This window comes from Schistocerca americana, chromosome 8 (genome assembly GCF_021461395.2).
Source record: "Schistocerca americana isolate TAMUIC-IGC-003095 chromosome 8, iqSchAmer2.1, whole genome shotgun sequence".
NCBI classification, from domain to species: Eukaryota; Metazoa; Arthropoda; class Insecta; order Orthoptera; family Acrididae; genus Schistocerca; species Schistocerca americana.
Window position 1 is genome coordinate 429,714,393 of NC_060126.1, and position 72,089 is coordinate 429,786,481.

At 44.6% G+C, this 72,089-nt stretch overlaps 1 non-coding gene and 1 pseudogene across 1 annotated transcript; both read right to left on the bottom strand.

The window, feature by feature from the left end:
* Window positions 1-27,705: 27,705 nt before the first annotated feature.
* Window positions 27,706-27,780, bottom strand: Trnas-cga. Its single transcript has one exon. It is a non-coding gene; the product is annotated as a tRNA-Ser (tRNA).
* A 2,177-nt stretch (window positions 27,781-29,957) lies between these two features.
* On the bottom strand, window positions 29,958-30,075 carry LOC124546209 (annotated as a pseudogene).
* Window positions 30,076-72,089: the final 42,014 nt, after the last annotated feature.

A 72,089-nucleotide genomic window follows, 5' to 3' on the forward strand; every position in this document is an offset into this window, starting at 1 on the left:
GAAGACCTAGGCTGTAGGGAAGGGACCGTTTGATGTGGAATGGGTGGCAGCTGTCATAATGCAGGTACTGTTGCTTGTTGGTGGGTTTGATGTGGACGGACGTGTGAAGCTGGCCATTGGGCAGATGGAGGTCAACGTCAAGGAAAGTGGCGTGGGATTTGGAGTAGGACCAGGTGAATCTGATGGAACCAAAGGAGTTGAGGTTGGAGAGGAAATTCTGGAGTTCTTCTTCACTGTGAGTCCAGATCATGAAGATGTCATCAATAAATCTGTACCAAACTTTGGGTTGGCAGGTCTGGGTAACCAAGAAGGCTTCCTCTAGGCGACCCATGAATAGGTTGGCGTACGAGGGGGCCATCCTGGTACCCATGGCTGTTCCCTATAATTGTTGGTATGTCTGGCCTTCAAAAGTGAAGAAGTTGTGGGTCAGGATGAAGCTGGCTAAGGTAATGAGGAAAGAGGTTTTAGGTAGGGTGGCAGGTGATCGGCGTGAAAGGAAATGCTCCATCGCAGCGAGGCCCTGGACGTGCGGAATATTTGTGTATAAGGAAGTGGCATCGATGGTTACAAGGATGGTTTCCGGGGGTAACAGATATATATATATATATATATATATATATATATATATATATATATATATATATATATATATACTCCTGGAAATGGAAAAAAGAACACATTGACACCGGTGTGTCAGACCCACCATACTTGCTTCGGACACTGCGAGAGGGCTGTACAAGCAATGATCACACGCACGGCACAGCGGACACACCAGGAACCGCGGTGTTGGCCGTCGAATGGCGCTAGCTGCGCAGCATTTGTGCACCGCCGCCGTCAGTGTCAGCCAGTTTGCCGTGGCATACGGAGCTCCATCGCAGTCTTTAACACTGGTAGCATGCCGCGACAGCGTGGACGTGAACCGTATGTGCAGTTGACGGACTTTGAGCGAGGGCGTATAGTGGGCATGCGGGAGGCCGGGTGGACGTACCGCCGAATTGCTCAACACGTGGGGCGTGAGGTCTCCACAGTACATCGATGTTGTCGCCAGTGGTCGGCGGAAGGTGCACGTGCCCGTCGACTGGGACCGGACCGCAGCGACGCACGGATGCACGCCAAGACCGTAGGATCCTACGCAGTGCCGTAGGGGACCGCACCGCCACTTCCCAGCAAATTAGGGACACTGTTGCTCCTGGGGTATCGGCGAGGACCATTCGCAACCGTCTCCATGAAGCTGGGCTACGGTCCCGCACACCGTTAGGCCGTCTTCCGCTCACGCCCCAACATCGTGCAGCCCGCCTCCAGTGGTGTCACGACAGGCGTGAGTGGAGGGACGAATGGAGACGTGTCGTCTTCAGCGATGAGAGTCGCTTCTGCCTTGGTGCCAATGATGGTCGTATGCGTGTTTGGCGCCGTGCAGGTGAGCGCCACAATCAGGACTGCATACGACCGAGCCACACAGGGCCAACACCCGGCATCATGGTGTGGGGAGCGATCTCCTACACTGGCCGTACACCACTGGTGATCGTCGAGGGGACACTGAATAGTGCACGGTACATCCAAACCGCCATCGAACCCATCGTTCTACCATTCCTAGACCGGCAAGGGAACTTGCTGTTCCAACAGGACAAGGCACGTCCGCATGTATCCCGTGCCACCCAACGTGCTCCAGAAGGTGTAAGTCAACTACCCTGACCAGCAAGATCTCCGGATCTGTCCCCCATTGAGCATGTTTGGGACTGGATGAAGCGTCGTCTCACGCGGTCTGCACGTCAAGCACGAACGCTGGTCCAACTGAGGCGTCAGGTGGAAATGGCATGGCAAGCCGTTCCACAGGACTACATCCAGCATCTCTACGATCGTCTCCATGGGAGAATAGCAGCCTGCATTGCTGCGAAAGGTGGATATACACTGTACTAGTGCCGACATTGTGCATGCTCTGTTGCCTGTGTCTATGTGCCTGTGGTTCTGTCAGTGTAATCATGTGATGTATCTGACCCCAGGAATGTGCCAATAAAGTTTCCCCTTCCTGGAACAATGAATTCACGGTGTTCTTATTTCAATTTCCAGGAGTGTATATATATATATATATATATATATATATATATATATATATATATATATATATCACCGGTTGTCGTAAGATGACTATTAAAAGATTATAATTAATGTTAGTCTGGTTGGGAATTTGGTAAGCTAGACTGGATACCTGGTGAAACAGTTGCTCAGTAATCGAAGGATAACTTCCCCGGATAGCTCACAGCTTTTAACCCGCTTTTATTGTTGAATATCAGCACCGCTTTCAGAACAAATTAACGCATCAACATTACAAACTGTTGCCCGGCGTAGCGCAGCTACTCGACATGGCATGGACTCAACAGGTCGTTGCATGTCCTCTGCAGAAATAGTGAGCCATGTTGCCTCCATAGCTATCCATAACTGCGATAGTGTTGCCGGTGCAGGATTTTGTGTACGAACTGAACTCTCGATTATGTCCTCTAAATGTTCGATGTGATTCAAGACCGGCCGGAGTGGCCGAGGGGTTCTAGGCGCTACAGTCTGGAACCCCACGACCGCTACGGCCGCAGGTTCGAATCCTGCCTCGTACCATGATGTGTGTGATGTCCTGAGGTTAGTTAGGTTTAAGTAGCTCTACGTTCTATGGGACTGATGACCTCAGATGTTAAGTCCCATAGTCTGCAGAGCCATTTGAACCTTTTTTTTGTGATTCAAGTCGGGCGATCTGGGTGGCCAAATCATTCGCTTGAACAGTTCAGAATATCCTTCAAACCAATCGCGACCCGGCCCGATGACACTGCGCATTGTCACCCGTAAAAATTCCATCGTAATCATGGAACATGAAGTCCATGGATGGCTGCAAATGACCTCCCGATAACCGAGCATAACCATTTCCAGTGAATTATCGGTACAGTTGGACCAGAGCACCCAGTACATTCCACGTAAACATAGTCGACACCATTATGGAGTCACCACCATCTTGCACAATGCTTTGCAGGCAACTTGGGTCCATGGCTTCGAGCGGTCTGCGCCACTCTCGAAACCTACCATCAGCTCTTACAAACTTGAATCGAGACTCATCTGACCAGGCCACGTTTTTTCCGTCGTCTGGGGTCCAACCGACATCTTCACGAGCCCAGGATGGGGCACCGCTGGCGATGTGCTATTGGCAAAGGCACTCGCGTCGGTCACCTGCTGCCACAGCTCATAACGATAAATTTCACCGCACTAACATAACGAATACGTTCATCGTCCGTCTCACATTTATTTCTGCGATTATTTCATGCAGTGTTGCTTGTCTGTTAGCACTGACATTACGTGAATACCGCTGCTCCAGATCCTTAAGTGAAGACTGTCGCACACTGCGCTGATAGCTCATGCCTGAAACTTGGTACTCTCGGTACACCCTGGACACCGTGGATCTCGGAATATGGAATTCCCTAATGATTTCCGAAATGGAATGTCCCATGTGTCTAATTTCAACTTCCAGTCCGCACTAAAAGTCTGTTAATTCCCGTCTTGCGGCCATAACCACGTCGGAAACCTTTTCACGTAAATCACCTGTGTACAAATGACAGCTCCGTCAATGCACTGCGCTTTTATACTTTGTCTACGCAATAATACCGCCATCTGTATATGTGCGTATCGCTGTCCCATGATTTTTGCACCTCACTGCATTTATTGCGTCACGAACCAGCTTTCGGCTTCTTAGACCATCGTCAGCTGACAACTGAATGTTACGAATAAGGATATGACGTGCAACTCATACAGATATTGCTTATACAGAAGAGATGAATGATACTAAAGCGATGATATACAAGACTCTTTACAAATGATAATATTACATTCTTATGTCATCCAGAAAAGGGTACATTTAACTAAAAATTAAAAGTAAAGTTTCTTATCTCGGTACCGTTACATTAACAGCAGATGGAAAATGAAGTTTAATTTACAATTGTAATCAAATATGTGTATAATTAAAATGTAATTTAACAGAGGAGAAAAAGAAACCTCAGTTTGCTTATTTACATTACTAAACGGGTATCTCACTGCACAGCAGACGATCCAAGTTGCAGGTGGCCTATATAGTTGCTTCAAGGAATCACAAAAAATTCTATACTTCATTTAGTTACTGATCGGATTCAAAAATGTTAGACACTCTTAGTCTGTTCATTAGGAAGTACAAGCTTATGTTAAAGGTTTAACACAGTAAGACAAGTGTACACTCACAAACTACGTACATACCTTAAAGTTGTATAACTAAATGAAATGATAATTAAATGAACATGCATCTACGCATGAATATGCATACTATGCCCGAACTCGTACGGGACTTGGTAGATTAATCTGCCACGAGTAATAAGTATGATGGGCAAATATCTATTAGGCGCACTACGAATGTAGTGGTGTGGACATGTTGGGAATGTGGGTCACACGGGGAGCGTGCAAGGGATAAGTCCCTGTAGGTGCGCTATCCTCTGTGCCCTCGGTGTCTCAGATGGATAGAGCGCCTGCCATGTAAGCAGGAAATCCCGGGTTGGAGTTCCGGTCGGGGCACACCTTTTCAACATGTAGCCAATGAAGTATATCAACGCCTCTTGGCACCTAGGGTGACCATTTAATTACCATTTCCTTCTAGCAAAGTTGCGTGGTCATCAACGGTAACTGTTCTTTCGAGAATAGTGCGCATAACTGTTCTTTCGAAAACAGATACTACCGTCATATATAGTTGTGTAACTCACAGCGCACAAATTACCCAGACTATTTTGATCGAGTATTTGAAAATGAGAATTCTTATCAACTACAAACGAACTATCTACACATAATTTTAAACCCTTACGAAACTTTCTCTCACATAGCGAGGTGGCGAAGTGGTTAGCACACAGGATTCACATTCGGGAGGACGACGGCTCAAACCCGCTGCCAGCCATCCTGATTTAGGTTTTCCGTGATTTCCCTAAATCTAAAACTGGTTCAGATGGCTCTAAGCACTATGAGACTTAACATCTGAGGTCATGAGTCCCCTAGACTTAGAACTACGTAAACTTAACTAACCTGAGGACATCACACACATCCATGCCCGAGGCAGGATTCGAACCTGCGACCGTAGCAGCCGCGTGGTTCCGGACTGAAACGCTTATAACCGCTCGGCCACAGCGTTCCCTACGTGGCTTCAGGCAAATCGCGGGATGGTTCCTTTGACACGGCCGAATTTCTTCCCCATCATTCCCTAATCAGATGGGACCGATGACCCCGCTGTTTGGTCTCCTCCCTCAAATCAGCAAACAAAATTTTTCTCGCTGTGGAGCGCCCCCCCCCCCCCCCAAAAAAAATTCCAATATTACTTCTTTACCACTAACTATTCGCAACTTACTTTTCTGAAGTATCTACATATACCAATGACTGTACCAGCAAAATTTCTCTATTGTGGGATACTTAAAATGGTTCAAATGTATCTAAGCACTATGGGACTTATTATCTGAGGTCATCAGTCCCCTAAGCTTAGAACTAGTTAAACCTAACTAACCTAAGGACACCACACACATCCATACCAGAGGCAGGATTCGAACCTGCGATCGTAGCAGCCGCGCGGCTCTGGACTGAAGCACCTAGAACCGCTCGGTCACAGCGGCCAGCCGGGATACTTAATTGAGTTGATCTGACGCTACGAACATTGGGACGCGTGAGAAACTCGCTTTTGTTTAAAACAAAGGGCAAATTTCCTAGGCCATGCTAATCCACTATTTCGTAATGGGGGTACTTAACGACTTTCAAAGGACTTTAGGCATAATTTCAAACTTTTTCTAACCTTTTTCTTACTTACATGCTTAACATCAAACATTTAACACATTAACTCTTTTATGAAGTGAAGGAACGTTTAATGTTGTTTTAGACATTTTTAATGAATCGAAAGTAGGCGGTTTTATTGGGTTATTATTAAGCTGGTCCTCTGTGTCACGTGTTTATTGTTCTAAAGTATTTCCAGCAGGGTAACTTTTCTGCTTTAGTTAGCGATACGTAAATGATCACAATCTACTTCATGCGAGTTGAAGTGACCTCACAAGGGCTCAGTAAGCAAGAAAAGCTACCAGACAGACACTAAAAAAGATACACTTTATTTGGTATAACATAGAAGCGAAATTTCTCATAAAACAAGAAGAGCTGCAGTTATTCAGTCACAGAAAACACAACGAGACCACTTGATGTACGAAAACTGGACAACTGTCGTAACCGCTTGATAATCAGTGACAAGTCTGACTTATGCCCACAGTAGACCACTCTCACTGTGAGTTCTAACAGTATAAATTCTGTGTCCAGACGGGCCACATCTGGGATAGCTGTCCGGGAATGAGCCGGCCGGAGTGGCCGAGCGGTTCTAGGCACTACAGTCTGGCACCGCGCGACCGCTACGGTCGCAGGTTCGAATCCTGCCTCGGGCATGGATGTGTGCGATGTCCTTAGGTTAGTTCGGTTTAAGTAGTTCTAAGTTCTAGGGGACTGATGACCTCGGAAGTTAAGTCCCATAGTGCTCAGAGCCATTTGAACCATTTTTGAAATTGTCCGGGAATGATAATCACAATAAGTCTCTTAACCGATGGATACCAAGTCCTAGCTCCTGAGAGGCCAAGATCGCTGAGCGTGGTTCATTTCAGACGGCTGGCGGCTCGTAGAGGGTTTCGAAGGCGGTGCTGCTTCGGCTTCAAGTGCCCGCTTGTGGCCACGCGGCGGCCTAAGTGTGGTGTCGGCAGATCAATAAGACACGGTGTGCTCGAGGCCACAAATCGCGGACGCAGGTAGCGCCGCATTTGCGGTGAGGTGCCTCCCATTGGCGATGTGCAGGTTGTCTGGTGGTGAAGCCGGCGCCTCGACGGGTGCCAGAGCTGCTCGCAACAACAAGCCGTAGTCGCTGTTGTCCTCCGGAGCTGTTTGTTTTTCGTTCTCGAAGACGTAGCGCCTACGGGTCCTGGCGTCGGCTGCCTGCCGCACTGGCCTGTTATGCTGGTGGACTACGTGTCCGGATACAGGATGTATGGTTTTCTGATAAAATGCGATGGGCATTCAAAAAGTAATGCAAAGCAGGTTGAGTTTATTCAGGATTGTTCAAATGTGTGTGAAATCTTATGGGACTTAACTGCTAAGGTCATCAGTCCCTAAGCTTACACACTACTTTACCTAAATTATCCTAAGGACAAACACACACATCCATGCCCGAGAGAGGACTCGGACCAGCCGCACAGTCCATGACTGCAGCGCAAGAGACCGCTCGGCTAATACCGTGCGGCTATTCCGGATTCCAATACATCATATTATTCGCCACTCTTCTGGCTACAAATCCTGTTTTTCAACACAGTTTCCGTGACGCCACCCTACTGGGAGGGCCCGTATGCCCGCATAGTACCACTTTACCGGTAGATGTCAAGAGTCAACATCAGCAATCCCACCATCATCCACGTACCGCTTCTCGCAGAGAGTAACCTTCACTGCACCAAACAGACAGAAGTTGGAAGGTGCGAGGCCCTAACTGTAGGGTGGATGAGGAAGAACAATCCAGAGAAGTTTTTGAACTCCTTTAGGGTGTGCAGACTTGTGCAATGCCTTACGTTGTTATGAAGAAAGATAAGTTTATTTTAATTTTTGTTGCAACCAACATACTGAGGTGGCTTCTTAAATTTGCTGGCAGTAGCACAATAAACTTCAGAGTTGACCATTGCACCGTCAAACAGCATAACCTCTCAGAGTCCGAGAATACCGTCGGCTGAGGGCGCGGCTTTGAACTTTTTCTTCGGAGAAGAGATGGTGTGGCGCCACTCCTTTGGCTGCGCAACTTTGTTGCGATGATGACAGACGCCCCGTCCGAAGACTCACAGTACTGTTGTTCACTGTCAGGTTTCTGCAGACATTCTGCAAGCGCCTTTGCGTATGTACGATGCTCTGGTTTTGCGCCAAAAGTAATTCAGTGACTGCTATCTGCTTGGAATGCATACCTGTGACAGACGCCATTTGTAGGTTACGTATAGCGCCGCCACCTGTAGGAGCTTCCTGAATCTATTCGCTGAAGCGGAAATATTCCACGATGTCCCACAACAAATTCCGCATTTTTTTCAGCCACAATTGGCCGAGATAAAAAATATACGATGTTGTATTACTTTCTGAACGCTCCTCGTATAATCGGCAAAAAGTAAATCTGTCTTTCTTACTCTCCTGGTTCTCTTGTCTTTAGCTCACCTAATTACCACCGTCCTGTCTGAGTGACCAAGATATACTTTTCTATAGCGCGTTCATGTGATTTCATATACACGACTCTGTGACAAAGGTTGCAGTTTCTGTTTAAAGTTCCATACAAATTTTCCTATGCTGCTGTTATTGTAAGACGCAGGTCTGTAGTTACGAGCTTTTTTTATGAGGTTATCGGAAATTTTGCCAACGAATGGCATTTTGCACCTGTTTTCCTAACTACTGATTAGTCTCTGTTGGCCACTTCAGACAAAATAGTCTATTATACAAGCAGTTTCAATCTGTAATAGACCATCATCAAGTTTCCTATATCAATTTTCAGATTAAAATAAACAAAAGCGTAATGAATAATAAGAAATAAAAAATGCTACCTTGTAAATTTATATCGACTTCGACATTTTCCTTGCGAAACATAGCAGCATTAATTTCTCACCAAGTTCAGTGCAATGGTTACGTTCATACCTTACGTCTCACCAGCAATGCGTCATGTCCGGAATCATAATGCCATAATGGAGGTGGGTAGTGTGAGGTGTCCCTCAGGGTTCAGTGTTAGGTCCTATACTCTTTTCATTGAATGTCAGTGATGTGCAATCAGTTTTGCCCTACTGAAAATATCACATGCACATTGACGACCTCCGTCTGTATGTAAGTGCAAAACTAACAAACCTGAAGTCGCCTATCGAGAAGCTCAACACCGACCCGTGTGCGCTGTCAAATAGGGCGCAGGATACAGGGTTAAAGCTCAATACATCCAAAACCCAAGCTGTAGTGGCTGGTCATTCTAGGCCCATTAGCGTGAATTATCGTGAAGCCCTACCGTCTAAAACCGAAAGTGGGACAAATATCAACTTCTTTTCTTTAGCAAGGATTCTAGGAGTGACAATAGATGCGAGCGGCCTAAGGTGCTGCAGTTATGGACTGTGCGACTGGTCCTGGCGGAGGTTCGAGTCCTCCTTCGGGCATGGGTGTGTGTGTTTGTACTTAGGATATTTTGGGTTAAGTAGTGTGTAAGCTTAGGGACTGATGACCTTAGCAGTTAAGTCCCATAAGATTTCACACACATTTGAACATTTTTTTAACAATAGATGAAAATATAAATTGTACTGAGCACGTAACTGCAACGTGCAAGAAGGCATCAGCATCCCTCCATGCTCTACAAACATATAAATAGCTCTTTCCTCTTGACCTGAAAAAGAAACTTGTACAAACACTTAAGTGTCGACTACAGAGATGTTGTCCTGCAAAGCCTCTCTCACGGTGTCTGGAAATGTAGATGAATGCCTGTGTTCTTTGTATCTGTGATATTCGACTCTTTGATCATATTTCACCAACAGCTATCCTGACAGAGACTTCCATACCCTCTTCCTTATCAACTTACATTGTGTCCCATATCTCTGATCGACGTTAATGATATTGTCTGAACAACGTGGCAGAAACAATTGTTCCCATCAGAGCAAAATCCTTTCTGTCCCACTCCATCGTTCAACCACTTTCTATAAGTCCTTCTCAGTAGCAGGAACCCGTCTCTGAGATACGCTCCCGCACTGCATTAGGGAACTGAGAAGACATTAACGACATATCTACTGGAGCAACAATAATGGTTAACATTGTTGCTGTACCCACTCTTGCCCTTGTACATCCTTTTTTCCAACCAGATCTACCTCATTTCCCAGTATTGTTAGCTGGTGAAATCACCTTAAATTTCCTTTCCACAGAATTCGCCATATCAGGAAACATCTATTTCGTACATCTATAAATTCTTTTTGTAATTGCCATTACCATTGCTGTTATTTCAGAACCACTTCTTAGTGATGTAAATGTATGTAACAAGAAAACGAGTTGCCGAAACTATCAAACCTGAATTATGGAAAATGGAATAAAGTTATTTGGTCGTATGAGTCTTGTTTCACTCTGTTTTAAAACTTCTGGTCGTGTTTATGTCCCAACAAGTGCGAAATGTGCAAATGTGTGTGAAATCTTATGGAACTTAACTGCTAATGTCATCAGTCCCTAAGCTTACACACTACTTAACCTAAATTATCCTAAGGACAAACACACACACCCATATGCCCGAGGGAGAACTCAAACCTCCGCCGGGATCAGCCGCACAGTCCATGACTGCAGCGCCTTAGACCGCACGGCTAATACCGCGCGGCAACAAGTGTGAAACGTGCCGGGATAGATGGTGATTTGGGTAGCCATATCGTGGTATTCCATAGACCCAACTGTTACTGTGCAAGGTCGCGTTACCACCACGGATCATGTGACCATTTTGGCTGATCGGGTCCCTCCCCTGGTACCATGTTTGTTCCCGAATAGTGATGCCGTGTTCCAGGAAGACAGGCCCCCGTTCACACAGCTCGCATCACCCAGGACTGGTTCCGTGAGCACGAGGATGAATTGTCGAATCACCCCTGATCACCACAGTAACCAGATCGCAGTATTATTAACCTTTTGTAGACTAATTTGGAGAGAACGCTGCGTGATTGCCCCACCGACCTCCGTTATCGTTATCTGAACTTGCCACTATTTTGCATCAATAATTACATAAGACTCCCTTGTAAACCATATAGAAAGTGTATTTATCCATTCTGAGACGATTGAAATCTGTTTTGAATGCCCCCCTCCCTCCCGTAGATGAAGATAAAACAGAGAATTTTCAATTTACGCTGTAACATTTATTTATTTATCAACATGAAAGCAATAATTCCAACAATTTCTACACCAATGTAACGTTACTTGCGCAAGGTAGCTAAGCGTTGAATAAATGAAATTTTTTAGACTTTAATTACATAGCTAACAGCAGCTGTTCGTAAAATATTTCAGTTTTCTTCGAATCATTAAGTTTTTTAATTACCTTGATTACTTTCAAGCCATTAAATCTTTCTTTGATAACCTAGACCACTGGCGCTCAATTTTATACCCCATTTGTCCATTTTCCACTCTTCGTTTGATTATGAAAATTCTGACAAAAATCGACTGCGTGGTTTCTAGGATGTCTTGTATTCGCTCCGCCCAAACATTTGGCCAAAATGGAAGGAGCACCACCCTGTATAAGCGGAAATTTCAAAATAACATCCGTTACAGACAGGATTAAATAGTCCAGGCTGAGAAGATCGTACAGAGCAGGCCATTGTGGCCGAGCGGTTCTAGGTGCTTCAGTCTGGAACCGCGAGACCGCTACGGTCAGAGTTTCGAATCCTGCCTCGGGCATTTATGTGTGTGATATCCTTAGGTTCGTTAGGTTTAAGTCGTTCTTAGTTCTAGGGGACTGATGACCTCAGATGTTAAGTCCCATAGTGCTCAGATACATTTGAACCATTTCAAGATCGTACAGACACCAGACGGCTATGTCGGCAAGAAAAGCATTTGCGCCGCTAGTTGTAAGATAGGAAGAAGCTATAAGAACTGTTCAAAAGAAAATGGGACGGTGCAACAAGATTTACACCAACGAAACAAATGGCGCGTCGAGGTTAACGTGACTGTGCGAGGAGGGAAACGTCGAAGAAGAAGGCGTTTTATCGTACCTTGTTCTGCAACGGGTATGGGGTAGAAACGAATTCGTGGTCGGGGTCACGGGAGAACCAGTACAGTTCCCGTTCTCCTGGTTCCAGTCACGCGTTCGATACACCAGAGTAGAGCCTGTTACTGTCAAAAGCGACCAGGCCACTGGGGCAGCAACCTACCACCAGGCGAAACCTGTCCGTAAGAACACGATACATCTGAACGTCAAAATACTCAGCTGCGCAGAGTGCTCACGTTGCACGAACGCAAACTTCAGAAACGTCTCATACCGTAAAAACTGGAGACTCAAAAGCATCTGCTCTGCTTGTACGAGTAGCTAATTTCAGCAAGTAGTCTACCCCTATTTTGTGATATAATTCCTTAGAATTCACCACCTTCTACTGTTGTTTTTGTTGTGGTCTTCAGTCCTGGGACTGGTCTGATCCAGCTCTCAATGCTACTCTATCCTGTGCAAGCTTCTTCATCTCCCAGTACCTACTGCAGCCTACATCCTTCAGAATCTGCTTAGTGTATTTATCTCTTGGTCTCCCTCTGCGATTTTAACCCTCCACACTGCCCTCCTATACTAAATTGATGATCCCTTGATGCCTCAGAACATGTCCTACCAACCGATCCCTTCTTCTAGTCAAGTTGTGCCACAAACTCCTCTTCTCCCCGATTCTATTCAATACCTCCTCATTAGATATGTGGTCTACCTATCTAATCTCCAGCATTCTTCTGTAGCGCCACAGCCGGCCGAAGTGGCCGTGCGGTTAAAGGCGCTGCAGTCTGGAACCGCAGGACCGCTACGGTCGCAGGTTCGAATCCTGCCTCGGGCATGGATGTTTGTGATGTCCTTAGGTTAGTTCGGTTTAACTAGTTCTAAGTTCTAGGGGACTAATGACCTCAGCAGTTGAGTCCCATAGTGCTCAGAGCCATTTGAACCATTTTTTAGCGCCACATTTTGAAAACTTATATTCTCTTCTTGTCTAAACTATTTATCGTCCACATTTCACTTCCATACATGGCTACACTCTATACAAATACTTTCAGAAACGACTTCCATGACACTTAAATCTATACTCGATGTTAACAAATTTCTCTTCTTCAGAAACGCTTTGCTTGCCACTGCCAGTCTTCATTTTATATCCTCTCTACTACGACCATCATCAGTTATTTTGCTCCCCAAATAGCAAAACTCCTTTACTACTTTAAGTGTCTCATTTCCTAATTTAATTCCCTCAACATCACCCGACTTAAATCGACTACATTCCATTATCCTCGTTTTGCTTTTGTTGATGTTTATCTTATATCTTACTTTCAAGACACTGTCCATTCCATTCAATTTCTCTTCCAAGTCCTTTGCTGTCTCTGACAGAATTACAATGTCATCGGCGAACCTCAAAGTTTTTTATTTCTTCTCCACGGATTTTAATACCTACTCCGAATTTTTCTTTTATTTCCTTTACTGCTTGCTCAATATACAGAGTGAATAACATCGGGGACAGGCTACAATCCTGTCTCACTCCCTTCCCAACCACTGCTTCCCTTTCACGCCTCTCGACTCTTAGAACTGCCATCTGGTTTCTGTACAAATTGTAAATAGCCTTTCGCTCCCTGTATTTGACCCGTGCCACCTTCCGAATTTGGAAGAGAGTGCTCCAGTCAACATTGTAAAAAGCTTTCTCTAAGTCTACAAATGCTAGAAACGTAGGTTTGCCTTTCCTTAATCTTTCTTCTAAGATAAGTTGTAGGGTCAGTATTGCCTCACGTGTTCCAATACTTCTACGGAATCTAAACTGATCTTCCCCGAGGTCGGCTTCTACCAGTTTTTCCATTCGTCTGTAAAGAATTCGTGTTAGTATTTTGCAGCTGTGACTTACTAAACTGATAGTTCGGTAATTTTCACATCTGTCAACACCTGCTTTCTTTGGGATTGGAATTATTATTTCTTCTTGAAGTCTGAGGGTATTTCGCCTGTCTCATACATCTTGCTCGCCAGATGTTAGAGTTTTGTCAAGGGACGTTAATTAAGTAATGCAACACATTTCTTTTTTGCGGCCGATTTCGGTTGAAAAAATGCAGAATTTGCTATGGGATATTGTGGAATTTTCCTGCTTCGGCCCCTGTAGTTTCATAATTATGCAGTATGTGACAGCGCTTTTACCAGCCACAAAATGGCGTCTGTAACAGAGATGCATTGCAAGCAGAGAGCTGTCATTTAGTTTTTTCTTGCGGAAAGCCAGAGCATCGCAGATATTCAGAGACGCTTGCGCTTACGAAGACATGGCAGTGAACAAAAGCACGGTGAGTAGTTTGGCGAGGCGTCTGTCATAATCGCAACAAGACCCCGCAAATCCGTCCGATCTCCCGCTTGCCGGTCGACAGCACACAGCTGGGACTCCTGCAGTGTTCACACTCGCGGACACTCTCATTCGAGGTCATCGACGGATCACAAACGAATATCCCGCTGCAGTACTGGACGTCTCTTTGGTACTGCTGTCACAAGTCTGCGCTCCAGAGAGGAGATCACAAAACTTAAGTGGACTGTTGTACAGCCTGGATCTCGCACCTTCCTGGCACAGTGAATGATGCGCTCCTCGACAAGCAGTACTTGAATGTTGAGGAGGTTTTTGAAGCAGCAAGACGTCGGCTCCGGCGCCGACCAGTAGAGTCGTACCATACGGGCACACCGGCTCCACAGCAAAGCGGCTTAAGGCCGTCGCATTGCACGGAGATTATGTTGAAAAATAAGGTTTTGTAGTCAAAAGAGTGGGGAATAATATGGTGTATTGAAATCCTGAATAAAACCAACCTGCTTTCGGAAGAACTAGTATTGTATTACGCCCTTCGTATTTACAGTATGAACTACGGGACGTGTTTTTTAAGTAAGTACCGTTTTGAAATTAAAATAAGATGTGCTAGGATATCTCAATAATTTCCGTCAATATTGAGGCACTTGCCATAACGTTGTACCAGTTTCTGAATACCCTCCTCATAGAAATCTGCCGCCTGACTTGTTAACCACTGCATCACCACTGTTTTGACTTCGTCATTGTCTTGAAGACGCTGTCCGCCCAGGTGTTTCTTCAAGTGCAGGAACAGATGGTAGCCACTGGGCGCAAGATCGGGGCTGTACGGAGGATGATCTAGAGTTTCCCATCGAAAAGATGTGATGAGATCTTTGGTCTGATTCGCCACATGCGGACGGGCATTGTCTTGCAGCAAAGCGATGCCCTTACTCAACTTCCATGGACTGTTGTTTTGATTCTGGTGTGACGTAGGCCACCCGTGTTTCATCGCCCGTAACAATTTGGCTTAATAAATCATCACCGTCGTTGTGGTACCTCTCAAGGAAAGTTAATGCACTGTCTAAACGTTTGGTTTTGTGCACATCCGTCAACATTTTCGGTACCCAACGTGCGCACAATTTTTGGTAATTCAAGTGCTCGGTCACAATGCCATACAAAACACTACGGGAAACATTAGGAAAGTCATCCCGCAAGGAGGAAAGCGTATAGCGTCTGTTTTCTCTCACCTTATTGTCCACTTCCTGCACCAAACTTTCATTAACGACTGAAGGACGCCCACTCCGTTGTTCATCAAGCACATTTGTGCGGCCATCTTTAAATGCTCTCATCCACTTTCTTACCTTTCCATCACTCATAACGTTTTCTCCGTAAACTGCACAGATCTCACCATGAATATCTATCGCTTTTAGGCCTTTAGCACTAAGAAATCTTATAACAGCCTGTACTTCATAGTCGGCGGGACTCACGATTATCGAAGGCATATTAAACACTCAGTACACAATGTAAACAAGGAAGAATCAGACTGTAATGGCGTCAGTGTGTAGATTAAGGTACAGGCTTTAATGTAAAAATAAAAATATTGATATATCTTAGCGAGTCTTTTTTTAATTTCAAAATGTTACTTACTTAAGAAACACGCCTCTTACTAATCAGCTGTTCAGTGTTTTGAGTAATTTACGAAAAGTTCCAATTTTTATGTACGAGTAGCACGAAAAACGGCGTTTATGCACTCAACACAGACTATATGCTTTGTCAACACCGTCACTAATGTTTCGGTCATCATACGCATGTGAATACTGAGTAACCCGATAACCACCAGTCTGCGTTAAAAGGAGCCAGGGTTGAAAGAATGAGTCCAGCAAACGTACAAGAAACACTGTATAATTTTTTGAGAAATGAAAATGGCCCTGAGCACTACGGGAGTTAACATTTGAGGTCATCAGTCCCCGATAACTTTAGAACTACTTAAACCTAACTAAGCTAAGGACATCGCACACATCCATGCCCGAGGCCGGATTTCAACCTGCGACCGTAGGGTTCTCGCTGTTCCAGACTGAAGCGCCTAGAACCGCTCGGTCACAACGGCCGGCCTGAGAAATGAAAAGCAGTGTTCAGTTTGTTTAAGAAAATACAAGCTCTAGAAGAAATAGGTATAAAAAAAGGAATAATAATATAAATAATAATCTGACGAGGTTCAGAGACCTGGTGCAAGACTTTGAACCGGTCGCCACTTCTGGGACTTTAGCAACAAACTGAAGACAGAAGAAAATATAGAAATGAAATTAAAAAGCGGGCTCGTTTCCGAGAGAAAAATGTCCCAAGAACCCAGGTAACAAAATGGACACCAAGAAAAAGTGGAAAAAAATGTGACGAGATGGAGTTTTTTTGTGAGTAAAATCCCTCTAGCTCGGTTGATGTCTTTCTTTATTGTGTCGTTTCGGCTACTGTCATCGTCAGATCTGTAGTTAAGATTGAAGGAATATAAAGAATGAGAGGCGTTTGTTAATTACTATAAACCGACAAAAGATGACAAGTTAAAAAGTTAAAAAAAGTTTAAAAGTTCACTTAGAAAAACTTACAACTTGTGAAAGAAGATCCAGAGTGTGTATCAATGAATCCCATGTCTAATGGGGGCGTAAACTGTCAACCTGGCTCAGACATTTTTATAAAGGTGTAAGTTCTAGTGGGCAAGTGGTGCTAGTGTGGGAGACATGACCTTCAAACATTTTTCTTCGTACTTAAGCGATGTCAGATATTGTTTAAATTACAAACCTTTAACGTCAAATTTTGAATAACTGTACTTGCACCATCATAATATTAGTTTTTCAGGTGGCGGAAATTAGTATGTGTGTAGTTCACCTGAATTTGAAAAGAAGTGCTCACTGAATCTGCTGTAGAATAATGTGCACATAACAGCCACATAAACTTCAGTATTAAATAAATTTTGAAACTGACCAGTTTTAATTATTATAAATGTTGCATTTGCTCTTATAATTACGAATGTCTGTTAATTAATCGATCTAGATGGTTCTGTTCACAAAACATTCATCATGAGTGCAAACTAATACATGAAATTTATTTTCTTTATTAATAGATGAGCTAGAGGGTTGGAGAACATGTAAGGCATAAATGAGGTCTAAATACGGCGCGGTACTGAAAGAAGAAAAAAGACATGGCGAACTTATTGCCCGTCTATTCCAGCTTTGTTCTGGGCTGTCGTGTGAAAATTCTGATCTGATTATGTGCACACGCAGCTACCGTTACCACGATGACACGGCGCTGTTGTTGTTGTTGTTGTTGTTGCAGTGTCTCTTGACCACTACGTAAAACACTGTGGTTCGCAGGCGAATCAGTAGGGGAAGACTTTGATAGCGTCCCTGCCACTGTTACGTTAGGAGTTTTCATCACAACAGCCCCAGAAAGCGTAGGGACAGACACCTCGATATATTCAGAATGCTAAATTAAGAGATCAGGGAGGACCACCACAGAGCACCAAAACTGCCAGCTACATCATTAGTCTCTATAACAACAGGTCCTTCACTCTAGTTTGCACGGCATCTGACAAATGTTTTTACTCGACGACCATGTTCACTAGATTTCAGCCTCATAAAACCTGCATTCGCTAAATTGCATCCCGAACCACAAAGAGAAAACAACGGATTTCTATCAGGCGAAGGAATAAGACGGTTTTAGAAACGGATTTTGCTCCGTTATTCATTTGAAAATCTTGAGAAGCTATACCATTGTGTATACTTCCTGTATCTAAACATAAACTCTGCAAGCCACTGTACATGAAAGAAGGTACTTCGTATAAGTAATGGTGATTTTCAGACATCCATTTGCTCCTCGAGCGAGCGAGGAAAAAAATCACCCTCTCTATGTCTGTGTACGTGTCTAAGTTGTGCTGTACTTGAGACCTGAGTTTCTCCTGGCGTATACAACTTTCAAATAACTTCCGGGAATCCAGCCAGGTAACACTTTCAGCGACCGCCGATATTTCGGCGGGAGAACACCCCGCCAGTTTGCCTTGAAAATGGCGGGGTGTTCTCCCGCCGAAATATCGGCGGTCGCTGAAAGTGTTACCTGGCTGAATTCCCGGAAGTTATTTGAAAATGTGCTGTACTTTCTCACGATCCTGCGTGAGGTGTATGATGGTACCACGGGATTGTCACTAAGTCTGCCGCGAAAACAGGTTCTGTAAATTTACCCAACAGGGTTTCGTAACATCAGCTGTGTTAACAAGATTCCTATTTAAGTTCCCCGAGCATTTCGATTAAATCCTTCGAATGTAAGCGCCGAGCTGTTACTGTCCTAGCGCCTCTGAATTAGTTCCATCCCTGCTGTCACATCTACCTGATGACTCGAAGCGCTGGAGCAGTGTCCTAGAAATGGTCGCACTGGTCGCTGGTACGCCAGTCTTTCCTTTTGTAGATGCGCCGCACTTTCCCGGAGCCTTTCTAACAAATCCAAGTCTTCCGTTCACCTTTTTCAATATTGATATCATGTGTTCGTAACATTTCGTATCGCTTATTAGTTTCATCATAAAATATTTAAACCATGACGCGTGCTCCATATGTGGAACACTAACCGTGGAATCGGACGCTGCCCATTTCTTTGTCATGAGCATTGTCGCGTGCATGTATCCTCATTTAAAGAGAGCTGCCGTTAATTGGAAAAAAATGTTCAAATGTGTGTGAAATCTTACGGGACTTAACTGCTAAGGTCATCAGTCCCTAAGCTTACACAACTACTTAACCTAAATTATCCTAAGGACAAACACACACACCCATGCCCGAGGGAGGACTCGAACCTCCGCCAGGACCAGCCGCACAGTCCATGTCTTTCTCCACTTCCTGGCAATCGTCCACGGACTATATTTTCATGTAGACAACAACATCGTGTAAGACTGCAACAAAATTTTTCTTTCTTTATGTTTAGGAAATATGAAATATATGGACACGTGAGTCCACAAATGTTATTAAGTACTTGCAATACTTTCTATGGTAATAAAGGAAAGCGTAGCCTTCACAGTTTTCTGCATCCAGCAAGGAGATGCTCTTTCGTATCGTCTCTTGTCCTTCAGCTTTTGCTATGTAAGCATCTATCTTGTTAGTCCCTAAAGCCATGAATATATTTACTTATATTTAAATTAATACATTTCAAATGTATTTATTTAACAACCCAGACATATTCCTTTGTATTAATCTCTTTTAAATATAAGCTTTGTTTGCAGCTATTTGTGAAAGAAATGCAAAAGTGCTGACGTGCATCCGTTCTGCTACTGGCGTGATCCACATACTGATAGGCGAACTATCAGGTGTTCTACCGTGTACCATTGAACCTGCAGTCTGTCACAAACCAAGTCCTACACCCAGTTAACGAAACAGCATAACGCGGTTGACCGATCCCGTTATGCATTCTACTTTTCAAAATTACGTCCGGCACCTCTGTAACTTTGCGTTCTTTACCAGCGCAACAGGAATGAACAAGCACTGCTCGGCTAATTTCAGTTAACTTTAGTGACTTGACGTTCTGCTGGGAAGTAGTAGGTGACTACGACAATATTCTTTGCATTCTCTACCTTCCGTCCACCTTCGCATGCAGGCAAGATAGCTGCTATAATTCGCAGCAGTCAGCGAAGAATATTATAGTGTCGTTGCCCCTATCTGACAAATAGTTTATCTATACTGAGGACGTTATAAGTCATAGTACGCTTCCAAGTGGCACATCCAATGTCATTTTCGTTTCTGTTGGAAATTCACCGTCGAATATAAAACCACTGGCATCTATTAATTAGAAATACGTCGCACCGATCGGAAACCTGTGAAGACACTAAGTATGATCGCATATATTGGCCGGCAGTCGACAATGTATTGCAGCGAATTACCACATTCTCTGCCATTCTCCGTGTGTTATCGTCCAGAGACGGCGTGTGGGAGGCGCTCCTCGCTCAGCACAACAGCACCCTCACACTGACGTCACTATACAGTAGTGCTGAGTATGCAAGAGTTCGGCCCAGTTCGAGGCTTCAGCTACAGCAGACATCATCACTGTGTAGGACGAACGACTGGTTACAGTTTCAGATGAACTTGTGCTTTGATTAATGTCAAACATTGTACCTCAAGAAAATCGCTCTGACCACTACGGGACTTAACTTCTGAGGTCATCAGTCCCCTAGAACTTAGAACTACTTAAACCTAACTAACCTAAGGCCATCACACACATCCACGCCCGAGGCAGGATTCGAACCTGCGACCGTAGCGGTCGCGCGGTTCCAGACTGTAGTGCCTAGAACCGCTCAGCCACCCTGGCGGCGTACCTCAAGGGAACAGTTTGTTAATTAGTGCATGGTGTGATGCTTTGCTACTCCATGGCAGTTGTAAATTATCCAACACTCCTGTGAGAAAGAAGTGCGCCAAAGTTACGTCAATCCTTTATTCATGCATGTCATAAAGTGAACTAATATTTCAAGAGTTCTAATTTGATATACCATCTCAAAGAACCCACATCTGTGGCCGGACGAAAGTAGTTAAGAGGCAAGGGACTCATTCAAAGTATGATAGTATACTGAAGGATGCTATATTCCCCTCTATAATTTCAAGGAAACCAGGAAATTCAGAACTGAAAAAGCAGTCAATCTAGAAGGTTCCATATCACTATAACTATTCGCAGTCTTCCTAGAGTAATTTCTAAGACCAAGAAAAAATATGTGTTCATGGAACATACCTCAATTATCTCAGTTCTTTTGATGATGTTGTACTGACTACCTCTTGAGTAGACGGAATTCAACAACTGCGTTAAGAAAGAAATTTTGAAATCAGGACTCGAAATCAATGCGAATAAGACTAAAGTAATGCAAAATCTGAATATAAAACTGTATAAATTGAAAATAAACTCATAAAAACTGTGGATGTAAGGCAAGTGAGGAGGAGAACTGTTAGATAGACGCAAAAAAGGGTAAAATAATTTTACGGTAAACAAAATACGACTTTCAAAACTAAGTTTGTTACGTATCCCGAAAACAAGGCTTCCAATCACTAAGAACTACCAACTCCAACTGACGGCAGTGAGAAATTTAATTTCAGTGTAAAACCCGTTCCATATCTCCATTTTTCGGTGATGAATGGAGAGATGAACGCGCGGAAGTGACGGGAGTGTCAGGAAAACAAGCAAATGTGTTAGAGATAATGATTCTGAAGTGCAGGTAGGCGAGACATGCAGTCAATCGAATACATGGCACAGAGAACAAGAATGACTTAACTAGATTCCAAGAAATAGGAAAACACCACCGATCTGATAGAAGGTGACTACACTACTGGCCATTAAAATTGCTACACCAAGAAGAACTGTAGATGATAAACGGGTATTCATTGGACAAATATATTATACTAGAACTGACATGTGATTATAATTTCACGCAATTTGAGTGCATAGATCCTGAGAAATCAGTACCCAGAACAACCACCTCTGGCCGTAATAACGGCCTTGATACGCCTGGGCATTGAGTCAAACAGAGCTTGGATGCCGTGAACAGGTACAGCTGCCCATGCAGCTTCAACACGATACCACAGTTCATCAAGAGTAGTGACTGGCTTATTGTGACGAACCAGTTGCTCGGCCACCATTGACCAGACGTTTTCAATTGGTGAGAGGTCTGGAGAATGTGCTGGCCAGGGCAGCAGTCGAACACTTTCTGTATCCAGAAAGGCCCGTACAGGACTTGCAACATGCGGTCGTGCATTATCCTGCTGAAATGTACGGTTTCGCAGGGATCAAGTGAAGGGTAGAGCCACGGGTTGTAACACATCTGAAATGTAACGTTCACTGTTCAGAGTGCCGTCATTGCGAACAAGAGGTGACCGAGACTTGTAACCAATGGCACCCCATACCATCACACCGGGTGATACGCCAGTATGGCGATGACGAATACACGCTTCCAATGTGCGTCCACCGCGATGTCGCCAAACACGGATGCGACCATCATGCTGCTGTAAACAGAACCTAGATTCATCCGAAAAAATGACGTTTTGCCATTCGTACACCCAGGTTCGTCGTTGAGTACACCATCGCTGGCGCTCCTGTCTGTGATGCAGCGTCAAGGGTAACCGCAGCCATGATCCCCGAGCTGATAGTTTATGCTGCTGCAAACGTCGTCGAACTGTTAGTGCAGATGGTTGTTGTATTGCAAACGTCCCCATCTGTTGACTCAGGGATCGAGACGTGACTGCACGATCCGTTACAGCCATGTGGATGACATGCCTGTCTTCTCGATTGCTGGTGATACGAGGCCGTTGGGATCCAGCACGGCGTTCCGTATTACCCTCCTGAACCCACTGATTCCATATTCTATTAACAGTCATTGGATCTCGACCAACGCGAGCAGCAATGTCACGATATGATATACCGCAATCGCGATAGGCTACAATCCGACCTTTATCAACGTCGGAAACGTGATGTTACGCGTTTCTCCGCCTTACACGAGGCATCACAACAACGTTTCACCACGCAACGCCGGTCAACTGCTGTTTGTGTATGAGAAATCGGTTGGAAACTTTCCTCATGTCAGCACGTTGTATGTGTCTCCACCGACGCCAACCTTGTGTGAATGCTCTGTAAAGCTAACCATTTGTATATCACAGCATCTTCTTCCTGTCGGTTAAATTTCGCACCTGCACAACGTCATCTTCGTGGTGTAGCAATTTTAATCGCCAGTAGTATATATGACGTTAGGAAATACTCAGAAGTATGACTGCGTGTAGGTGAATAGCATAAAATTGGAGGAGTCTGCCAGAGGCCTTTACGGGACACTGCTTGTCAGATGGGTCGCTACGGTGCTCGTATACGTCTACTTTCACATCTACACTCCGCAATCCGCCGCATGACTTGCGGAGTATGGTAGTTTGCTTGCTGTTGTGACTTCCCCCATTCCTGTTCCAGTACGATTGCCGGTAAGTCCCCGTATGAGCTGAAATCTCTCTGATCTTACCTTCACGGTATTTTCGCGACAAATAAGTAGGAGGAAGCAATGTATTTGGCTTACTCTTCTATGAACGAACTCATCCCGCGATGCACAACGCCTCTCTTGCAGTGTCTGCCACTGGAGCAGGCTGCACGTCTTTCTCGCCTAGTAAATCAGCCTGTAATGAAACGCAGTGCTCTTCTTTGCATCTTCTCTATTTTCTCTATCAAACCTATCTCGTGATGATCCCAGACTGAGGAGCAATATTAGAGTCTCGGTCGAACGATGGTTTTGCAAGCTTTTTCCTTTGTTGATGGACTACCGTTGTTAAGGATTCTTCCAATGAATATCAATCGGGATCTAAAATCCCTGCGATCACTTTTATGTGGTCGTTCCACTTCAAATAGCTACATACTCATACTTCCACATATTTCTGGATATGACTGCTTTCTGTGATTCTTGTGCTATCCCGTAATCATACAGTAATGGCTCTTCTCGCCTTTTTCTGCCGTTTGTGACGAGGGTCAACTGCCATTTCATGCACAAAGCGTCGATTTTCTGCAAGTCTTCCTGTGTTTCGGTTCAATTTTTTAGAACTGTATATAACAACATTATTCGCCAGTAGCCTCATCTACACTCCTGGAAATTGAAATAAGAACACCGTGAATTCATTGACCCAGGAAGGGGAAACTTTATTGACACATTCCTGGGGTCAGATACATCACATGATCACACTGACAGAACCACAGGCACATAGACACAGGCAACAGAGCATGCACAATGTCGGCACTAGTACAGTGTATATCCACCTTACGCTGCAATGCAGGCTGCTATTCTCCCATGGAGACGATCGTAGAGATGCTGGATGTAGTCCTGTGGAACGGCTTGCCATGCCATTTCCACCTGGCGCCTCAGTTGGACCAGCGTTCGTGCTGGACGTGCAGACCGCGTGAGACGACGCTTCATCCAGTCCCAAACATGCTCAATGGGGGACAGATCCGGAGATCTTGCTGGCCAGGGTAGTTGACTTACACCTTCTAGAGCACGTTGGGTGGCACGGGATACATGCGGACGTGCATTGACCTGTTGGAACAGCAAGTTCCCTTGCCGGTCTAGGAATGGTAGAACGATGGGTTCGATGACGGTTTGGATGTACCGTGCACTATTCAGTGTCCCCTCGACGATCACCAGTGGTGTACGGCCAGTGTAGGAGATCGCTCCCCACACCATGATGCCAGGTGTTGGCCCTGTGTGCCTCGGTCGTATGCAGTCCTGATTGTGGCGCTCACCTGCACAGCGCCAAACACGCATACGACCATCATTGCCACCAAGGCAGAAGCGACTCTCATCGCTGAAGACGACACGTCTCCATTCGTCCCTCCATTCACGCCTGTCGCGACACCACTGGAGGCGGGCTGCACGATGTTGGGGCGTGAGCGGAAGACGGCCTAACGGTGTGCGGGACCGTAGCCCAGCTTCATGGAGACGGTTGCGAATGGTCCTCGCCGATACCCCAGGAGCAACAGTGTCCCTAATTTGCTGGGAAGTGGCGGTGCGGTCCCCTGCGGCACTGCGTAGGATCCTACGATCTTGGCGTGCATCCGTGCGTCGCTGCGGTCCGGTCCCAGTCGACGGGCACGTGCACCTTCCGCCGACCACTGGCGACAACATCGATGTTCTGTGGAGACCTCACGCCCCACGTGTTGAGCAATTCGGCGGTACGTCCACCCGGCCTCCCGCATGCCCACTATACGCCCTCGCTCAAAGTCCGTCAACTGCACATACGGTTCACGTCCACGCTGTCGCGGCATGCTACCAGTGTTAAAGACTGCGATGGAGCTCCGTATGCCACGGCAAACTGGCTGACACTGACGGCGGCGGTGCACAAATGCTGCGCAGCTAGCGCCATTCGACGGCCAACACCGCGGTTCCTGGTGTGTCCGCTGTGCCGTGCGTGTGACCATTGCTTGTACAGCCCTCTCGCAGTGTCCGGAGCAAGTATGGTGGGTCTGACACACCGGTGTCAATGTGTTCTTTTTTCCATTTCCAGGAGTGTAGCTTGCACTTACACAGCGTGATTCAGCTGTCCCTACCTATGGGTTTTATGCAACCTGGAATGCCTTCGAGAACCACTCATATTCTCCCGCGCGCTGCGCGCTAACTACTAGCTCTACAGAAAAAATGATCAGGCTTTTATGTAGTCAAATTTTGTACTGGGATGCATTTTCGCTGGACGTCACGGTTTTCGGGTTATTAAAAAGACGCGTTTGAAGATCACTTTTTTTACGTTTTTTTTGAATATTTTGAGAACTACGGCCTCTAGTACCCCAGTAAAAAATTTAACTGCATTAAATTTCTTACAAAAAGTCCTCTTCATTTTTTTCTGTCGGACTAATAGTCTGCACGTAACGAGCAAGAGAATATGAAAATCACATGCGCGGTATTTCAGGCACTGCGAATTGCATAAAACCCAATGGTAGGGGGCAGTTGAATCACCCTATATACAGGGTGGTCAATTGATCGTGACCGGGCAAGATATCTCACGAAATAAGCGTCAAACGAAAAAACTACAAAGAACGAAACTTGTCTAGCTTGAAGGGGGAAACCAGATGGCGCTGTGGTTGGCTCGCTAGATGGCGCTGCCATAGGCCAAACGGATATCAACTGCGTTTTTTTAAATAGGAACCCCCATTTTTATTACATATTCGTGTAGTACGTAAAGTAATACGAATGTTTTAGTTGGACCACTTTTTTCGCTTTGTGATAGATGGCGCTGTAAGTCACAAACATATGGCTCATCATTTTAGACGAACAGTTGGTAACAGGTAGGTTTTTTAAATTAAAATACAGACCGTAGGTACGTTTGAACATTTTATTTCGGTTGTTCCAATGTTATACATGTACCTTTGTGAACTTATCATTTGTGAGAATGCATGCTGTTACAGCGTGATTACCTGTAAATACCACATTAATGTAATAAATGCTCAAAATAATGTCCGTCAGCCTCAATGCATTTGGCAATACGTGTAACGACATTCCTCTCAACAGCGAGTAGTTCACCTTCCGTAATGTTCGCACATGCATTGTCAATGTGCTGACGCATGTTGACAGGCCTTCAACTTTCCCCACAGAAAGAAATCCGGAAACGTCAGATCCGGCGAACGTGCGGGCCATGGTACGGTGCTTCTTACGACCAATCCACCTGCAATGAAATATGCTACTCAATATCACTTGAACTGCATGCGAGCTATGTGCAGGACATTCATCATGTTGGAAGTACATCGCCATTCTGTCATGCAGTGAAACATCTTGTAGTAACATCGGTAGAACATTAAGTAGGAAATAAGCTTACATTGCACCGTTTAGATTGCCATCGATAAAGCGGGGGCCAATTATCCTTCCTCCCATAATGCCGCACAATATATTGGGTTGCTGATGTTCCACTTGTCGCAGCCATCGTGGATTTTCCGTTGCCCAATAGTGCATATTATGCCGGTTTACGTTACCGCTGTTGGTGAATGACGCTTCGTCGCTAAACAGAGCGCGTGCAAAATATCTGTCATCGTCCCGTAATTTCGCTTGTGCCCAGTGGCAGAACTGTACACGACGTTCAAAGCCGTCGCCATGCAATTCCTGGTGCATAGAAATATGTTACGGGTGCAATCGATGTTGATGTAGCATTCTCAACACCGACGTTTTGAGATTCCCGATTCTTGCGCAATTTGCCTACTACTACTGGTGTGCGGATTAGCCTCGACAGCAGCTAAAACACCTACTTGGGCATCATCATTCGTTGCACGTCGTAGTTGACGCTTCACATGTGGCTGAACACTTCCTGTTTTCTTAAATAACGCAACTATCCGGCGAACGGTCCGGACACTTGGATGATGTCGTCCAGGATACCGAGCAGCATACATAGCACACGCCCGTTGGTCATTTTGATCACAATAGCCATACATCAACACGATATCGACCTTTTCCACAATTGGTAAACGGTCCATTTTAACACGGGTAATGTATCACGAAGCAAATACCGTCGGCATTGACGGAATGTTACGTGATACCACGTACTTATACGTTTGTGACTATTACAGCGCCATCCATCACAAAGCGAAAAAAGTGGTCCAACTAAAACATTCATATTTCTTTGCGTACTACTCGAATATGCAATAAAAAATGGGGGTTCCTATTTTAAAAAAACGCAGTTGATATCCGTTTGACCTATAGCAGCGCCATCTAGCGGGCCAACCATATCGCCATCTGGTTTCCCCCTTCAAGCTAGACGAGTTTCGTTCTTTGTAGTTTTTTCGTTTGATGCTTATTTCGTGAGATATTTGGCCTGGTCACTATCAATGGACCACCCTGTATACCGGGCGTCCCCCATCAGCTACATTTTGTCTGGTGTTTTGGAAAATATTCGAAATTTCGTTTTTGCAGTATGTGGCTGAAATCAGCCCAAACAAATATTGCTCATAGCGTCTCTGACGCGACGTCCGTCGTCGACGGAAAGCGCCGGTCCAGTCCAGTCTAGTCTCAGTCCAGTGTACACCTCAAAATCTTCAGTTTCTCTTACCGGTGTCTTTATGCGACATGCCGTCACATACAAAATTTCTAGAATGAAATTTTCAGTCTACAGCGGAGTGTGCGCTGATATGAAACTTCCTGGCAGATTAAAACTGTGTGCCGGACCGAGACTCGAACTCGGGACCTTTGCCTTTCGCGGGCAAGTGCTCTACCAACTGAGCTACCCGAGCACGACTCACGCCCCGTCCTCACAGCTTTAAGGCAAAGGTCCCGAGTTCGAGTCTCGGTCCGGCACACAGTTTTAATCTGCCAGGAATTTTCACATACAAAATTATTTTTAAATCGGAATTTTAGGTTTCCTTTCGACAGAGCGATCTCAGATTAGCGTAGTGCTATATTCCTTTGATCGATATGTATTAATGGGGGCAATAAAACAGGAAGAATAACAAGTACTCCAGCAGTAAGTGAGGAGTGGTGCTGTATGGCGGCAGCAGTGAGCGAGGGCCGGGGTAGAGCTGTCACCGCAGCAGTACTGGTTACTCTTCCTGTTAGTACACATCGACCAAACGAATGTCGCACTAGGCTTATCTGAAACCGCTCTGTCGAAAGGACACGTAAAATTCCGATTTAAAAATAATGTTGTATGTGACGGCATGTCGCATAAAGACACCGGTAAGAGAAACTGAAGATTTTGAGGTGTACGCTGGACTGAGACAAGGGGATGCCATTTCACCTATTTCATTTAACCTTGTCCTAGAGAAGATTGATAGAGAATTTTCTAAAACCAATCCACATTGGATCCAGCTATAGGATGTGAACATTGCAAGACTTGCCTACGCAGACGATGCAGGACTAATAAGTAGTTCCAAAAGAGAATTAATCAGAATGATGCAAAATTACTACAAAATTGCTGAGAAATCAAGATTACATGTTAATGAAGAAATGACAGAATACCTGACCATAAGTAAGAAAACCAGAAAAGATGCACCTCTGACTGTAGATGGATTCAATTTCAAGACTGTTGACCACTTCAAGTACCTAGGAAGTATTTTTAGTAATAACAACAAAACAGATATAAAAATAGATACCCATTTATCAACAGCAAACAAGACACTTTTTAGTTTCATCAAAATTCTAAGAAAAAGATTACTTAGCAGTAACTTCAAAATCCGCTTATATCAATCGACCATCATACCTGTGATGTTATATGGATCTGAAACATTAATATTTAGAAAGAAAGATGAAGAAAAACTGTTAATATTCGAAAAAAAGTACTAAGGAAAATTTTTGGACCTGTATACGACGAAAATAACATGGAATGGAGAATAAGAAGAAATGAAGAATTAAGAGGGCTGTTCAAACACCGTAACATCGTCGAAGTGTTCAAGAGGAGAAGGCTGGGTTGGGCAGGCCATATAGCCTGAATGGCAGAGAATAGACTACCTATAATGGCATTCAGCAGAACAATAGAAGGAACGAGAAGAAGAGGGAAACCCAGAATCAGGTGGCGGGATAACATTCGGGAGGACACAATGGGGATGAACAGCAGCAGCAACTGGACAAACAGCGCATTCGACAGGCAGAAGTGGAAGAGGCTCATAGAGCAGGCGTATGGTCGATAAGGCCCTTGCCACATGTAAAGTAAAAGTAAAGTATGTGACGGCAAACAAACGGTTGCTTTCCATCGCATGAAAGACCTGATGAGCAGTATTTGTTTGGTATGACTCCGGTTACACATTGGAAAAACGCAACTGCAAATATCTGCCGAAACACTAGAGAAAATGCGCCTGGAAAGTCTTAGAAGAGACATTCTGCATGTTGTGTATAGTAGTTGTCCTGCAACATTCTCTTGTAGTACTTTTTGGGAGTTACTTTACATCTGATGATTTCCCTCCTTCTACGGTGACAAGCTGTATTCCATTTGGCAGGAACTCTTGAACGCAGCCCGCCTGCTTAGCTGAGTTGTAACGTTGTTGCCTCCCATGTAGCGGGCCCGGGTTCGATTACCGGACGGGTTGGAGATTTTCTCCGCTCGTGGACTGCGTGTTGTGTTGTACTCATCATCATTTCATCCTATCACCGGCACCCAAGTCGCCCAGTGTGGCGTCGACTGAAATAAGGCATGCACTCGGGGAGCAAACTTTGCCGGATGTGGCCTCCCGGCCAACAACGGCACACGCTCATTTCGTTTTCTTGAACCCAGACACACACTCCGTCTTCAGGCCACGAGTGGCCTACCGGGACCATCCGACCGCCGTGTCATCCTCCGTAGAGGATGCGGATAGGAGGGGCGTGGGGTCAGCACACCGCTCTCCCGGCCGTTATTATGGTATTCTTGACCGAAGCCGCTACTATTCGGTCGAGTAGCTCCTCAATTGGCATCACGAGGCTGAGTGCACCCCGAAAAATGGCAACAGCGCATGGCGGCCTGGATGGTCACCCATCCAAATGCCGACCACGCCCGACAGCGCTTAACTTCGGTGATCTCACGGGAACCGGTGTAACCACTGCGGCAAGGCCGTTGCCCCAGTCACACAGCTGGTCTGGTATTCCATATTCTCGCGTTTGCTTCATTAAGTAACAATGTGGAACTGTATCCAACGCTTTTCGGAAGTCAAGGAACACAGCACCAACCTGGGAGCCGTTATCTCTTGCCTCCTGGGCCAGGTGTAGCAACAGAGCGAGCTAGGTCTCACACGATTTTTGTTTGCGAAATCCATGTTGACTGCTACAGACGAGATTTTTGGTGTACAAAAATGTAGCAAAAGACGAGCATAAAACGTGTTTCAAAATTCTACGACATACTGACATCAGAGATATGCGAATATACACTGCAGGAGAAAAATTAGTACACCCTTTTAGAGATTTGTAATTCACTCAAGACTTATTTATGCAACAGTGCATATAGAGTAAGTGAAATGCTTAAATTTACAGATCAATACCACAAGCGGTTCTGAGCTATCATATATCAACCCATGCTGAAACACTCGTATTGGTTTGTGGTGTAGACTCCAAGGGCGATAATGGTGGTGCCGACTCTGGCAGTCAAAGTGAGCGAGGTGGCGCAGTGGTTAGCACACTGGACTCTCATTCGGGAGGACGACGGTTCAATCCCGCGTCCGGCCATCCTGATTTAGGTTTTCCGTGATTTCCCTAAATCACCCCAGGCAAACGCCGAGATGGTTCCTTTGAAAGGGCACGGCCGGCTTCCTTCCCCGTCCTTCCTTAACCCGATTAATCCGATGAGACCGATGACCTCTCAGTTTGGTCTCTTCCCCCAAACAACCCAACCCAACTTCTGGCAGCCAGTCAATTGTACAGATGGTGAATACTGTCTTGGTGTAAGTTATGCCACGCCTGCTCGTCCGGTTCATGTAATTCTGTAAGAGTTGTCGGTTGATGGGTGTCACAAGTCACTTCTCACCCCATCACGTTCTACTTGTGCTCGGCAGGAGACAAGCACGGGGATCATGCTGGCCATGGAGGTTGCTGCATGTGTTACAGAGCACACCGAGTTTCACGGGCAGTGTGTGGAGGAGCATTAACCTGCTGGAACAACACATAACATTCCTGTTGCAAGAACGACTCTAACATACCGATCGCTGGTTAGCGACCCGTCCAGAAACATCAAAGGTGTACGAGAGTTGTAGCTTATCGCACCCCAGATCACAGGACCTGGGATAGGGCCAATGTGTGTTGGATGAACGCACTTTATGAGACAGTGCTTATCAGGCCTACGTCGTATGTGCAGAAGACCATCACTTGCCTGTAGGCAAAATTTGCTTTCATTGGTGAAGACCACGGGTGCGTCATTCCATTTTCCAAGAGATCCTCTCACGGCACCAGTCGAGCCATGGACATCAATGCTGTGGTGTGAGTGAAAGACGGGATAGAGGTGTGCGTGCCCGTAGTCCCACGGCTAACAACCGTTTCACAATGGTTCGCGTTGGCATGTCGGCTCTTAAGCCCTCCTATCTGTGCTGTGGAAGCTGTACGACCTGCCACCTCTGCCCTTACAATACGACCATCCTGTCGGGTATCCGTGCTGTGTAGACTTTAATTACCTCGTCTGCCGGTGTGAGAATGTTCTCGTGACAACTGACACCAGCATTGCTGCACAACTGATGTAGCACGTCCAGCCTGTGTGGCAATTCTACGAAAGGACCATCCCGCCAGTCGGTAGGCCACACTTTGACCCCTTTCAAACTCTCTCAGTTGGCTGTAGGAAGTAGGAAGCGTCTCTGTAGCATAGTTGCCTGCTTGTTTCGCACGTCTGTATCACACTGAGTATTCTGGCTGTGAACATTCCCATGAGATCCTAGCAGCCGACCCAACAGAGGGCGCTGTTCATTGATCTGTCTCTTTTTCAGCCGTCATATAGACATTTTACCTTTCATAAGCAATTTATAGGTTGCCACAGGCAATGTACTACGCTATATTAATTGTTGACCGTAAAATCACCATAGAAAAGGGTCGGACCTACTCTCTTCATATATTTTCTTTTAATAATTTTACATGGGTAACTGCATTCATCATTTAATGTATCGCAATTGGTTTCTATTACAGTCATCAATTTTAATAAGTCTGCTACATGCATTTTATCTAATGTGCTTTTATCAGATTATGTTTTTGCGTAAATTATGACTGCATATAAGCAAGCCCACAGTAGCGACATCTAGGGAGGGTGTAGGCAAACAGGTTTCTGGATGCTACTGTACCTCTGTAGCTGGTTGGCAATAATCACTATGTGGACGATGTGGCCTATTCTACATCATATTTTAAATCTATGTGACGATGCTATGCTGATTATATTTATATGTTTTGACGATGCCATTATCGCCGTATCACTTTAGGACATGGTGTAAAAAAGGTACGTCGTACCATATTTTATCTGTACATTTCCCCGGTGTATATTGTGATACATATTGCTGTTTTACGTTAAAAGACACACTGCTCACTAGATGTATATATTTATATATTTTAGATCTTAAGATGACCATTACAGACTGAAACCGGTAATCGTCTAAAGAATTCATTTGTGATCAGAGACTGGAATAAAAAAGCATTCCCAATTAAGGTGTAGATACAGACGGCGCTCTGGTAGCTATGCCGCTACGTTACCTGTTGCCGGACGACGTTGAAACCATTAGCAGTAAATCTAGTATCACCATCCCCGGGTCTTTGCAGATGAACTAATTTTTTTCGAGAGTGTAGTTCTATAACTGATCGACGACTCTTCTTGTAAACGGGAACGACGTGTGCTGTTTCTCCAATCACTGGGAACACTGTGATCCTCCAGCGATCTACGGTACACTGTTGCTGGAGGAGAGTAAGCTGTTTTGCGTAGTGTACGTAGAGTCGCGTGCGCCAGTGCGCTGTGGCAGGCGGGACTTGGGGCAACACCGAGTCAAAGGAAGCCCTCGGCGCTTGTTGGTGACGTCACGTCAGCTAGGCACGGCTAACGCCAGGTCTGTTGCAGGCAGAAACGCCTGGGCGTGCTTATCACTATAAATCTCTTATTTTTTGGACAAAATGTTTGGTATTGTCTTGAATTCTGCAGTTTTATTTATATGAAATATTTTCTTACTATCATAAAGCTACAAATGAAGATCATAGTTCTGTATTACTGAATCCTGTCGAAACAAATGTAGATCATAATTTTTAACATTTTTTTTTTTTTTGCAGCGACAGCAACTGAAATTGTTTATATAAGAATATACAGCCTACAGTTGCAGGTTAACTTTATCGTTTATCTAGGTTTCAACGTTATTAATAACGCCTTCTTCAGAACCTGCAACAAGTTAATATTATAACGCGCTAGCAAATTATATTAGATATGGTCATCCTACAGGGTGCAACGTATATTACTTACATAAATTATTATTTAAATGTTTGCCTAAAACAGGCCATGTCCTAAGTCTACTTCATAAAACTTGATGCATAACCATAAGGTTTTGTCACTTCTATTAAACCAACTGTAGAAATTCACTTTAAGCCCGTTGTATGGGCCTCGTCGTGTGACTAGAGACTGCGGACCGCGAGGGCTTCGAGGTCTGCCTCACAGAGGGCGGCGCGCATGCGCGAGACGTATAGAGTCAAACTCTCATTACGCACGCGTCACATAACATTCTTGCTATGAATCAATTTTATACTTTACTATTGTAAGTTAATTACAGTATCCAGCATGACTACGTTTTGACCAACAAATCTCGTATCTGTAGGAAAGGTTCTATTATTACAGAAACTGTAATGGTTACATTCATTATGAATTATTGTAAACCTAATATAGGCTGGAAGCCTTCGAAGTTTGCCCTATTTTTTAGATAGAGTTGATCGTTCTGTAAATTGCTTCTGTCTGTAATTAGGTGTGCATAAATTTGTAGTTCCTCAAGCGTGTCGAGTCTATAGCCCTTAACTTCATGATGTAGTAGCTCTATGTCACGTAAAGGTTTAGGTGTATGAGCCATTTGCACCAGATGTTCCGCAAAGGCTGATCCTCGTGTTCCTACGCCCTTTATTGGAAGATGTTCTTTAAACCTTGCTGCTAAACCTCTACCTGTTGACCTATGTAATAACATGGGCAATCATCACACATAATCTTATATACGCCTGATTTTGCTGACTTGTCACCGTCTTTCTCAAGGGAATGAAGCAACTTTTGCTTTAAACTATTACTCGTCGAGTAGGAAATTTTAAAACCTGAATTTTTCAACAGGCGCCCTATCTTGTAAGAGACATTACCTATATAAGGAACCGACAACCATTTCTTGGTCTGATCTTGGGTTTGAGTATTTGTGTTTACTAAAGTCGTTGTTCTTTTTCGCGTTTTCTTATGATATAACTGGCTCACTATCTTTTGGTCATAGCCATTATTCTGTGCAATACTCTCGAGAATTTGTAATTCTTTTTCGAGGTTGACATCTGACAACGGAATAGAAATCGCCCAATGGATACTAGAATAGAAAAACGCCATTTTATGCGCTTGGGGGTGGGCTGAATCGGCCGGGATGATGTTGTCCGAATAAGTTGCCTTCCGGAATATGTTGAACTCTATTTTAGCATCTTTAATAGTCAACGTTAAATCAAGATAATTTAGTGATCTGTCAGCTGATTCCAATTCTTGTGTGAATTTTATTTTTTCATGTAGACTGTTAAACGTTGCGAAAATTTGCTCTATTCCTTCTGGAGAATTATAAACCAGTAGAAGAATGTCATCCACGTATCTCGCATAAAATAAGATGTTGTTCACTAATTCCGGGTAATTTTGGAAAAAAACCAATTCGAGAGAATTTATAAAAAATTCGGACATGATACATGCAAGTGGACTCCACATAGCTAAGCCACATGGCTGTGAATATAATTTTTTATTGAATGAAAAATAATTGTATTTAAGAGTCGTTCTAAGAAGTAACATTAGCTCATCAATTTCTATGGTGGATAAACATTTAAATAATAATTTATGTACGTACTATACGTTGCACCTTCTAGGATGACCATATCTAATATAATTTGCTAGCGCATTATAATATTAACTTGTTGCAGGTTCTGAAGAAGACGTTATTAATAACGTCGAAACCTAGGTAAACGATAAAGTTAACCTGCAACTGTAGGCTGTATATTCTTATATAAACGTAGATCAATATGAGAAGATGCTTTGCCCCATTGCAAGCTTCGGAAATTTTACATTCAAGTAACTATATTTACTTGATCCATTTTTGCTATCGAAACTTACCCCAACCCCCTTACAATTAACTCGTTTCTTTTATTTATTTATTTATTTTAGTTTGACATCGTCACTGGAAATGTGAACTAATTTACGTGTGTACATGTCCAACTGTTGCCAGTCATTAGATTACAGTCGTTTTCAACGAAAGGAATTCTAAACAGGAAACAAAATAGCTTCATACATCGAAAATACTGCTGAGCTTAAACTTTTTTAAACATGCACATTAGAAAAGATAAATATTCCCCTCTTGCAACTGAAAGGAGAAAATAAAAAAAATTTATTTGATAAAACAAGTATCTCTTTTTTGCCTCTTCTTCTGTCCCCCACCCTCTCCCCCACCGTGTACAATCGCAAGATATTTCATTAACATTCAGTGCTCCTCAAGATACCTAAAGAAGAGCACCAATATGTTCACAGTTTCTTGTAAAAGCAAACCGGCACAAAGCTAACTTCCTCAGATTTACAAATAAGGTAAAGAAGCACGAATTCTGTTGCTGCTGGGCCATGAAGTTGTTTTCGTACGTCAATCCTTAAAACAGGTGGAAATTTAAGTTCAGGAGTACACAATTTGTTAAGAAGTGTAATGAACTGCACAATTAATTGATTGCAGAAATCTCTCAGAACAATGTGTGTTGGGCAACTACCGCCAGTAGTTTCACATTTTCCTGTGTCAGAGAGGGAGACACCACCATTATGAGTATGCCTGCAAGAGACCTGGCGTTGGCCGTGCCTAGCTGACGTGACGTCTCGAACAAGCGCCGAGGACTTCCTTCGAGTCGGCGTTGATTGCGGTCACAGTGCGGGCGCCGTCGGCTGTGAGCAGCGAGAGTTGCGGAGGCCCGGCCTTGACTCGCGGGCCAAGGAGCGGCCGGCCGGCGATCTGGAGCCGTGGAGCCGCTCTGAGCCGACGGCGGGTCTGCTGCGTCAGCGCGTCCGCCCCCAGTGTCCGCGTCACCCCCTTTACCGGGAGCCACCCTCGCAGTGGCCTGTGCTGCGTAACCGCCCTCTCACGCTCACACTGCACTCGTATACGACCGACGGGCGTGTCGAGGAGCAGCAGGCAGATTCCACATTCCTAGATTTCCCGAAACCTTTGACACGGTGCCCCGCTGCAGACTGTTAATGAAAGTACGAGCACGTGGAATAGGTTCTCACAAGAGCAACTCCCCATCGAACCCACCTCAATGGTAACGTGTCCCAGTGGATAGTCCCTCAAAAACTGAACACAGAGTATGAAAACAGGAAGAAAGTGTGCGAAACTGTAAAAAAAGAAGCAAAATCGAAACACTGAACGATAAAGCTAACATCTAGCTGCCATTCATCACACCAACTACACTACTGGCCATTAAAATTGCTACAGCAAGAAGAAATGCAGATGATAAACGGGTATTCATTGGACAAATATATTATACTAGAACTGGCATGTGACTACATTTTCACGCAATTTGGGTGCATAGGTCCTGAGAAATCAGTACCCAGAACAACCATCTCTGGCCGTAATAACGCCCTTGATACGCCTGGGCATTGAGTCAAACAGAGCTTGGATGGCGTGTACAGGTACAGCTGCCCATGCAGCTTCGACACGATACCACAGTTCATCAAGAGTAGTGACTGGCGTATTGTGACGAGCCAATTACTTGCCCACCATTGCCCAGACGTTTTCAATTGATCAGATATCTGGAGAATCTTCTGGCCAGAGCAGCAATCGAACATTTTCTGTATCCACAAAAAGCCCGTACAGGACCTGCAACATACGGTCGTGCATCATCCTGCTGAAATGTAGGGTTTCGATTGGATCGAATGAAGGGTCGAGCCACGGGTGGTAACACATCTGAAATGTAACGTCCACTGTTCAAAGAGCCGTCAATGCGAACAAGAGATGACCGAGACGTGTAACCAATGGCACCCCATACCATCACGCCGGGTGATACGCAAGTACGGCGATGACGAATACACGCTTCCAATGTGCGTTCACCGCGATGTCGCCAAACACGGATGCGACCATTATGAAGCTGTAAACAGAACCTGGATTCATCCGAAATAATGACGTTTTGCCATTCGTGCACCCAGGTTCGTCGTTGAGTACACCATCGCAGGCACTCCTGTCTGTGATGCAGCGTCAAGGGTAACCGCAGCCATGGTCTCCGAGCTGATAGTCCATGCTGCTGCAAACGTCGTCGAACTGTTCGTAAAATTGTTGTTGTCTTGCAAACGTCCCCATCTGTTGACTCAGGGATCGAGACGTGGCTGCACGATCCGTTAGAGCCATGTGGATAAGATGCCTGTCACCTGGACTGCTAGTGATAGGAGGCGTTGGGATCCAGCACGGCGTTCCGTATTGCCCTCCTGAATCCACCGATTCCATATTCTGCTAACAGTCATTGGATCTCGACTAATGCCAGCAGCAATGTCGGGATATGATGAACCGCAATCGCGATAGGCTACAATCCGACCTTTATCAAAGTCGAAAACGTGATGGTACGCATTTCTCCTCCTTACACGAAGCATCATAACAACGTTTCACCACGCCGGTCAACTGCTGTTTGTGTATGAGAAAACGGTTGGAAACTTTCCCCATGTCAGCACGTTGTAGGTGTCGCCACCGGCGCCAACCTTGTGTGAATGCTCTAAAAAGCTAAATATTTGCATATCACAGCATCTTCTTCCTGTCGGTTAAATTTCGCGTCTGTAGCACGTCATCACGTTGGTGTAGCAACTTTAATGGCCAGTAGTGTAGATGTTTTGTTCGAAGCGAATTCGCAGAGCCGAGGCGTCGTGGCTATGTTTGGTTGGTTGGTTGATTGGGGAGAGGGACCAAACAGTGAGGTCATCGGTCCCGTCGGATGAGGGAATGATGGGAAGTAAATCGGTCGTGTCCTTTCGAAGGAACCATTACGGCATTTGCCCAGAGAAATCACGAGAAACCTAAATCGGGATGGCAGGAAGCGGGTTTGAACCGTCGTCCTTCCGAGTGCGAGTCCAGTGTGCCAACCAGTGCGGCACCTCGCACGGTCCGTGGTTATGTGGTCATGGCGTTGGACTGTAAAACATGAGATCTGGGTTCAAATCTTCCTCGTGCCATTTTTTTTTCACAAAATTGTGAACCGTGCGTCTGATCATTGATTTGTTCGCTGTATTCACATTTGTGTCTATGTCCAATGACCAGACGGACACTTAATAATTTTATGACAAGGATAAAAAAAATTTGGCACGACACAGATTTGAACAAGGATCTGCCGTTCAGCAATCCAACTGCATGACCATGTAAATACGACGCCTTGCTCTACCAGTTCGCTTGCTACTGCGTATCTTGAACTCCGATCTTTCACTGTTTCTCTTTTGCTTCTGTTTTCGCACTTCAGCACACTTTCTTCCTGCTTTTGTGCTTGATCTGCGTTCAGTTTTTGACGGGCTTTGCACTGGGCCATTTTATAACTAAATCTGAGAGGAATCCAATTGGGAGCTTCCCTTGTCAGATACGTGATTGTTTCGAAGACTTGTTCAGTAACAGAACCCGGTATGTTATCCTCGACGGCGAATATTCATCGGAGACAAGGTGATCGTGAGGACTGTACCACGGAAGTCTGTTTATTTTCTGTATACATAAATGACCTGGCGGACAGGGTAACAACAATCTCGGCAGTTTTCTGACTATGCTATGGTCTGCGGTGAATATCTAGTTGGTGTGATGAATGGCAGCTAGCTCTAAATGTTGAAAATGTGAGCTCATGCGGACTAGTAGAGAAAACAAACCGGTACTGTTCGGATGTAGCATTAATAGTGTCCTGCTTGACCCCGCAACGCCGTTTGAATATCTGGGCGAAACATTGCAAAGCGATATTAAATGGACGGAAAATGTGAGGATGGTCGATTTCGGTTTATTGGGAGATATTTAGGAAAAAGTGGTTCACCTGTTCTAGGCGCTACCGCTACGGTCGCAGGTTCTCATCCTGCCTCGGGCATGGATGTTTGTGATGTCCTTAGGTTAGTTAGGTTTAAGTCGTTCTAAGTTCTAGGGGACTGATGACTTCAGAAGTTAAGTCCCATAGTGCTCAGAGCCATTTGAACCATTTGGTTCACCTGTGAAGGATAACACATATTGGAGACTGTTCTTGAGTACTGCTCGAGTGTTTGGGATAACTACCTTGTCGGATTAAAGGAAGGCATCGCTGAAGGGAAGGCGACAATCTTTTCAGGAACACTATTGACAAAATTTAGAGAACCGGCATCTGAAGCTGACTGCACAATGTTTCTACTGCCGCCAACATACATTTCGCGTAAGCACCATGAAGATTTCTCTCGCTCTGTTAGTGGATGGAACAGAAAACACAATGACTGCTAGTGGTACAGGGCACTACCCGTCACGCGCCGTACGGTGGCTTGCAGAGTACGCACATAGACATGGATGTAGGTGCACGACGACCACTAGCCGTCACATGGTATATTGGCAGCGCCCAAGCACTTAAGATAAAGTTAATTACAGTCAAAATCAAAACAGACCAGGAGCTGCTACTACGAAAATTCTCAGAAAAGACGAAAATTTACTATTCAAATATCGCGAGAACTTTCTCAGGAGATGTGAAGACTACTGAAGAGGGCTATATGACACAGATCGCAAATAAACAACTCTGGAACATGAATCCATGAACAGTGTGGATGATGCCATCATTATGGAACTAGAAAAGAGCGCAATAGCTGCAACTAAATATGGGAAATATGTAGGTACAGAGACGATACCAGGGAAAATACTAAAGCGTTTTAACCAAGAAGGAATAAGAGAAATATTGAGGTTATCTAACAAATTCATTCTATCCTGGGCGTCTCCAGACACATATCTTCGCTGGTCGTCTTGTCTCTGTTTGAAGCGGGACTTATGAACACAATTATATTCCAGTCTAGGAGATTCCACGCCGAAGATGTGTACATTGACGCCCCGGATAATGATGGGTCGCCAGCCGGACTGTCATCCACCTTACGGCCCGACAACCAGGAGTGATGGTCTGGGGTGCCGTTTCTTTTGATAGCAGGACCCTTTTGGTAGCTATCGGTGACACTGTTATAGCAAAGCGATACGTCAGCGATATTGTACGCCTCATTTTGTTGCCCTTCTTGGCAAACCATCCTGGGCTTACGTTTCAGCATGATAATGCCCGCCTGCACACTGTGAGAGTTCCTACTGCTTGTTTTCATGCTTGCCAAACCCTACCTTAGGCATCAAGGTCGCCAGATCTCCCGCCAGTTGAGGACGTTTGGAGTATTATGGGCAGGGCCCTCCAACCATATCCGGAGTTTGGCGATTTAACGCACCAGTGGGTCAGAATTTGGCACGATATCTCTCAAGAGGACATCTTAGAACTATATCAGTCAATGCCAAGCCGAATAACTGCTTGCATAAGGACCGCAGGTGGACCAACGTGTTATTTGTATACTCAATTTGTGAGCCTCTTTCTCGTGAATAAATATTTTCTGAAATTTTAGTTTGGGACGGAATGAAGGTACAAGAAATGCAGTAGGTCTCTTGAAAATTTTGCTAGAGATATTTATTCGAAAGCCAAAAGATCCGAATATGTGCTTCATAGATATTTAATAACGTGGCCTGGGATAAGCTTGTAAATATGATGGGGGAAAAGAGGGCTGACTTGAAAACCAGCCGAGTTATAAAGTTGTTCTATTTGAATCAAAAAGTGTCAGTGGAAGTTGGAGGAGAAAGTATAACTGGGTAGACCTAAGGAAAGGAGCAAGATAAGGCTGTCGTCTGTCTCTTACGATTTTTAGTCTGTACTTTGAAAATATGATTGACCACTGCCCACTAAGTGATAAGGCGTTAAAAATAGAAAGAAGAAGACTATCGTGTTTGTGGTTTGCAGACGACATTGTCCTTCGAGCGACCGCTGAATGAAAAACATTTACAGGATATAGTGGATACCATTGTACATCAACACAAAGAAAACAGAAGTAAATTCACTAGTAGCAAATAAAAGGGTAAAGATAGTGCTGAATGGAGAAATGTTGTAACACGGTCTAAACTTTAAATATCTAGGAAGCAGGACAGAAACAGCACGGAAGAGCAGCCCAGAAATTAAAACCAGGGTAGCAATGTCGAAAGAGGCATTTTGAGAAAAAATCAGAATTTCCTGCACCAACATGGCGATACGTTTGAGGAAATAACTAATAAAATGTTTTGTATGGAATGTCCTCCAGTACAATTCTGAAACATTGAGACTGACGAAGTACATAGTGGACATGGTGGAGGATGAAGAGAATAAATTCGATGGATATAGTGAAAAATGAAGTAGAAAAAATTAAGTAGAGTGAAAAATGAAGTAGGGTAAGAGAGCAAAGACAGTTACTGGATGTAGTGAAAAGAAGAAAAAGAAACGGAACTGGTCTTACATGACGAAAAAAAGAGGGGCTTATAAAAACAGTATTAGAGATGCATATGGAAGGACAGAGAAGGTGAGGGAGGAAGAGATTTCGGATCCTGAATGATGCGATGGACGATAGCACATACAGCAACATTATGAATGAAGCAGTGGTTCGCAGGAACTGGAGGTACCAAGGACCTGCTAACATAGCAGAAAACTGTTGATGATGATTATGAAAAACTATCTTAGCATCCATTGCTTCGCTAGTGTAGACTCTATGCTCTCGACAGACTTTTTTGTTTGTTTCTTTTAATCGAAAATTTATGTTGTTTATGAATTGCAACATGTTGTAAACTTTGCACTCTACTTAAAGCCGTAGGAGCACGGTCTTATCCCAATGTACTTCGGACCAAAGCGCGATTCTGGCAGCTAGAGTCTGAATTCTTTGTTAATATTGCCGTTTGTCTTCCTATAGCGGTAATTCCATAGGAACTTTCATTCCCTGACACATATTTCTGTAGAAGCCACATGCAGATTAGCGTTAAAGTGTTTTAATATAACGAAAAATTTTCATACAAATTTTTATCTCATATTTCACATTGTTAGGGGTTGAATTTACAAAAGAACACTGAAACACATTTTTCTATTTCCAATCAAGAAACCTCATACGACTTTTCTTAGATTTAACTTTAAAATGCTTTATTAATGAAATATTCTCATAAAAATTTTCGTCCCCTATATCCAAAAACACTGAAGTCAGATACCAATTTCCATAGATGTAGCTTCAAAATGTTTCATTAGTACTTTAATAATGATTTATTTTCAAAAATAAAAGTTTCACCCACTACTTTACCCCGTAGTGGTCGAATTTCCAAAAATGCTGAACACATACAGTATTTATTTATTTCTGACTGAGAAACCAACTATCGATTTCGTAGTTCTAGCTTTAAAATTTCCTTAATAGCGACATAATTTCAAAAAAAACTTTCATCTCCTACTTCATCCCCTTAGGAGTGGAATTACGAACAGTCCCTTCTTAAACGATACGTACATTATAACAAAACATCCTCGCCAAATTTCAAGTTTGGGCTGGGCGGTAATGAGTCAGTCAGTCACTTAGGACATTGCTTTTCATACTGGGTGATTCGAAAATAACTGTACACACTTCGTGGGTGTAGTGTATGCATCAAAATAAGAGTAAAATGTGAAACAAAGTTTTCTCCGAAATTGGTTTATTTCAGAGTTATGCAGCAGACTTGGGATCACAGATGCAACATAAACAATAGAAAATTGTTTCTTCTCAGAAGGGACCCGAAATTCAATACAACTATGTGCTGTACATTTACGTCAAAGCATGTTCAGAATGATGTCGATGTAGAGGAAGACAGTGACGTGTTCGGCGTCTTAGACCTCCCGGAATATTGGAGGCTCCGTTCATATTATTCTGCACAGTTTCACAGCCGTATTCAGTTCGCTGCTGTAGATGTGCTGCATTCTCAGTTGCAGCACCACACACGAGCACCTTGAGACGGCCCCAAATGTAAAGCCCAGTTGATTAAGATGCGCAGATATGGCAGGCCAAGTAACTGGTCCTGCACGACCTATCCACTTATCGCCATAATCAACACTGAGGTAGTCTCTTGCCTGCCAGCTGTACCGTCGGGCATGAACCAGAAGTTGGTTCGTGTAGCGAGTGGGACATCATGAAGCAGACCACCCAATTCACGTTCCAAAAACTGTCGAAGCCATCTGTGAGTTAAGCACTGTGAAATAACATGCGGTCCGAGTAATTGATTGTCGGCTGTACTACACCAGATATTCACTGCAAAACGATGTTGCGGTCCTCGCACTGCAATTACGCGAACATTCTCGCATCCACTAGGCCACGTGGGTAAAGACGCTCTCAACCGCAAACAGTACCTCACGACCGAACAATGGATCTGCAGCTTGGCGGTCGACTAACCAAAGACAGGAATTCTGACGGCTAGCATAGTCTCCCGTGGCTTCTGGATATGAAATGGATGGAATTGCAGGCTCCGAAGCAGGTAACATACACTATTTCGGGAACCCTACAGTGCCACTTATACAGCGGATACTTACGGTCGGATCTTCATCCAACATTACCAGGAGCCTTTCAACATCCACTCCATCCCGTTGAGTCTGACGTTACCGCGGCATATCACCTATTCCATATTGTCTTAAGTGCCTGTCCACAGGTGTGAAAGTCTGATGGTTTCGTATTTTTCTGTCGTCATGTTGCTCGTGCATTGCCTTCTGATGTGTCGTAAAGGACATGCATATCCGCTTATTCAGCATTTGATTGGTTGCTTGGTTGATTTGAGGGAGGGGAGCAAATAGCGACCTCATCGGTCCCATCGGATGAGGGAAGGATGGGGAAAGAAGTCAGCTGTGCCCTTTCAAAGGAGCCATCCCGGCACGCGCCTGAAGCGATTTAGGGAAATCACAGAAAACGCATATCAGGATGACCGGACACTGGTTTTAACTGTCGACCTCCCGAATGCGAGTCCAGTGTGTTAACCACTTCTCCGCCTCGCTCAGTTCCAGCATTTGAATTCACCATCGTACCGTGTACAACGAATGTAGTCTATGTACTACCGACAGGATGAATGTACGTAGAACGTCTGGTGCCGCTATACCACATCACAGCCGTAGAGTGCAACAGACCACGCCAAAGTCAAGAAAACATAGGCATTTCACGTCAGAATCAATCGAGCAGTGTAGAAGGGTGTATAAGTAACATCAGTTGATACGCAGGCGAATGCGACACGCAAAATACACTGTTATGGAACGGAATGGACTACACCACCCAAAAATTGGAGGCTGTGTAGATCAGTGCAACAAAGTAAGCAGTTAAGATCGCAAAGAGATGGCCCTCTTTCACGCGGCCGGATGGGGTGATGTTACGTGACGCTCAATCGCCGATGCAGAGCCGTCGAACGAAGTGGAAACCTGCAGGCATGAGCTGGTAAGCCTCGGTGACGTCAGAGGGCGCGAAGTTAGTATGTAAGTGATTTCGAATGGGGCAGAAGGACTGGTCTTCGTGAACCAGGTTGTCGTAGCGTGACATTGCGCCTCGTACAGGGCATGCTACTACATCTACATCTACATCTACATGGATACTCTGCAAATCACATTTAAATGCCTGGCAGAAGGTTCATCGAACCACCTTCACAATTCTCTATCCTATATCTTTCCGTACGGGCTCTGATTTCCCTTATTTTGTCGTGGTGATCGTTCCTCCCTATGTAGGTCGGTGTCAACAAAATATTTTCGCATTCGGAGGAGAAAGTTGCTGATTGGAATTTCGTGAGAAAATTCCGTCGCAACAAAAAACGCCTTTCTGTTACCGATTTCCAGCCCAAATCCTGTATCATTTCCGTGACACTCTCTCCCATATTTCGCGATTATACAAAACGTGCTGCCTTTCTTTGAACTTTTTCGATGTACTCCGTCAGTCCTATCTGGTAAGGATCCCACACCGCGCAGCAATATTCTAAAAGAGAACGGACAAGCGTAGTATAGGTAGTCTCTCTCCTTAGTAGGCCTGTTACATTTTCTAAGTGTCCTGCCAATAAAACGCAGTCTTTGGTTAGCCTTCCCCACAACATTTTCTGTGTGTTCCTTCCAATTTAAGTTGTTACTAACTGTAATACCTAGGTATTTAGTTGAATTTACGGCTTTTAGATTAGACTGATTTATCGTGTGACCGAAGTTTAACGAGTTCCTTTTAGCACTCGTGTGGATGACCTCACACTTTTCGTTATTTAGGGTCAACTGCCACTTTTCGCACCATTCAGATATTTTTTATAAATCGTTTTGCAGTTTGTTCTGATCTTCTGATGATTTTATTAGTCGATAAACGACAGCGTCATCTGCAAACAACCGAAGACGATTGCTCATATTGTCTCCCAAATCGTGTATATAGATAGGGAACAGCAAAGGGCCTATAACACTACCTTGGGGAACGCCAGAAATCACTTCTGTTTTACTCGATGACTTTCCGTCAATTACTACGATCTGTGACATCTCTGACAGGAAATCACAAATCCAGTCACATAACTGAGACGATATTCCATAAGCACACAATTTCCCTACGAGCCGCTTGTGTGGTACAGTGTCAAAAGCCTTCCGGAAATCCAGAAATACGGAATCGATCTGAAATCGCTTGTCAATAGCACTCAACACTTCATGTGAATAAAGAGCTAGTTGTGTGTCAATAGACAGTTTTCTTCGAGTTTTCTACGAGAGTGATGCTTGTTTGGAATCAGTGGATAGATGGGAGGGAAGGAAGGAAGATCATGGTCTAACGTCCGATCGGCAACGAAGACGTTAGAGACGGGGCGTAATATGGGATCGCTAGTGGTGGTGACAGAAATCGACCGTGTTCTCTGCAAAGGTGACTAGATGAAGGTTGTAATCAGCAACGAGCGGGTACTGGAGCACATAATGTGACCACAGCGCTGGACGACAGCACCCGGCTCCATAACAGAGGTCGCTAAGGCACGACTGAAAGCAACGCTCCGCTGGGAGATAGCCTAGTCGAATCCTGGTCGTGTAAGAATTTTTCGTCACCGCTATTTGACCGGCAAGTGGAAAGAAGTGATGGCGCGAACGTCCTAATCATCAGACTTTGTGTCAATGCGAACGTCTATGCGATGTCTCATGGAGAGTGTCACGTGACACTGTTGGCGGTATTCCAACCTGGGGGTGGGGACGTTAAACCGGCCGCTGTGACCGCGCGGTTCTAGGCGCTTTGGAACGTCCCCTTTGAACAATTATACATGACTGTGCTTAAACTGACACACAATATTTTTTTTAGCGCAACGCAATCTGACTTTCAATAATCTCTACAAAAGAATGGCCCTGAATAACATTAACCTATACCTTTCACAAATCACTTACCTCACAAAAATCTTCGTTACTCGAACTACTGCAATACAGCGAGCGCCACTACTGCCAGCTAAATAAAAGATTCAAACTACGGAAGGCACTAACTACTGATAGGCATAGACAGCAAATGAAAGATTTTAATAGAGAACAAACAATGTATTTACCTTAATAGTCATAATATATATAGCAGTTCATGACATCCAGTCTTACAAATTTCAAAACTCCGCCATCTCTCTCCCCACATCCACAACTGCTGACGGCTCACCTCCAACTGCGCAACGCTACGCGCTGTTCACATCCAGCTGCCCAACACTACAATGGCAGACAACAATGCAAACTAGCCACAGACTGCACACAGCACAGCCAGTGATTTTCATACAGAGCGCTACGTAACGTTGCCAATAAGAAAACATAAACAGCCTACTTACAGATTCAGTGCGGAACCTGCCTCGGGCATGGATGTGTGTGATGTTCTTAGGCTAGTTAGGTTTAAGTAGTTCTAAGTCTACGGGACAGATGATCTCCGATGCTAAGTCCCATAGTGCTTAGAGCCATTTCGGTGGGGATGTTAACCGCGGCGGCCGCTTCGGTGCTAATCTGCATCTACATCTACATACACCCTCCGCAAGCCACCTACTTCCTATTCTGTTCCACTTGCAAATAGAACGAGTCAAAAACGACTGTTTGTAGCTCTGTACGAGCCCTAATTCCTCTCATCTTATCTTCATGGTCCTTACGCGAAATGTACGTTGGTGTCAGCAGAATCGTTCTGCAGTCATCCTCAAATATCGGCTCTATAAATGTTCTCGGTAGTGCTTCTCGAAAAGAACGTCACCTCCCAACCAGGGAAACCCATTTGAGTTCTTAAAGCATCCTCGCAATACTGGTGTTTTGTTCGAATCTACCAGAAACAGATGTAACAGGCCGCTTCGTGCTTTGATGTCTTCCTTCAATCCGACCTGGTCCAGATCCCAAACACTCTAACAGCATTCAACAATGGGTCGCGCAAGTGTCCTATATGCGGTCTCCTTTACAGATGAAGCACACTTTCCTAAAATTCTCCCAATAAACCGAAGTCCACTATTCTCCTTCCCTACTACAGTCCTTATATGCTCATTCCATTTAATGTTGCTCTGCAATGTTACACACAGATATTTAATCGAAGTGTCTGTGTCAAGCAGCACACTGCTAATGCTGTATCCGGACATTACGGGTTTGTTATTCCTACTCATCCTCATCAACTTATATTTTTCTACATTTAGAGCCAGCTGCCATTCATCATACAAACTAGAAAACTTATACAACTCATCTTGTATCCTACTACAGTCACTCAACGACGACATCTCCTCGCACACCACAGCGTCATCAGGAAACAGCCCCAGACTGCTGCATTCGCTGTTCGCCAGATCATTTACATACACTCCTGGAAATGGAAAAAAGAACACATTGACACCGGTGTGTCAGACCCACCATACTTGCTACGGACACTGCAAGAGGGCTGTACAAGCAGTGATCACACGCACGGCACAGCGGACACACCAGGAACCGCGGTGTTGGCCGTCGAATGGCGCTAGCTGCGTAGCATTTGTGCACCGCCGCCGTCAGTGTCAGCCAGTTTGCCGTGGCATACGGAGCTCCATCGCAGTCTTTAACACTGGTAGCATGCCGCGACAGCGTGGACGTGAACCGTATGTGCAGTTGACGGACTTTGAGCGAGGGCGTATAGTGGGCATGCGGGAGGCCGGGTGGACGTACCGCCGAATTGCTCAACACGTGGGGCGTGAGGTCTCCACAGTACATCGATGTTGTCGCCAGTGGTCGGCGGAAGGTGCACGTGCCCGTCGACCTGGGACCGGACCGCAGCGACGCACGGATGCACGCCAAGACCGTAGGATCCTACGCAGTGCCGTAGGGGACCACACCGCCACTTCCCAGCAAATTAGGGACACTGATGCTCCTGGGGTATCGGCGAGGACCATTCGCAACCGTCTCCATGAAGCTGGGCTACGGTCCCGCACACCGTTAGGCCGTCTTCCGCTCACGCCCCAACATCGTGCAGCCCGCCTCCAGTGGTGTCGCGACAGGCGTGAATGGAGGGACGAATGGAGACGTGTCGTCTTCAGCGATGAGAGTCGCTTCTGCCTTGGTGACAATGATGGTCGTATGCGTGTTTGGCGCCGTGCAGGTGAGCGCCACAATCAGGACTGCATACGACCGAGGCACACAGGGCCAACACCCGGCATCATGGTGTGGGGAGCGATCTCCTACACTGGCCGTACACCACTGGTGATCGTCGAGGGGACACTGAATAGTGCACGGTACATCCAAACCGTCATCGAACCCATCGTTTTACCATTCCTAGACCGGCAAGGGAACTTGCTGTTCCAACAGGACAATGCACGTCCGCATGTATCCCGTGCCACCCAACTTGCTCTAGAAGGTGTAAGTCAACTACCCTGGCCAGCAAGATCTCCGGATCTGTCCCCCACTGAGCATGTTTGGGACTGGATGAAGCGTCGTCTCACGCGGTCTGCACGTCCAGCACGAACGCTGGTCCAACTGAGGCGCCAGGTGGAAATGGCATGGCAAGCCGTTCCACAGGACTACATCCAGCATCTCTACGATCGTCTCCATGGGAGAATAGCAGCCTGCATTGCTGCGAAAGGTGGATATACACTGTACTAGTGCCGACATTGTGCATGCTCTGTTGCCTGTGTCTATGTGCCTGTGGTTCTGTCAGTGTGATCATGTGATGTATCTGACCCCAGGAATGTGTCAATAAAGTTTCCCCTTCCTGGGACAATGAATTCACGGTGTTCTTATTTCAATTTCCAGGAGTGTATATACAAAATAACGGCGGTCCTATCACACTTCCCTGGGGCACCCCTGAAGCTATCCTTGTCTCTGATGAACACACGCCACCGAGAACAACATCCTGTGTTCTGTTACTTAAGAATTCTTTGAGTCACCCACGGTCTGGAAACTCCTTCGAGAGGAGCAGGCTGCGGGCTGGCATCGGGCTTCACCCTCACTCGTCTCTCACCACCACACAACACGAACACGATGCCATACTATACGAAATGTGGCTACAGAATAACGGGATTGATGCTGTCACAGAGTAAGTACGCATGCGCCAAAGATGAATGATCAACAGCTGTGATGCGTCATGCCTACGCAGTCGAATGCGGCATCTCCGGTGACTATAGTCAAATCAGTGTGGCCGGGGCTTCCATTTGTGTAACACTTGTTACTTTCTTTTGCCGGAGAAGTGATAAGTGTAATACACTGAAGAGTGAAAGAAACTGGTACACCTGCCTAATATCGTGTAGCGGCCACGCGAGCACGCACATGTGCCGCAACACGACGTGGCATGGACTCCACTGTATGAAGTAGTGACGGAGGGAATTGACACCAGGGCTGTCCATAAATCCGTAAGAATAAGAGAGGGTGGAGATCTCTTCTGAACAGCACGTTGCAAGGCATCCCAGATATGCTCAATAATGGTCATGTCTGGGGAGTTTGGTGGCCGACGGAAGTGTTTAAACTCAGAAAAGTGTTCCTGGAGCAACTCTGTAGCAATTCTGGACGTGTGGCGTGTCGCATTGTAATGCTGGAATTTCCCAAGTCCACCAGAATGCACAATGGCCATGAACGGATGCAGTTGATTGTTTTCGAGCGTGTCACCTGCCAGAGTCGTATCTAGACTACCAGGGGCCCCCATGCACACGCTCCATAACATTACAGAGTTTCCACCAGCTTGAACAGTCCCCTGCTGACATGCAAGGTCCATGGATTCATGATGTTGTCTCCATACCCGTACACGTCCATCCGCTCGATACAATTTGAAACTAGACTCGTATCATGTTTCCAGTTAGCAACTGTCCAGCGTCGCTGTTGACGGGCCAAGGCGAGGCGTAAAGCTTTCTGTCGTGCAGTCATCAAGGGTACACGAGTGGTCTTTCGGCTGCGATGATGCTACGTTGAATGGTTTGCACTCTGACACTTGTTGATGTCCCAGCATTCAAATATGCAGCAGTTTGAGGAAAGATTGCATTTCTGTCACGTTGAACGAGTCTCTTCAGTCATCGATGGTCCCGTTCTTGCAGAATCTTTCTCCGGCCGCAGCGATACCGGAGATTTGATGTTTTACCGGATTCCTGATATTCACGGTACATTCGTGAAATAGCCGTACGGGAAAATCCCCACTTCATCGCTACCTCGGAGATTCTGTGTCTCGTCGCTCGTGCGACGATTATAACACCGCGTTAAAACTCACTTAAATCGTGATAACCTGCCATTGTAGCAGTAGTAAGCGATCTAACAACTCAGGAGGCTGTCGGAGCGCTAAAAGGTAGCCAGCGGCTCTGAAGGGTGGTCAGTACAACAGCTCCAGTCAGGCTCCTTCAGGAGCTAACCAAACGACAAGAGCGGAACGAATTAAGTCGTCGCCACCTATTGGTGACACCTTGCTGCTATGATACGTTGCCTCTTCTGTGATCGGGGTACTGATGTCGGAGAGGTACTGGCCAGCAGACTCTCATAAATATTCCTTCCCCTCAAAATCAGACGCCCACTCTCAGATGTACTCACTTGTTATCATGTGCTGGCCGACGTTCTCTGTACACGACCATATTGGGGTACACACGATTTTCCCAGACAGGTTAATATATGCAATTGTTGAACCACTCCATATGAAAGGTGACAAGACAGACTTGAACAGGTATCGTCCAAATCTCTTACTGACATCTTTTTCGAAAATAAAGGAAAAAGTCCTCCCACGAACCATGGACCTTGCCGTTGGTGGGGAGGCTTGCGTGCCTCAGCGATACAGATAGCCGTACCGTAGATGCAACCACAAAGGAGGGGTATCTGTTGAGATGCCAGACAAACGTGTGGTTCCTGAAGAGGGGCAGCAGCCTTTTCAGTAGTTGCAGGGCCAACAGTCTGGATGATTGACTGATCTGGCCTTGTAACACTAACCAAAACGGCCTTGTTGTGCTGGTACTGCGAACGGCTGAAAGCAAGGGAAACTACAGCCGTAATTTTTCCCGAGGGCACGCAGCATTACTGTATGGTTAAATGATGATGGCGTCCTCTTGGGTAAAATATTCCGGAGGTAAAATAGTCCCCCATTCGGATCTCCGGGCGGGGCCTACTCAGGAGGACGTTGTTTTGGGGAGAAAGAAAACTGGCGTTCTACGGATCGGAGAGTGGAATGTCAGATCCCGTAATCCAGCAGGTAGGTTAGAAAATTTAAAAACGGAAATGGATAGGTTAAAGTTAGATATAGTGGGAATTAGTGAAGTTCGGTGGCAGGAGGAACAAGACTTTTGGTCGGGTGAATACAGGGTTATAAATACAAAATCAAATAGGCGTAATGCAGGAGTAGGTTTAATAATGAATGAAAAAATAGGAGTACGGGTAAGCTACTACAAACAGCATAGCGAACGCATTATTGTGGCCAAGGTAGACACAAAGCCCATGCCTACTACAGTAGTACAAGTTTATATGCCAACTAGCTCTGCAGATGACGAAGAAATTGATGAAATGTACGATGAGATAAAAGAAATTATTCAGGTAGTGAAGGGAGACGAAAATTTAATAGTCATGGGTGACTGGAATTCAAGAGTAGGAAAAGGAAGAGAAGGAAACATAGTAGGTGAATATGGATGGGGGCTAAGAAATGAAAGAGGAAGCCGCCTGGTAGAATTTTGCGTGGAGCATAACTTAATCATAGCTAACACCTGGTTCAAGAATCATGAAAAAAGGTTGTATACATGGAAAAACCCTGGAGATACTAAAAGGTTTCAGATAGATTATATAATGGTAAGACAGAGATTTAGGAACCAGGTTTTAAATTGTAAGACATTTCCAGGGACAGATGTGGACTCTGACCACACTCTATTGGTTATGAACTGCAGATTGAAACTGAAGAAACTGCAAAAAGTTGGGAATTTGAGGAGATGGGACCTGGATAAACTGACTAAACCAGAGGTTGTAGAGAGCTTCAAGGAGAGCATTAGGGAACGATTGACAAGGATGGGGGAAAGAAACAAACTAGAATAAGAATGGGTAGCTTTGAGAGATGAAGTAGTAGGTAGGTAGTAGTAGGTAAAAAAACGAGAGCTAATAGAAATCCTTGGGTAACAGAAGAGATATTGAGTTTAATTGATGAAAGGAGAAAACATAAAAATGCAGTAAATGAAGCAGGCAAAAAGGAATACAAACGTCTCAAAAATGAGATCGATAGGAAGTGCAAAATGGCTAAGCATGGATGGCTAGAGGACAAATGTAAGGATGTAGAGGCACATATCACTAGGAGTAAGATAGATACTGCCTACACAAAAATTAAAGAGACCTTTGGAGAAAAGAGAACCACTTGCATGAATATCAAGGGCTCAGATGGAAACTAAATTCTAAGCAAAGAAGGGAAAGCAGAAAGGTGAAAGGAGTATATAGAGGTTCTATAAAAGGGCGATGTACTTGAGGACAATATTATGGAAATCGAAGAGGATGTGGATGAAGATGAAATGGGAGATATGATACTGTGTCAAGAGTTTGACACAGCATGAAAGACCTAAATCGAAACAAGGCCCCGGTAGTAGACAACATTCCATTAGAACTACTGACAGCCTTGGGAGAGACAGGCCTAATAAAACTCTACCATCTGGCGAGCAAGATGTGTGAGACAGGCAAAATACCCTCAGACTTCAAGAAGAATATAATAATTCCAATCCCAAAGAAAACAGATGTTGACATATGTGAAAATTACCGAACTATTAGTTTAATAAGCCACGGCCGCAAAAAACTAACACGAATTCTTTACAGACGAATGGAAAAACTGGTAGAAGCCGACCTCGGGGAAGATCAGTTTGGATTCCGTAGAAAAGTTGGAACACGTCAGGCAATACTGACCCTACGACTTACTTTAGAAAATAGATTAAGGAAAGGCAAAACTACGTTTCTAGCATTTGTACACTTAGAGAAAGCTTTTGACAATGTTGACTGGAATACTCTCTTTCAAATTCTGAAGGTGGTAGGGGTAAAAATACAGGGAGCGAAAGGCTATTTACAATTCGTACAGAAACCAGATGGCAGTTATAAGAGTCGGGGGGCATGAAAGAGAAGCAGTGGTTGGGAAGGGAGTGAGACAGAGTTGTAGCCTATCCCCGATGTTATTCAATCTGTATATTGAGCAAGCAGTAAAGGAAACAAAAAAAAAGTTCGGAGTTGGTATTAAAATCCATGGAGAAGAAATAAAAACTTTGAGGTTCGCCGATGACATTGTAATTCTGTCAGAGACAGCAAAGGACTTGGAAAAGCAGTTCAAGGGAATGGACAGTGTCTTGAAAGGAGGATATAAGATGAACATCAACCAAAAAATGGTTCAAATGGCTCTGAGCACTATGGGACTCAATTGCTGAGGTCATTAGTCCCCTAGAACTTAGAACTAGTTAAACCTAACTAACCTAAGGACATCACAAACATCCATGCCCGAGGCAGGATTCGAACCTGCGACCGTAGCGGTCTTGCGGTTCCAGACTGCAGCGCCTTTAACCGCACGGCCACTTCGGCCGGCGAACATCAACAATAGCAAAACGAGGATTATGGAATGTAGTCGAGTTAAATCGGGTGATGTTGAGAGAATTAGATTAGGAAATGAGACACTTAAAGTAATAAAGGAGTTTTGCTATTTGGAGAGCAAAATAACTGACGATGGTCGAAGTAGAGAGGATATAAAATGTAGACTGGCGATGGCAAGGGAAGCGTTTCTGAAGAAAAGAAATTTGCTAACATCGAATATAGATTTAAGGGTCAGGAAGAAGTTTCTGAAAGTATTTGTATGGAGTGTGGCCATGTATGGAAGTGGAACATGGACGATAAATAGTTTAGACAAGAAGAGAATAGAAGCTTTCGAAATGTGGTGCTACAGAAGAATGCTGAAGATTACATGAGTAGATCACGTACCTAATGAGGAGGTATTGAATAGAAATGGGGAGAAGAGAAAATTGTGGCACAACTTGACTAGAAGAAGGGATCGGTTGGTAGGGCATATTCTGAGGCATCAAGGGATCACCAATTTAGTAGCGTGGCGGGTGAAAGTCGTAGAGGGAGACCAAGAGATGAATACACTAAGCAGATTCAGAAGGATGTAGGTTGCGGTAGGTACTGGGAGATGAAGAAGTTTACACAGGATAGAGTAGCATGGAGAGCTGCATCAAACCAGTCTCTGGGCTGAAGACCACAACAACAACAACAAGGAAAAAGTAATGTACTCAAGCATAGTTGCACACTTAAGTAGAAGCAATTTACTTAACATATCATAGTTTGGATCCCAGAAGGGTTAGTCGTCTGAGAGCGCTATTATACATTCGCTCATCAAACAGTACATGCCTTAAATAATAATATATCGCCAGGTGGTGTTGTTTGCGATCTTTTAAAAGCATTTGATTGTTTAGGTCATGTTACTCTCTTAGAAAAACTTAAGATTTTGTGGAACTGATGGATTTACGCACAGATGGTTTGAAACATACTTAACAAACAAAATGTAAAAGATTGTGCTGAATAATCCAGAAAATTTCGGGAATATAGACAATTTTAGTGACCAGGAAAAAAAAGAGTCACAAAGGGAGTCCCACAGGTTACAATTTTAGGTCCACTCTTATTCCTAATATATGTGAATGAGCCTTCCACTTAACATTCAACAAGCAAAATTGGTATTTTTTGCAGCTAGTCTTATAATAAATCTCATTAGAAAGAAAGCAACAGAATAGTTGGTATATAACATTTTACAAAGAATTATTAACTGGTTCTCTGAAAATATATTCTCCCTAGATTTTGAAAAAATACACCACATCCAGTTATTTATAAGAAATAGAATGACACCAACACTGACGTAGCATAATAGCATGAGTCAATAAGTAGGCCAGAATGCACCAGATTTTGGCCTGTATATATTCATGAAAACTCGAACTAGAGGAAGCACTTACTGAGCTTCTCAAACGGTGATTATCAGTTACTTTTTCTCTTCTTATAGTTGCTAATCTTGCAAACAAACGTAACAACCACCTGACATATTTCCACTCAATAATGTCATACAGAATAATTTTCTGGGGTAGCTCAACACTTAGAAAGAAAGTATTGATTACACAAAAGCGAGCAGTAACAATTATATCTGGCGTTCACCCATGGACGTCAATTACATACCTCTTGAAGAAGCTACGCATTTTAATCGCGCCTTCACAATTACTCTATCACAATTTCAGACTAACTGTCACGTCCATACCTACAACACTAGAGTGAAAAAGACCTTTATTACCAATCGTTAAAAAACTGATTCGTCACACATCATTTCGATAAAAAAAAACGATGGAACATGTAACTACCTGACTAGCTGTGTATGTGACGCCATCTAGCACTGTCTAGGTCTGCTGCTGACTTCGAGGTGAAGACTACTGCAGAGTCATATGAAGTATCCAGTTATCTACCTAGGGATTATTCGCCAGTAGCGTTACGCACCTACCAGTGCTGGAGACCTTATGCAGACGACAGCACCTTCACATCGCTGGATATCTGTGTGGGTGACTTGCTCCTATTGGCGGCCACCTCTCCAGTGGGGCACCTGTTCAAGTTGTGGCTCGGTCTCTCTGTCGCTGTGCACTGGTTCCATCAACACTGATCATCATTCAGCAGAGCACACCGCTTCGACGTTGATTTCGCTGGGTAGCAAGGTTTTAGTACTATCCTACCCTGTGCTGTATTCTGTGCACCGCAGTGGGTTGGAAGCCTGGATGGGGTTTCCGTCCATTAACAGTAGGGTGCGATCTCTGCCAGCTATGGCCGCCTTGCGCACTCCAGCATCTGGCGCTACTTGTACACGCCACTACCCAGACGTAACTAAGGACAACGGCTCACTGAGCTCTGTGGCCTACTATATTATCTCGGGGTCGACAGTCTTTCCTTGAGTAGCGACCACACCTCTGTACTTAGTATGAATAAAAGTCCCCTAAACCAGGGAAATCTTACTAGGAGTCTGCCTTTGGCTTTCAATTACTGCCACCAGTCTCAGCCCGTGTCCTGGAGAAGGATGTGCATCCTGATCTTTGCACAACCGCTTCCTCCACCACACTAGAGGACACGTCCCTGGCCTCTAGAGGTTGTACTACATCAGTTATTATTATGCACATATAGGCCGCTAAGGACCATATGAAGTGTTTATCTGAAGTGAGATTTTCTCAAGTGCCACACTCCTTACATCCTCTCAATATACATTTTCTTCTTTTCTACCTACCAACGTGTTCCTGCCTTGAACTCCTTGACCTCTTGGACCACTTTCCGCTTGAGTACTTTGTGGTTGTTTGTTTGTCTATCTCGTATATCTGAGTTCGTTATGCCATCATTCTTGAGGTGTATTCTGACTTCAGTCACCCACCTCATGTTCTTAATGGTTTCTTTGTACTCCAAGGTGTGCTTAGTTAGTCTTTTGTGCGGCATTCTCTTGATATCCAGAATGAGAATTTCACTCTGCAGTGGAGTGTGCGCTGATATGAAACTTCCTGGCAGATTAAAACTGTGTGCCCGACCGAGACTCGAACTCGGGACCTTTGCCTTTCGTGGGCAAGTGCTCTACCAACTGAGCTACCGAAGCACGACTCGCGCCCGGTACGCACAGCTTTACTTCTGCCAGTACCTCGTCTCCTACCTTCCAAACTTTACAGAAGCTCTCCTGCGAACCTTGCAGAACTAGCACTCCTGAAAGAAAGGATATTGCGGAGACATGGCTTAGCCACAGCCTGGGGGATTTTTCCAGAATGAGATTTTCACTCTGCAGCGGAGTGTGCGCTGATATGAAACTTCCTGGCAGATTAAAACTGTGTGCCCGACCGAGACTCGAACTCGGGACCTTTGCCTTTCGCGGGCAAGTGCTCTACCACCTGAGCTACCGAAGCACGACTCACGCCCGGCACTCACAGCACTTGCCCGCGAAAGGCAAAGGTCCCGAGTTCGAGTCTCGGTCGGGCACACAGTTTTAATCTGCCAGGAAGTTTCATTCTCCTGATATGTCCACAAAATGTCAGTGGACGTTTCTTCATACCATGTACGACACTTTCCAGGCCCATTAATGTGACCATCTGCCAAAAGCCTGAATAATCAGCTTTTACAGGTTGGACCAATTCGAGAAATGCAAGAAGAGGTTGTGTGAAGTTCTGGAAGGTAGCAACATGGATGTGGAACCATGCCGACTCCAGAGCCATGGCCAACTGCACTAATTGAGGATCAATGGCGTCAAAAATCCGATCGAGGTGGTCCCACAGCTTCTCGACTGAGTTTAAATCTGGGGTATCTGGTGGCTAGGGCAGTATGGTGAAGGCAACCTGCTGCTCTTCAAACCGCCCACGTACACTGCGAGATATTTGATATGTTACATTGTCTTGCTGTTAGATGCCATCGTGCCAAAGAAAAAGAAAAGGTGTGTAGGGGTAGACATGGTCCCCAAGATTAGATGCATGGTTTTTTTTTCCATTGAGACTTCCTGAACGACGAGATCACCCAGGAAATGCCACTAAAGCATTCCCAGAACATAACTTTCTTGAAGGATGTTTGCTTTTATACATCTCATGCCGTACACATCAACAGTTATCTGCCCGATAGGGCATAACACCTGATTCATCTGAAAAGGCCTTCAGTCGCCACTCATTGGACGTCCAGCTGTCGTAGTGGCTTGTAAATTCCAGACTTCTCCGCCTATGAACACCAGTCATCATGGGTACATGAACCAGGCGCCTCCTGCGGAGACCCATAAACACCAACGTTCACTGAACGGTCATTGAAAGGACAATGTTGGTAGCCCCTTGGGTGTTGCTTGTCTGTTCGCCCGTACACATCTCCACAGCTGTCATTCACAACTGTCATCTATGGCAGATGGTGCACCACAGTCTGACACTCCACTCCTTTTCCCTATCATCAGACATCAGCAAAAACACCCTGTGAGTGCGTAAGCGTCTTTAGAATAAAGGACTTGGGTTAAGAGTGGACCCTTATTCTATGACAGTGCACGTCGGTGTTAAGCTGTACACAAATTGTTTTTAATTCAGGATTATTGTCAAAGAAGTATACGAATTTACATAGGTTGTAACACGACAATGTTAGGACAGTTGTCAATATAACGCATTACGTCCTGTTTAATCGAAATAACACTGAACACAACGATAGCAAATTTGAACCAGAAGGTTCACTACAAAATAACTACTACTACTACTACTACTACTACCACTACTACTACTACACCATAAAGTTGGCCAATATTACGACAAATCATCGGATTCCGGTTCTGAGTTCGGTACTAATTCGGATGACAATCAAGTCTACGGAGGATGGTTAGTTTTTGTGACAAGCTGAGCAAAAGATTACTCAAGGTTGCTCGAGTTCACAGTGAACGCAAGCTGGTGAACCAACAATTTTACGCCTCTGCTAGTGGTATTTACATTAGCTGCAATGAGCTATTGGCTCGTCCTCTGAAAATCCTATAAAAGCTAATCAAAATCTTTACTGATTATATCAGCAGAAACTGTTTTATGTTTTTCGTTAGGCGAGAAAACATGCACTCGTCCCTAGTCTTGAAATATGGCGATATACACGTGCTTAGATGGAGCAGCGTACATATTACAATGCCCTCTCAGTTCTCGAAAGAACAATTAACTACATGGTTGTTTCGTTTCCCCGCTGTTGGAGCTCACTGACTCTTCAGCTAATCTGTAGTGAATGTCAGCGAAAGTGAATGCAATGTTCACACAAAATTCCTCTTTTGGCCTCGTACAGAGCGTGATGTGCCCTGTTCTGCACTTGTCACTGGTTCAGAGGAGAATCCCTCATGCTTTCGGTTGTAACCTGCCCCTCACTTATCGACCTTAATGACAGTGAAAAATTAAACTGCGTGTACCTAATGGGAATTTGGGAAAAGCAATCGTCACCGAAGTTATCTGTCGGTAAAGAGGGAGGAAAGGGTTACATCTAAATGAAAGGAAAAATGCAAATGAAACTGGTGGAAATTAATTTTGAAAAGCGGTAAAGTTAATAAAGAAAGTAAATGTGCGGCCGTTACGTTAACAATTAACTAGCGGTAATTAGATATTTGAGATTTGGGGAAAATTACGGTCGCCAGTCCTATGGACAACTACTATAATAACTGAAGAAGAAAGGTTATTGCACATATAATTAGCACTAAATGCACTGAAGGTTGACACGTGTTGTGTGAAAACTGAAAGTTTGTCAGAAGTAATAAATTTCGCTACACTCTGACTTAATTTAGCAAAAGAATTAATAAAACCGGAAAATTGAAAGCTATTTTAGTGACTGAAATTAAAAGTGAGATTTGTTTCTGAAGCACTACGGAATTCAGTAAAATAAGGTTAGTCTTGGGCTACCTCAACGATTATTTCAAAAGCTACTTGAATCTACGCAATTAGAAATAAGAGATTTAACTTTGAAGTTGAATTAAATGATTCTGGACAATTAACAATAGAAACATTTAGTACGTACCAAGCTGAGCTCCAGTCACACGTAAGCTAAAATTTGGTAACAAAACTCGCACTCTTAATTTGTGCTAGTGTAATCTAAATATTGTAGCCAGCTATGAATACTTTAACTGAACTTTGAAATTAAAGCAGTGAAATGGAATGATATTACTTTAATGCTGGCGTTTGAATTTCAACGACACTCGAGTTCATTCCGGAAAAGGAAGGGACCCTGCTTGGTAATGCAATTGGGACAATGAGCAACAAATGTTCATGCTAAGTTGCTGTAATTATAGTTACGAAAATGGAACAGTTTGAAAACCTGAGGTCTGCCATACAGTTCTAAAACAATTACAATATACAAAGACACAGAAATGTTATATCTTCAGGTAACAAAATAAGGAAAAAAATTTGCAGTGCAATAGATGGAAATAGGAGGATATGCATTTCCGGCGTTACACGGTCTTGTGTCTCTAGTAGCAAATTGTCCCCCGCCTGGGTCCTTCCGTGCTTCAAATTATGGTTTTTTCCACCCAATAGGAGCGTTCCTTTCATCTTCTGGAAACTACCTCTGTCAATCGCAAAGGGCCTGCCTTCAAACTGCGTCGAAATTTCGGCACCTTACTCCTTCCTAGTTCATTTCAACCGATCGGACATTTTTTTCCCGCTCCAGACGCCTAAAAGTTACACGCGAACATCATCAGCATACCACAAGCATTTCATGTGATCCACCGCATCGCTGGTCTGTTTGTATCCATATGGAAATTCCCCAACGCAGTTTTCTCACGCAGCGCTGGCTCGCTACCTGCTCTCCTCGATGTGTCGCCCGCAGCACTCATCGTTCCAGTCGCCTCGGGTGCCCAACTCCTTTTTTAAAAGAGTTCCGTTGTACTCGGGCCATGACAGCGCAACTCGCGTCTGCCCCCAAACTAAAATGTTTCCTACAGCAGCATTTTCCACCTGCTGCTCATTGACATGTAGGATTTGGGTTCGGTGTGTTAATACTATTGAACTCAGTGTCATCCCTTTGCTTTGCATACTGTACATTTTAACAAACAAATCTGCTCATTTTCACCAAAGTATGTCAGGTGACATATTGACCTTCTTTTTACGGCATATAAAATCTCTCATGTGAGGTGCCAAACTGACATTCATTCAATCTACCACCTTACAACAGTAGCCTCGGCGCCGGTTTTAGATGCCACCAATCTGCTGTGCATCGTACACTTTAAACACGGCGGTATGTGAACAGTTTAGAAACATAGCTGTTTCTGAAATGCTTCCACCCTTGGCTCAAAAATCTATGAGCACGTACTTTTGGATGTTAGGTAAATCGTCCCACTTCCGCATTACGACAATACGCTTTATATACCCTCCACTGATAGTTCTGCCACTTGCCGTCTTGACGTCAAGCGTAGACGGTGGTAACATTAATGTGACTGGATCATGTATATCAGATACCTCTAGTACCATGGAATCCATTCCCTGATATATTAACAGATGTCCTATCATCCTGTCGCTTCTCCTTGTCTGTGTTTTCCACATATTCCTTTCCTTTCTGATTCTGAACACAACCTCCTTATTCTTTACCTTATCAGTCCACCTAATTTTCAACATTCGTCTGTAGCACTACAACTCAAACGCTTCGATTACCTTCTGTTTCGATTTTCCCACAGATCAAGTTTCACTACCATACAACGCTGTCCTTGTAGCACATAGGCCGACATAGCACGTACATTCTCAAAAATTTCTTCCCCAAGTTAAGGCCTGTTTGATACCAGTAGACTTCTCTTGACCAGGAATGACCTTTTTGCCTGTGCTAGTCTGCTTTTAATGTCCTCCTTGGTCACTCGATCATTGGTTGTTTTGCTGTCTAGGTAGCAGAATCCCTTAACTTCTTCTATTTGGTAACTATCAGTCCTGATGTTAAGTTTCTTGGTTTTTTCGTTTCTGCTACTTCTCATTACTTTCGTCTTTCTTCGATTTACTCTCAGTTCGTCTCCTGTACTCATTAGACTGTTCTTTCCATTCAGCAGATCATGTAATTCTTCTTCAGTTTCACTCAGGACAGCAATGTCATCAACGAGTAGTATCGTTGATATCCTTTCACCTTGAACTTTAATTCCAGTCCTGAAGCTCTCTTTTATTTCCATCGTTGCTTCTTCGATGTACAGATTGAAAAGTAGGGATGAGAGACAACATCCCACTATTACTATTCCCTCTTGGCTCTTGTATATATTATATATTTCCCATCTCTCTCTACAGCTTACCGCTATTTTTCTCTCTTGCAGCCCTCGTAATTGTGTGGATGATATTCTTCTACACACCAACATGAATAGTCGAAATTCTGGTGTAATTTTATCTATCGTTTCTGCCTTATTTGATCTTAAGTCCTCCAAAGCACTTTTAAATTCTGATTTTAATACTAGATCCTGTATCTGTTCTAAATCGACTTCCATTTCTTCTTCTATCACATCAGAAAAATCTCTTACATCATAGAGGCCTTCATTGTACTCTTTGCACCTATAAGCTCTCTCCTCTGCATTTAACAGTGGAATTCCTGTTACATTCTTAATGTTACCACTCTTGCTTTTAACTTCACCAAAGATTGTTTTGACTTTCCTGTATGCGGAGTCAGTCCTTCCGACAATCATTTCTTTTTCGATTTCTTCACATTTTTTCATGGAGCCATTTCGTCTTAGCTTCCCTGTATTTCCTATATATTTCATTCCTAATTACTTGTTTTTCTGAATTTCCCTGAACATTTTTGCACTTCGTTCTTTCATCGATCAACTTAATTATTTCTTCTGTTACACGTGGTTCCTTCCCTGTTGCCTTGAGAGATTGCAGAACTCTCTCACTTTTGATACAGTGTCATGCTACTTAATTTTCATAGCGAAGGTGTTCTTTATTACTTGGTTGCTACATTCGATACGATCTGACCTCATTCATATGATCAAATGGTTGGCTGTAGTTAATGCTCTTGCTTTTGTGCTCTAGTGAACGAATAGCGGTAGGCTTTACCTGTGTTCGAAGGAGGAGGGTGGCGAGTTAATACGCAGCAGTAAAAGCATATGGTGGCTCAGAGCCGAGGGGAGCTTTTTTTTGCGAAAGCTGCCTGCAGCCAAGTTCCCCAGTCTCATTGTGCACACACGTTGGGTGGCGCCGTTCGGTAGGCAGTCGCGTCCAAGTATGCTGACTAAGGCCGAGTAGTCACTGCTGGTTTGACCGGCGCATAGTACGACTTGATGGCCAGCAATAAAGCAGAGTATGGCACCTTGTTAGGTAGAAAGTGGATGAGACGGCTGAGAGTTTTTGCGAATTCCGTGGGACAGGGCAGTGGCGCCCAGGCATCCAGACTCTGCTACAAAACATATTTGTGAAGGCACAAGGGTTTTAGCGAGTTTATGGCCGTTTTTTAAAAAGTTCAAAATCGATGCAACAGGGGAGATAACTATCTTTTTATGGAGGGCTGCAGTTCCATCGAAGTCGTGCTTTTACCAAAGACACGGTGTAAACGCATGGGAAAGAGGGCGCGAAGCTGAATCTTTTTTCCTCTTCTCCCAATTGATTTTTAAAGACGCTGGTTGGTCAGATCTGTGTATGCAGAGCACAGCTTCGAATACCGAGCTCTAGCTCGTGATTGGCTTGAGCTAAAGTGGGTATAGTCTAAGCATGCAAATTTGCCCCGCTACCGAGCTACGGAGGAAAGCTGTTGAAAAAGAGATCACTCTTGTACTGGCGCTTCACTAGTAAAGAACGGCAGGTCTTTACCTAAACGATGAGACTTGTGTCCTTTGCTAGTGTGCCACTTATAGCCTGTACCAGTCACCAACTGATCCGTCAAAGGTTGTGCTTCTTGTATCACGATACGATTGTACTCGCTGAAGTTTGAATCGGTCGGCTCGAAGCCCCACGTGCTAAGGCACGAAAAAATATATATTTATTACACTCAGCTTAATTGAGTGGCCCAAAGACGTGGCTGGTCTCAATGCTTGGCTACGTTTTTCGTCATAGGGTGCCAGCTCACACCTGTCGTACACTCAATTTTTAAGCTGAAATAGAGTATAATAAAACAATGCAGGCAGCTATTGCGGTGAGATTTAAAATATTGAGTCACTCACGTTGATTTATAATTTGAACAAGGACTTTATTTTTCTTCAATATATTCACTAAACAGTTAAAATGCATTCTGAGGGGCTTTCACGTAAGGGCATCATTTAACAACTGATGCTACAACACTTCACTATAAAATTCATATGTCGTGATCACGGCACTCGACAATCAGTTCACAATTCACAAAATACGTTCTTGCCTGCTGTCCTAAACCATTATATTGCGCTCCACTTGATCGCTTTCGAACGTGGCTACCAACCCACTACTCCTGCCAGATTCAAATGGTTCAAATGGCTCTGAGCACTATGGGACTTAACATCTGTGGTCATCAGTCCCCTAGAACTTAGAACTACTTAAACCGTAGCGGTCGCGCGGTTCCAGACTGTAGCGCCTAGAACCGCTCGGCCACCCCGACTGGCCTCTTTTTTGGGATTCCCGTGAAACAGTCTTCATACGCTATTACTCTTCATTGTTAGATCGTTTGAAACCTGCGCAGGCTGAGAGAAGACCAAGGTTGGCACGTAAAAAAGTGCCCTTTAAACAGGATAACGCACCATCCCACACAATGGCGAAAGAGCATGAATTGGGCTTTGAATTGGCTCCTTGTCCACCCTATTCACCAGACTTAGGCCCAAGCGACTCCTTTCTGTTCACTAATTTGAAACATTGGCTGGGTGGGAAGAAATTTTCATCAAATCAGGAACTGATATTTGCAGTCAGCGAGTATCTTGCGGAGTGTGATAGAACCTATTTTTCTGACGGGATGAAACATCTGGAGGATCGCTGGACTAGGTTCAAAATGGCTCTGAGCACTATAGGACTTAACTTCTGAGGTCATCAGTCCCCTAGAACTTAGAACTAATTAAACCTAACTAACCTTAGGACATCACACACATCCATGCCCGGAGCAGGATTCGAACCTGCGACCGTAGCGGTCGCGCGGTTCCAGACTGTAGCGCCTGGAACCGCTAGGTCACCCCGGCCGGCGCTGGACTACGTATATATCCCTTAAATGAGAATATGTCGAGTAATAAGATGACTTTTTTACGAAGCAAATATTTCTTCTTGCTTCAGACTTATCAAGCCGCTCCCAATTACAAAAGAAAATACCAAAAGTAGAAGTTGTACTTCGTATTCGGAATACATGCTGGTAGCACGCAGGAGGCCATTCTGTTCGAGACAGATCATCACGTATGAGCTCCGAATGTGGTCTAAGATTCTTCAGCACGTGGATCTTAACAATATTGGGGGGGTACTTTTGTGTGTTTCTTCAGGTACCCTCCTTGTAGATATGTGTTTGGGTGCTCTTCTAACCTTTGTTCGTGGGACTTACGGTACTTATGGCTGAAGGAGAGGGTTCCCATGTCGGAGGAAAGTCCAAGGAGCAAAAAGCTGAGCCGCTCTAGCAGGCTGGCGTCACACGCCGGACTGAAGAGACGGTTGCTGCCCCACCGTTAGAGCACGCCCAGTCGGTCTGTTCAGACAGCGCGCCGACGCTGGAGTGTAGCCGCTGTAGCGGGCTTCCGGGTGTCGCTCTGACCCACACGGGTAATTCACGCGTGCCTAGAAGACCGCCGCGCCGCCGACACGTTGGTTCCTTTTACGTCGCCACGTCCTTTCACCTCTAATTCTGGCTTTCAGTCTCGGGTAATTGTAACTGTTCCAACTTTTCTTACATTTTAACTGCGGGTAGCCTAGCATGCTATTCCAAGTGCCTTACTTCCTGCATCTCGTTTCGAAATCTTGGCAGTTCTGCAGTGCATGACGTCCGCTATTTGGAATGCTCTCTTCAAGGCTCATAAAAGGTGTTCAGTCTCCGAAAGATAAGAACTTGCACGGAAAGCAAAACTGCCTTTATAAGAGTCAAAGGGTACGAAAGGTGGACAGTATCTGAGAATGAAGTCTGTCCACTGAGCAATCTATGGAGGAAACAAAGAGAAATTTCGAAACTGAATTAATGCTCTCAAGGAGAAGAAATAAAGGCAGGAATGTATTCCATTGACATTGTAAATGTACCAGAGGCGACAAGGGTCGTGCAAGATCAGTTGAACGGAATGGATAGTGTCTACAAAGTGGATTAAAGCAGGGGCTTGAATAAAACTAGAATAAGGGTAACATAGTGTGGTCGACACAGCAATCGATGCTGAGGCAATTCCATTAAGAAATGAGACACCAGAAGCTGTGGAACAGCAAAAGAACTGCCGGTGTTAGAAGTAAAGAGAATATAAAATATAAACTGGGAATAGAAACGAGAGTGTTTTTGAAAAATGAGAGATATTTTAATATCGAAACATAAATTTAAGTGTATCGCAGTCTTTCTGAAAGTACAGTACTTGTTTGGAGCGCAGCCTTATACAGGCAAAAAACTATAGACATGTGGTGCTAGAGAAGAAAGCAGAACATTACATCGGTATCTCGAGTAACTGAGTCGAAGTAGGGACATACGATCTTTGTGACACAATTTGACATCGTTTGATAGAATACAAATAGAAGTAATTCGCTGAATTCGCTGACGGCGATTTGCAGTGAATTTCGAAAAATACGCGGTATTGTGTTCGAACATTATGATTACGCCGAAGGAAACCATCTATTCACACCTAGTCAGCATGTATTCAGCGAATATCGTTGTTGTGTAACATAGCTAGCTAGCTCTCTATTATCAAGAAGTGAGTGTTATTGACGGGGCTGTCGAATTGATTCCACATTTTTAGATTTCTGGAAGGCTTTTCACACCGTTTCTCACAAGTGATTTCTAATCAAATTGCGTGCCTTGGAGAATCGTGTTAATTGTGTGACTGTGTTCGGGATTTCCTGTGCGAAAGATCAAAGTTCGTAGTAACCGACGGAAAGTAATCGAGTGAAACAGGAGGAATATACGGCGTCCCCCAAGTAACTGTTATACACCCTCTGCTGTTTCTGATCTGTACAAATGATTATGATGTATGATGTATAAGAGATGTGTAAATGGAGACAATCTGAGTAGCACTCTTAGATTGTTTGCAGATGATGCTGTCATTTACCGCCGGCCGAAGTGGCCGTGCGGTTAAAGGCGCTGCAGTCGGGAACCGCAAGACCGCTACGGTCGCAGGTTCGAATCCTGCCTCGGGCATGGATGTTTGTGATGTCCTTAGGTTAGTTAGGTTTAACTAGTTCTAAGTTCTAGGGGACTAACAACCTCAGCAGTTGAGTTCCATAGTGCTCAGAGCCATTTGAACCATTTGTCATTTACCGTCTAGTAAAGTCTTCAGAATACCAAAACAGGTTCCAGAATAATTTAGAGAAAATGTCTGTGTGGTGCAAAAAGCGACAATTGCCCGTAAATAATGAAACTGGGAGGTCATCTACAGGAATAGTAAAAGGAGTCCGCTACGGTTACACGATAAATCACACAAAAAAGTCTGTCAGTTCAAGTGAATGCCTAGTGGTAATAGTTACGAACAACTTAAACTGGAACGATCACGTAGATATTGTTGTGGGGAAGGCGAACCAAAGACTGTTGTTTATTGGCAGAACATTTAGAAAAAACAATAAATCCACTAAAAGACTGCTTACAGTATGGTTATCCGTCCTCTAATAGAGTACTGTTGTGCGCTATCGGATCCTTATTAGATAGAATTTTCGAAGGTCATCGAAAAAATTCAAAGAAGGATAGCTCGTTTTGTGTTATGGCGAAATAGGGGAGATATACGAGTTGGGGTATCAATCATTAAAATAAAGGCATTTCTCGTTGCGACGGAATCTTTTCTCCAAATTTCAATCACCAATTTTCTCCCCCGAGCGTGAGAATATTTTGTTGACGCCGCACTTAGATAGGGAGAAATGATTGTCGTAATAAAATAAGAAAAATGAAATCTCGGATGGAAAGATGGTAACTGTTCGTTTTTCTCCTGTTCGGGAGCTGAGCGGCAGAGAAATAGTGTGCAAGTGGTTCCATGAACCCGCTACCAGGTACTTAAGTGTGAATTGCAGAGTAGTCACGTAGATGTACTTGTAGGTCCTGAGACATCAAGGCACTTGAAGTACTGCAACTACTGGAAAGGGGGGATCAAGGATTGAATACAGTTAGCAGTTTCAACCAGCTGTAGGCTGCAGGAGCCATGCAGAGATAGAGGAGGCGTGCACGGGATACTTAGACGTGGAGGACTCCATCAAACCAGTGTTCCGGGTGAAGACCACAACAATAGATGTCTCGTTCTTCAAGGCACGTTCTTTTACACTGAGGTGGCAAGTCATGGGATACCTCCTAGTACCGTGGCGTAGTGCAGCAGTCACGTGGCCTGGACTCGACAAGTCGTTGGAAGTCCCCTGCAGAAATAATGACCTAGCCTCTATAGCCGTCCACAATTGCGAAAGTCTTGCAGGTTCAGGACCCTGTGCACAAACGGACCCCTCTGTTATGCCCCGTAAACGTTCGGTGGGCCAAATCATTCGCTCGAATTGTCCACAATGTTTTTCAAACCAAATGCGAACAATTTTGGCCCAGCGACATGGCCAAATCTTTGTGTTTGGAGACATGAAGTCCACAAATGGCCGAATGGTCTCCAAGCAGCCGAACGTAACCATTTCCAGTCAATGACCGGTTCAGTTGAACCAGAGGATCCAGTCCATTCCATGTAATCCCAGCCCACACCATTATGGAGCCGCCACCAGCTTGCATAGTGCCTTGACAACTCGGGTCCATGGCTTCATGGGATCTATATCACACTCAACTCTACTAACAGCTCTTACCAACTGAAATCTGAACACAAAGACCAGGCCACGATTTTCCAGTCGTCTACGGTCCAACCGGTATGGTCAGCCCTGGAGAGGCACTGCCCGTACCTCCCTCATTGATATCAAGGGGACAGTGAGTTTGCCCCTGTTGTTATGGATATCGTCATGGGCCTCCAATGGCAGAAAGTACAAGAGAGGCGTTGTGCATCACTGAGACGTTTTCTGCTGAAATCACAGACCGTGCATTGGAAGAAGAGTTGTGCAACATACATTGTCTGATCCAAACTAACAAGACACCCATTAGTGAACATTAATATGGGCTGGGGCTGTGTGCACCTTCGCCTTTACGACGGCTTCAGCCCCGCTGGGGACACTTTCAGTGAGGTGTCTGAATCTCTGTGCGGGAATGGCAGGCCATTCTTCCTCAAGAGTCGAATCGAGAGAAGGTAGTGATGCTGGATGTTGGGGTCTGGAGCGAAGCCGACGTTCTAACTAATCCCAAAGGTATTATCTGGTTCAGCAGGGACTCTGGGCACGTTAGTCCATTTCAGGAATGTTATTGTCTACAAATCATTGCCTCAGAGATGCTGTTTCATTAGAGAATGCACTGTCATGCTGATACAAAGTCACCTTCTCCAGAAAATCCCTCTTCTATATGAAGTACACAATGCTGCGAAATGTGTCCGTATCCTTCCACGTTTAGCGTTTTAGAAAGCACAATAATGGTAACACTCCATAACCACGAAAAATACCTCCCATACTCCTTCCGCACTTCGCTGTCAGCCCTACATATGATGGCAGGCAACATGCTCCAGGCATTCGCCGAACCCGTACCTTTCAGTCGGCTTACCGCAGGGTGTAGCATGGTTCATCTCGTTTTCTGTCATGCAAGGCCCTGTGACATGGCTCTCTGCAGCACCTCAGCCTCCACTTATTTCCAACATTTACCTCTGGGAAACGCCAAAAGAAGGCTACAATCCTGTTTCCTTGATTGCAACGGTTAAGCATGGAGGCGGAAATGTGATAGTGTGGGCAGCTATATCATGGTATTCTTCTGATCCCATTATTGCTCTCAAAGGCCACGTTGCAGCCAACGATTATTTGAACATTTTAGGTGATCAGGTGCACCCCATGATTCAAATGTTGTTCCCCAACAATGATCCTATATTTCAGGACGATAATGCACCCATTCACACAGCCAGGACAGTATAAACGTGGTATGAGGAGCATGCAACTGAACTGCAGCGTCTTCCCTGGCCTGCACAATCCCCGGACTTGAACATTATTGAACTCTTGTGGGTGGTATTGGAGCGCAGAATCCGGAGCAGATTTCTGCCTTCCTCGTCACCGCAGGAGCTAGAAGAGGTTCTGATCTAAGAGTGGCATAACATTCCGCTGGAGGCTATACAATCATTACATGCCAGTATTCCAAGAAGAATCGCAGCTGTTTTAGGGAAAATGGGTATCCAACCCCTTGTTGATAAACCGTTCCCGACTAAGTGCAGGTGTTCACATTATTTTGTCTATCCCCTGCAGATGGCAATGTGGTGCAGCCCGTTTGTTTCACCAAGAGCACATAGCCAATCGTATATGCTTAAGTGGCCTCCTAAAGTAAAGTAAAGTGACCAGCGGACACAGATGCACGTGTAGCTGTGGCAGCCCGCTGACGTCCTTGGCACGGAAGGCGTTGCGAGTCGCCACGAGCCGAGAAGTATCTGGAGATGTGACGCAGCGGGCGTTCCCAGGGAACAGACGCCTAATGCGAACCCGTTACCGGAGGAGCGGTCAGCGCCGGTGAGACGCAGTAAAGCAAGGGCGTGGGGTGACGCGGACCTAGCAGCGGCTTCTCAGAAGACACCAGGATAAGACACGTCCGTCCGCAATAAAAGCAGACTGTTCCAGATACAGACACTAGCTATAACACTGTTTTTTCCCTTTTGAGCTGTTGCGAAACACTGCTTCACTTCTGCTCGGACTCAAGGTGTCCTTGACACACTCAGACGTCTGTAGGATTTTACTAAGAAACATATTCCGCGTCGGCATCATCGATGCTCACAATCGCTGTACAATAATTTTCACAGCCTGTCTTGCGAAACTATGTAAGTCCATACTATGCGAATCACTGTGAAGTATGCGGCTCATGGTTCTTGCAGTTGTAAAACATATTAAGGTTTCTTAGTGTTCTATCTACGGACTGAACGCCAGAAGAATGACTCCTTAGACGCTTCTGTGCGTACCGTTGTCTAAGTTTATCTCACAATATCTAGGGAGTGTAACGCAATTATCTGAGGAATATTCGTACCTTATGAGCTCAAAGATTGTTCGTCAAAATCTCTCAGCAAGCTGTCGCAGTGTGTACGGCGTCTCTCTTGCAGTGTCTGCCACCAAATTTTTCAACATTTCTGCTGATGCCTCTCGCCAGTCAAAAAAATCTGTGATCATTCGCACTGTCTTCGTTTCTGGACTCCATGGACGCTGATAGCGCGATATGTGCCCCAAACACTCTGGAGTTTGCACATCACAACGTGAACTTTCAAAAGTCTTCTTTCTGCCACGTATTCGGAATCGACAGAATTTTGCGAAGATGTTAGCTACGAAGTGATCGTTTACTGAAGGTATCCCTATCTTTGACTAACTAAGAAGGCAGGTCTGACAAGAAGTACTTTGGAACTAGAAGGGTGTGCCCTACTGCTACTAGTAGGTGCGTGCCTTCTTTGATCGTGAAAAAGCACTCTGCTGTGTTCCTGGCTGTTGCTTCCACACTTTCACTATGAACGACCAACGTTGTAACTTGTTTCGAAGTTGCTTTTGATAGCAATTCCCATGCAACGAGTTACTACAGAATGTTGAGATTGAGACTTGCATTTTTTTAACTTGGCACATTATTTACTAGCAACATTTCCGTATCTTTAATATCCACATGTTTTAACTATGTTCAAGCTTAACGTTCCTTGTTCAGTTACGTAGTTTTCTACCGATGCTCGCGTTACTGAATCGGGTCTTCATTAATCCATACGAGTAGCGTGCTGAATACTTCTAATTTTTTTATCACATTTGCTGCCATTTACTAATGACCTGCCACATAGTTACAAAGACAGGTCGTATTTTTCACAATGAAATCATGCGTAGCTGTGCAGAATGTGAAACTTATTTGATATTTCTTTTTTTTAATAAGATTGAACACTTATTTTTCTT